The sequence below is a fragment of the Asparagus officinalis genome, chromosome 8 (genome assembly GCF_001876935.1).
Source record: "Asparagus officinalis chromosome 8, Aspof.V1, whole genome shotgun sequence".
NCBI lineage: Eukaryota > Viridiplantae > Streptophyta > Magnoliopsida > Asparagales > Asparagaceae > Asparagus > Asparagus officinalis.
In genome coordinates, this window is record NC_033801.1 from 29,781,420 (window position 1) to 29,853,508 (window position 72,089).

Consider the following 72,089-nt stretch of genomic DNA (forward strand, 5'->3'; position numbering starts at 1 on the left):
ACGAACTATGATTTGAGGAGGAAGGACAAGGAGACTTCTCGTGCTAGTACTTCAGGCGAGACCTTATCGACAAGAGATAGAAGCTCATATCCAAAAGGTGGTAATAGAGGAAGGTCAAAGTCTAGAGGTCGTCACCAGTTAGCAAAGAACTAATGTGTATTCTGTAAGGAGCAGGGACATTGGAAAAGAGATTGTCCAAAGATCAAAAAGAATGAGAATAGCAAGAAAAATGGCCCGAAGGCCAATGAGGAGAATATTGTAAAAGGCGATGATTCGAGCTTTTTTCTACTGATTACTCTGGAGGTGAACCACTTGGATACATTAGATTGGATGCTTGATTCTGGTGCTACCTATCATGTGATCCCTAGGCGAGATTGGTTTGCATCGTTCGAGAGACTCGATGGGGGTGTTGTTGTTATAGGAAATGATTAATCCTGTGGCATTTGTGGGATAGGTACCGTGCGAATTCGGATGCGTGACGGAGTAGTCCGCGAATTGAAGGAGGTGAGATTTTTTCCTCAGCTGAAGAAGAATCTTATCTCAGTTGGAGCTTTGGAGGCAAAGGGATTCAATGTGACCTTTGAAAATATTATAACGAATGTTACTAAAGGATCTTTGGTGGTGATGAAGGGAGTCCACAGTTAAAATTTATACTATCTGAAGGGGAACATCAAGATTGACCAGGTTGCTTCAGCTATTTCAGAGGCGGACATGAGCAGACTTTGGCATTACAGGTTAGGACACACAGGTGAGAAGTCACTGCAGGCACTGTGCAAGCACAGACTATTGAAGGGAGCCAAGAGTGAAAAATTAAGTTCTGTGAGCACTGTGTTCTTGGCAAGAAGACGAAGGTGAAGTTTAGGATGGTCATTCATAGGACGAGAGACATCTTGGACTACATGCACATAGACGTTTGGGGTCCCACCAAGACTGCATCACTTGGTAGTCGACATTGGTTTGTCACGTTCGTTGATGACTATTCTAGGCGATGTTTAGTGTACACCATGGCAAAGAAGAGTGAAGTCCTAGATATATTCGTAGAGTGGAAGAAGAGATTGGAACGGCAGATTGGTAGAAAGATCAAGACGTTGTGATCCGATAACGATGGTGAATATACTTCAGACCCCTTTCTGTAGCTATGTCGAGAGGAGGGCATAGAGAGACACTTTATGGTTAGTCATACACCACAGTAGAATGGGGGTAATAGAGAGGTTGAATCGGTCTTTACTGGAGAAGGTCCGATGCTTATTATCGCAAAGTGGTTTGGAGAAGATCTTTTGGGGTGAGGTACTTTCATATGCGAGTCACCTCATTAATAGGCTTCATTCATCTGCGATTGAGGAGAAAACCCCTATGGAGATGTGGTCGGGAGAGACAACACATGACTATGACCAGCTCAAGGTATTTGGTTGCCCTACATATTATCATGTTAGAACTGATAAGTTAGAACCTCGAGCTAGAAAGGCTATATTTGTAGGATTCAAGCATGGTGTCAAGGGATACAAGCTTTGGGATCCAATTGATAAGAAGATTGTTCTGAGTAGGAGCGTCACGTTGGATGAGACTTCTATCTTGAAGCTTCCCAGCTCTCATCAGGTGGAGAACGACCCGACAGAGGAGATATCGCAGGTGGTGGAAATCGATGCAGCTCCACAGTGTTCAGATGGTGCAGTATCTATTAGAGTGTTGATTGATGTGATGCCAAACGAGCACAAAGGTGACACGGAGGATACGAGTACTGATGTGCAGGATCAGGGACCGACGGCTCAGTTTTAGGATTCTATTACGGTTCGAAGACAGAGGAGAGACATACGGGTGCCAGCACGGTATACCGACACAGTTGCGTATACACTTCCGATGGAGAGTATCGATGAGATGGTGCCTACTATATTCAGAGAGGCCGAGCAAAGTTCAGAGGCTAATTCGTGGCAGGTAGCTATGTAGGATGAGATGGAGTCTCTTCATAAGAACGATACATGGGAGCTGGTTGAGCTTCCAAAGGGGTGGAAGGCAATTGGTTGCAAGTGGGTATACACAAAAAAGGAGGGCATTGAGGGTACTCCATTGAGGTTCAAAGCTAGGTTGGTTACGAATAACTATGCATAGGATGAAGGTATTGACTATAATGAGGTTTTCTCTCCAGTGGTGAAGCACTCTTCGATTCGGATTTTGCTAGCTTTGGTGGCACAGTATGGTTTGGAGTTAGATCAGTTAGATATGAAGATGGTATTTCTTCATGGTGATCTTGATAAAGAAATATATATGACTCAGCCATTAGGATTCCGAGCTGCAAGAAAAGATAAATTGGTTTGCAGATTGAAGAAATCGCTATACGGTTTGAAGCAGTCTCATCGACAGTGGTATAGACTATTTGATGGTTTTATGATTGGTCATTCGTACACTCGGATCCAGTTTGATCCTTGCATATATTTTCGCAAGTTGAAAGGAGGTGCGTACATCTATTTGTTACTTTATGTCGATGTTATGTCAGTTACCTCTATTTCCAGATCTGCTATAAATGAGTTAAAGACACAGCTTTCAAAGGAGTTTGAGATGAAGGATTTGGGTGAGGCGAAGCGCATTTTAGGAATGGAGATCGACAGGGACAAGAAAAAGAGCAGAATTTGTTTGACACAGGTGTCTTATTTAAAGAAGGTTCTACAGCAATTTCATGTTAGTATGGATACAAAGCCAATTAGTGTACTATTGGGAGCCTATTTAAAACTTTTAGCTGACCTTTCACCGAAGTCAGTTGAAGATCGAGAATTGATGTCGAAGACTCCATAGGAGAGCGCGGTTGGGAGCTTGATGTATGCGATGGTATGTACGAGGCCAGACTTATCACAGGCGGTGAGCATGGTTTCGAGATACATGCACGATCCAGGAGTGGGTCATTGGGACGCCGTGAGATGAATTTTGAGGTACATTCGAGGTACGCTTAATGTTGGTTTAGTTTATGAGCGGGACACTACAGGTGGGTAGCTATGCATTGGTTATGTTGATTCGTATTATGCTGGGGATTTGGATAAGCGTTGGTCTACGACGGGGTATGTGTTCACTTTGACCCGTGGGCCGGTATGTTAGAGATGTACCTTATAGTCTATGGTGGCTTTGTCTACGATGGAGGCAGAGTATATGGCGGTTACAGCGGCTGTAAGGAGGCTATTTGGTTTCGAGGACTTTTGGAAGAACTTGGTATATCGTAGATGTCCGTCACTATTCATTGTGATAGCATGAGTGTTATCTATTTGACGAAGAATCAGGGTTTTTGTGCGAGGACGAAGCATATTGATGTTCGTTATCACTTTGTTCAAGATGTTCTTGAAGATGGTGATGTGGAGATTGTGAAAGTCCACACGAAGGATAATCCGGATGATATGCTCACTAAGGTGGTTCCGAGCAACAAGTTTGATCATTGTCGAAACTTGTTACACATTTGTGATTGTTGAGGTCGTTGACGACCATTTGGATAAACTACGAACGGCTTGATCCCTTGGGAGAGGGGGTACGTAGGCAACCACATTGGTGCAGGCGAATTTGGTGAGACGACGCATTGGTGCTCATGTTGGTGTCGGCTCAGTTTTGAGAATACTTCGCCGAGGTGGAGAATTGTTGGATAACAGTATTCCTAATCTATTAGGATTCATAATCTATTTTGGTAATATGATGTTATTAGGATTCCTAATTTGTTTTGTTTTTGGTTTTAGGATTTCTAGTCTGTTTTGTTTTAGTTTTTCTATATATATGGAGATTAGAATCAATCATCAATAGAGAGGAGAGTTGTAATCAGAGAGAGATTAGAATCAATCATCAATAGAGAGGAGAGTTGTAATCAGAGATTAGAGAGACTTTTGAGCATTATGAGAGGGAGATATTGTGAGCAAGTTGAGAGCTTTGGTTGAGGGTTAGTTTGTGAGTTTTATGAGATTGTAATATTTTGTACTCTCCTTGATTTAGTGGAATCTCCCTATCCTCTCCCCGTGGACGTAGAAAATTTGTCGAATCACGTAAAATTGGTTGTCTCGCTATTTGTGTAATTTGTAATAGTTTATTTAGGTTCCCTCGACAAGTCAGTTCTAGAACTGATGAGAGGAAGAGCTGATATCCCACTTTATTGAGATATTTTACTTAAGGTTCTTGTTTCCTTTGTGAAACGAGAATTCCTATTGCGACCTGACTCTGTTGTTGTGCGCCGAGGTGCTGCCAAAATTTTCTCTATGCGCAACAGGTTAATATTCAACTTGTTGCGTTAAAAATTAAGGAGGTTCTCACGAGAAGCTCCGGGCATGAAGGATCATAGTAAAAATTTCTTGGTCAATCAAACTTATCAAGTCAGTGCTAGAACTGATGAGATGAAGAGCTGATATCCCACTTTGTTAAGATATTTTGTTTTAGGTTCTTGTTTTCTTTGTGAAACGAGAATTCCTATTGTGACCTGACTCTCTTGTTGTGCGCCGAGGTGCTGCCAAAATTTTCGCTGCGCACAATAGGTTAATATTCAACTTGTTGCGTTAAAAATTAAGGAGGTTCTCACGAGAAGCTTCGGGCCTGAAGGATCATAGTAAAAATTTCTTGGTCAATCAAACTTATTAAGTCAGTGCTAGAACTGATGAGAGGAAGAGCTGATATCCCACTTTGTTGAGATATTTTGCTTAAGGTTCTTGTTTTCTTTGTGAAATGAGAATTCCTATTGTGACCTGACTTTCTTGTTATGCGTCGGGGTGTTGCTGAAATTTTCGCTGCGCGCAACAGGTTAATATTCAACTTGTTGCGTTAAAAATTAAGGAGGTTCTCACGAGAAGCTTCGGGCCTGAAGGATCATAGTAAAAATTTCTTGGTCAATCAAACTTATTAAGTCAGTGCTAGAACTGATGAGAGGAAGAGCTGATATCCCACTTTGTTGAGATATTTTGCTTAAGGTTCTTGTTTCCTTTGTGAAACGAGAATTCCTATTGTGACCTGACTCTCTTGTTATGCGACGGGGTGCTGCTAAAATTTTCGTTGCGCGCAACAGGTTAATATTCAACTTGTTGCGTTAAAAATTAAAGAAGTTCTCACGAGAAGCTTTGGGCCTGAAAGATCATAGTAAAAATTTCTTGGTCGATCAAACTTATTAAGTCAGTACTAGAACTGATGAGAGGAAGAGCTGATATCCCACTTTGTTGAGATATTTTGCTTAAGGTTCTTGTTTTCTTTGTGAAATGAGAATTCCTATTGTGACCTGACTTTCTTGTTATGCGTCGGGGTGTTGCTGAAATTTTCGCTGCGCGCAACAGGTTAATATTCAACTTGTTGCGTTAAAAATTAAAGAAGTTCTTACGAGAAGCTTCGGGCCTGAAAGATCATAGTAAAAATTTCTTGGTCGATCAAACTTATTAAGTCAGTGCTAGAACTGATGAGAGGAAGAGCTGATATCCCACTTTGTTGAGATATTTTGCTTAAGGTTCTTGTTTCCTTTGTGAAATGAGAATTCCTATTGTGACCTGACTCTCTTGTTATGCGTCGGGGTGCTGCTGAAATTTTCGCTGCGCGCAACAGGTTAATATTCAACTTGTTGCGTTAAAAATTAAAGAAGTTCTCAAGAGAAGCTTCGGGCCTGAAAGATCATAGTAAAAATTTCTTGGTCGATCAAACTTATTAAGTTAGTGCTAGAACTGATGAGAGGAAGAGCTGATATCCCACTTTGTTGAGATATTTTGCTTAAGGTTCTTGTTTCCTTTGTGAAACGAGAATTCCTATTGTGACCTGACTCTCTTGTTATGCGACGGGGTGCTGCTGAAATTTTCGTTGCGCACAACAGAATAATATTCAACTTGTTGCGTTAAAAATTAAAGAAGTTCTCACGAGAAGCTTTGGGCCTGAAAGATCATAGTAAAAATTTCTTGGTCGATCAAACTTATTAAGTCAGTGCTAGAACTGATGAGAGGAAGAGCTGATATCCCACTTTGTTGAGATATTTTGCTTAAGGTTCTTGTTTCCTTTGTGAAACGAGAATTCCTATTGTGACCTGACTCTCTTGTTATGCGTCGGGGTGCTGCTGAAATTTTCGTTGCGCGCAACAGGTTAATATTCAACTTGTTGCGTTAAAAATTAAAGAAGTTCTCACGAGAAGCTTCGGGCCTGAAAGATCATAGTAAAAATTTCTTGGTCGATCAAACTTATTAATTAATTTTCGTACGATGGAGGACTTCTACGCGGTATGACCAAATATATTTGAAAATCTTGTGGAAGCAGACAGAGACACCGCAGATATTTGAAAACTTAATCAACGCTAGCTACATGTTAGTTTTCTCCTTTCCACTCAGAAATTAATGACTTTTAATAGCTGGAAACTGAAAGCAGAATGGTGAGATAATAATAACAGGTAGATTCCATTAGTTAAATATCATCAGATCCTAATGTTCAAGCTTGCAACTAGCTAGCAACATGTGTACGTACGTACAAACCTAAGATGGTATGGACAACAAGCTAAGCATATTCGTATTTGAACATAACGTATAAAGTAATTTTTTTAGTAATCATGGCATAACAAATACAGTGAATCATTGAAACATTTTTTTGATGTGAAAGAGGTGGAGCAATCAGACCACAAAAATCGATGATAAAAACTAAGAGAAAACATGTACTTTTCAAAAGTTAATCGCTGAAACTAACGAGGCTTATGCTTCAAGAATCATAGGCACGCTTTGTGAGACTAATGATGGTTCTATTTTCAGGATAGTGTAATAGTGTATTATAGAAACTAACAGTGGTAATCATATTTCATTTGCACTTCCCTAGAACTCGTGCGATGCCTTACATGCTTGTACATAATATATCCATATCAATTTGCATGCCTGTCCTCTACATATTAGGGACGGTTGTAGCCAGAGATTAGTTTAGTTTACTTACCCCCCGAGTACAAACAAAATATACTAGCCTTTTGCTAGCATTGTGCTTCTTTCCATGCCCAGACATGATCATATGTTAAAAGTCTATTATAGTCCTACATAAGAATTCTAGTCTCCAAACTAGTTATATATGAGTTGACGACTTATTTCGCTAAATATAAAATAACTTTGTAATGAAAAAAAATATTACTAATAGCTAATGCAATTTCACTGCTGGTGGTGCGACTAATTTCCTAACAATATCTACATCTTTGTCACTTCTCAAAAACTTATCCAAATAAACAAGGAACTAGTACAAGTGTACCTAACAGTGAATTAGTGGGGTTTAGGACCCACCCCCTTGTATATGAGTGATGTTAATTTCCTAGCTACTTATGACATGGGTGAAGCAAATGACCTCAAACAAAAAAAAAGAAATTTAATAATGAATCAAAATTTTTCTATATTTAATGATAAATAAAGTGGATAACTTTCCATATTAACATAGAATTCCCCCCCCCCCCCCCCCCCACTCTCTCCCCCCCCCCCGCGTCCCCCCTATAAACATGGGCCAGCAAGACAATTCTGCTGATTGTTGTTAAGGTTTATACTGGTCTATATAAGGAGCTAAGAGGCTAGATTCAAAGTGCTCATGATTTTTATTTTATTTTATTACATCTTGTGGCATTTATTTTTCAAAATACTTAAATCATATATTTCATAAAATAACATGTTGTATTCATTTTTAAACTCAAACTAAAATTTTACTAAAATAATCCATGCATGGCAACAAACATTTTAGAATGATTAATTTTCAAAAGTAGCGTGGGTTTAAAAATAAATCAAGATAAACCTTTGGGTTTATAAATAAACAAGACATCCAAAACGAAACACCCGGAAAACTTTAGTTTCGTATATATGCCTCGGAATTTCAGTTCCCAATCCAACCCATCAGACCACTTTAGGTCAAATCTATGTTGTTCCTAAAGTAAGGTTCCCCACCAATTCCTTTGTAGCACTATATTTTTTTTATTTATTTACGTCATCATCATTTGTTAGGTTTCAAGCCACATTACATCACTAACCTAATCACCTCTTGCTTGCTTTCCTCCTCTATTAAAAATAAAAATGGAAAAGCAATCAATCTACTACTTGATTAGTAAAGTACTAAAACCCAAACCTACCTTGTTTTCTGAAGTTGAAGGATTATTAGAAGAAGAAGAAAAGTATATCTTTCCCGTTACCCCCCTTTGTTATTAGCAAGCTGGTTAACATAACACTTTCCATTTATTAGCGAAGCTTTGTTACGTGTCTCCTTTATAGAGCTGATAAGCTTTATTCCTCCCCCCCGCCCCCTTTCGAGTCGGGGCCCACCAACCCATACACCTGCTCCTCTTGGGCCGGCAACGCGTGCTCCGATGTCGGGCCGATCCCTCTCTCTCTCTCCTGCGAGAACAAGGAACATGACACTGTAGCAGGCACATTGATTGAGCCAACTGTTATAGCGAAATACTCGGCCGCGTCAGCACGCCGAGGGTAAAAGACCAAAACCCCCCCCCTCCCTCGCTACGAAGCAGTCAAGAAGGGGAAGAGCCTTGTTAGTACTGCAGTGCCCCAATAATGCACGCATTTCTCGCTTAGTTAATATAGGCAGTTAAAAATTGTCACATCAAAAATACTAACTCACACATTTATTTATGTGCCATTTCTTCCTCACGTACTCCCTGCTTATTTATCTAGTACGCGGTTAAAATTTTGAATTATACTATAGTCCTAATCTTAGGGTTAATTTGTTTGGCAACTTCTTTAAATGGGTCTAATTAAGTTTAAACCTGTCTTCATTTTGGGTAAAATTCAGCCTATCTGGCCTAGTTTTTCTAAAGCTAATTTCGGCATTTAAACTGGTTTAATTTTGGACCGCCTCTCTTGGTCTGAAAAAAGAACTGCTTTGTTTAAAACAGAGTCGAGGCTATCCATGTCCTAAGTTTAGGGGTGGTTTGTCAAACACGGTCTTGGAATTGATTGTTGGATTTGTGTCTTGTATTTGGTTTATCATATCAGACGTGCTAATTCGCACACACCAAAGTGTCATATCTAGTCTGATTGCTTAATGGATAGTTAAATTTTAATTTTTATATTTTGACTGATTGTTGAGATTGAGGGTGAGCCTCGGCGCAACAGTAAGATTGTTGCCTTGTAACCTGAAAGTCATGGGTTTAAATCTTGGAAACAAGTAGGGTAAAGCTGCGTACATCTGACCTTTCTGAGAGGCCACAATCACAAGAGCCTCGTGCACTTGGCTAAATTTTTTTTTATATACTGATTGTTGAGATTAAAAGATTCTATGGCACACCATCCAGATGATCATGATAGGTGAACTGTTGTGTAACAGTGAAATTCTTCGACAAATCCAGCTAAGGGATGGTGCAGACGGACAAGGACATGCACTGATTAGCTTCTTTAGATTTTGCATGCATGCCATGTAGGTAACTTCTATTGATGATAATGACTTATTTACACCAATTAATGGAATCTTAACAAGTCATAACAGATATTAAATTACTCTCTAACTCTGTGTTTTAATACTTGACAGAGCCCACAAGATGATATCATGTAGAAGGATCACACCTCCCCCCACCATCTATCAACATCTCGATATTATCTCATTAATATGATATTAAGTTTGGATTAAAATAGTGATGCAAGATTAGACACACTCACAAACAATAATAGTAAAAGTTGTGGCCAACTTGTAATGATCATGGAATTTTCAGGGCACATGTGAACTTCAGTGGCAGGTTTAGCTGTTTGATTATTCTTTTTGGGGTAGTGCTCTCTATTTTCTCTTCCTTTCTTTCTTTTTTAATTAAATTTAAAATAGGATATAAGTGGGTGTTCTTATTTTATTAGTGTTGTCCTTGTTCTCTCTCTTTAGAGGGCATCTTTTTTCTTGCTTCGTATGCTTGAACTGGATTGGCTAAGGGACTGGGATTTGTTGGGCATGCCCTTTGAGCCCACTATAATATTCCGGTGGCAGGTTTGAGGAGAGAATCTTAAATCCTCACTCTTGCCTCAATAGATTGGGAATAAAAGGGTGGTCGTTGTTGTTTTGTCCAAGGAAAGCCAAGGCCGAAGAGTTTCCAACTTCTCTCTCTCTCTCTTTCTCCCTCCTCTGTTCTTAACAAAGGACTAGACCTGAAAGAGCCTTGGGAGGTAAAAATATGCTTCTATGTCTTATAACCTCCCCTTAATTAGTAAGAGAATTCTTAGCTCGTAGTAGGCTCCTTAGAGTTGTTGCTGAATTATTTTCTTGATGTTTGATGGGTTTTCCTTGAAGAAGTTCATGGTGTTCTCTCAAATTTAATTGTGTGTTATATTATATTGATTGCTCAATGATATACGCAAGGAATAGAGTTTATTGACCAAGTGCTAGAAGTAGCACAAGTTTTTTCATTTCCCTGAATTTGGAACAAGGTGCTCCATCTTCAGTGCATAATCCTAATTAAAGAAAAATTATGAAGAAAATATACAATACCTAACTGCTCTATGTCTGCATTTTTCTGTCGATGGTGTTAACCCTACTAGATGATCAACTGTCATAAGGATATCAGTGGATTTTTCTAGTGAACAGATCAATTCAGAAGGGGATTTTCCATTCCAGTTTCACTGTTTCTGATTCAGAGTCTGCGAACTTATGCAGGTTAGTTATAGCAACCTGCTGAAGCTTCTCAAGCAATCTAGCAACAAGTCCAAGGACAGAAGAATTGAGCAAAATCTGAGAATTTCAATGGGGAGATATCTGAAACAGTATGACAAGGACTACATGAAGATGGCCATGATAAAACAAGAGGAGACCTTCAAACAACAGGTATATGATTGAAATTATTAGAAATAAAACCCTCCCCCCTTTTAGTCTCGGTATCTATGATTCTGTTTCCACAAAAGTCCTTTTTCAGAAGCATTTGAATATAAATAAATAAAGCAAGTCCTTTGAAAGAAGCGCTCCTTTGTTACAAAAGGGGCTATTTGGTTCAAATGTTAATTGTTATTGGTCACCGTAGCTTCAGATTTTGTACAAGCGTTAATCTTGTTGTCTTATGTGTTGCTCTAGGTCCATGAACTCCATCGCCTCTACCGAGTACAGAAGCTACTGATGAACGACATGAAGGCGGAGATCAAGCGACAGAGAAGCACCCCCAACATCCGAAACAAACTAAACGGGTGGAGCAGAAAGAGCGAAAGCGATCCCGTAAAACAATGCAAAAGCAACGATAACCAGAGAAGTAGCTATCAAGTACTCAATCTTGAGCTGCCAGCGGAAGAGTACATCGGAAAGGACGACGGAGATGCAATGCAGGAGGCCGAGGAAGAGAGCGGCCTTGAGCTTACGCTGGCCACAGGATGCACCGGGAGGAGGAAGAAGAAGGAGAGCTCGTTTACTTCGGACTCTGGGGCGAGCTTCTCGTCGTCGTCCACAGAGTCCGGAGGAGCGAGATTGAATGGCAACGACTGGGGGTTGTTTCAGGTGAAGGATGTGAACCTGATGAGTGAGGAGAGAGTGAACAGGCCTCCTTGGCTCTTCCAGTGTCTAAGCCTGAACATGACATAATAAGACCTGCGAGTTTGAGAAGGCTGTTGTAAAGAAGGAGGCTTAGTTTGTCTGACCCTAACCAATCTTTAACTTCTCCTTGAGCTGAAAATTTTAATTAACTGCTTCATTTGTGGGACTCCGGCAACATGTTATGTGTATCTTTGATCTAGGGATTCAGCAAAAAAATGATTTCTTCATCTAACTTAGTACAAACCGTAAAACCTTCAGGCTTAGGATCTTGGTATCACTTTTGAGAAGAAGAGATATGAGAGGATGGTGGAGCTCGCTTTTTATCCACAAAGAAAGATAACCTAGGCTACACAATTCGTTTAGATAATGAAAACAAAGGGGCTACATCTTACAAGGAAATCAATTGACGTGAGGAGCACAAAAGCAAAGTAAGCATTTCCTTTTTTTGAGATGGGACTTTCTATATATCTAAAAGCCTTTTTAATCAAACATCTCGGTATAAGATAAAAAGAGAGCTCATTAAGTATATCCCCCAAATATAACATTATACCACAACAGAAGAAGCACAGACGAGGCACACAGCACCTTGTGCGAGAGAAAAACACAGTTTAGGTGTGCACATATGTATCTCTCTCTGCAAACTAATTGTTAGATCGAAGATGAACGGTTCGATAAGTGTGACCGAAGGATCGGGAGGTGTGAACTTCGTCAAGAAATCTTCGTTCTGATGCGTGTGGCATACAAAACTAGAGTTAGAAATATTGCAACAATCAGTAGCAAAAGACAAAACGATAAGATTAATCTGAAGAAGCGCGTCACTCTTAGTCAATGTGCATATATAAATAGCAACAGAACAAATTTTTTTTTTTAAGGTGGGGGGTGTTTACTTCCAGAGATGTCACCCTGAGAAGGGAGATGAAAAAATCAACTGACATTTCTCGTTAATAATACCACATAACAACAGTGGAAGTTTCAGCAGTATTCATATTAAAACTTGATAAAAGAGAGCACGCATGCGCGATCTATTTCTATAAGCGCGGGGAAGTTCGGCCCAACATCGCGCTGGTGGATCCACAACGTACACGGGTCGTGGCCAGTTTGGTCCATTTAACAATTATGAGAAGGTAACAGTATTATGCATTCACAGTTTTTGCCTATGAAGTACAATAGTATGCTAGTGCCAGCAAATTGATTGCGTTATACCGTGCGTATATTAAATAAGCTATATATTCATAAGTGCCGTTGAGAAAAGTAATAATTGTGTGGCTCCCGATGACGTAGGCAAGTTTGCCGAACCTCGTAAATCTTAGTGTACTTTTCTCTATAATGTGTTTCTTGTTGTTTTAGGGATTTAGCGTAGCCCCCGGTTATTGCCCAACAAATTGATTGTGTTATACTGTGCGTATATTAAATAAGCTATATATTCATCAGTGCCGTTGAGAAAAGTGATAGTTGTAAGTGGATCCAAATGGTTCCCGGACCGAATTGAAGAATCTCCAGAAGAGAACGATACAGATGGAGAAAGTAGAAGAGGAATCAAATGCTTTGTTAAAATTCTTAGGAAAAGTTTTCACCAGCCATATTCAACCAATGATTTGTTGGGAATTTATCGCCGAAATCCCTAATGCAACAGAAACGCAGAATAGAAAAAGTACACCAAGTTTTAACGAGGTTCGGTAACTGCCTACGTCTTCTGGAGCCACACAATCAATTTCTTATTAATCTAACAAGAAATTACAATTCAAGAGCGGATCTCAAACTTAAGATTCCTCAATAAATACAATCTTTCACTGTAGCTACAGTAAAGATTCTCCTCTTCTTTAATACCCCTTTCAATAGAGAATATTCCCACAATAATTTCCCTCAACAAACTGTGAGCAGAAAGATCACGAGGAGAAGACAGAGAAAAACGCTGCTGTGTTTTTTTTTGTCCGCCGCCAGGAGCTTGATCGCGAGAGAAAAGGGGGGAAAACTTTGGCACACTTTTGGCTAGGGTTTCGGTTCCCTTTTATAGGGGGAACCCTAGGGCTGGCGACAGGCTGTCGCCAGCCATGCGGAGCTCGCCTGCGATGGATCCGCCTGAAGCCGCTGATCTCGAACTCGCCTTGAGCTCGCCTCTGATCCGCCTCGACATCGTGCTCGCCTGCGGAGGTTTGGTCTTCACCTGATCTCAACAATCTCCCACTTGGAGATCAAACCGTCGACAGTAGGCTATCTCATCAAGCTCCTCCTCCTGTGTGGCTCCGCCCTCATCATCTATGCATGAAGGCCAACTGAAGCTGCGCACAACTCCAGTTTCTGAACGGTCACTGTCTTTGTTAACATGTCTGCTGGATTCTTACTTCCTGGAATCTTCTCCAGTTTTAACACGTCATCTTCCAACTGGGATCTGATGAAGTGGTGCCAAAGCGCAATATGCTTCGTTCTAGAATGAAATGCAGAATTCTTAGCCAAGTGAATCGCACTCTGACTATCGCTATGCAAGACATTCTTCTCCTGATTGAATCACAGCTCTGTTAACAAACCCTGAAGCCATATCATCTCTTTAGTGGCTTCAGTCACTGCAACATACTCAGCTTCTGTAGTGGACAGAGTGACAATCTTCTGTATCTGTGACATCCAACTAACAGCTGTAGTTCCGACAGTGAATACGTAGCCAGTGATGCTTCTTCGGTGATCGACTTCGCCGCCGAAGTCTGCATCTACGTACCCGTGCACTTCTACCTCTCCCTTACCAAAGTACAAACACTTTTGTGTGGTGCCTCGTAGATACCTTAGAATCCACTTGACCGCTTCCCAATGAGCTTTTCCTAGATTCGACATAAACCGGCTGACCACTCCCACTGCATGGCCAATGTATGGTCTCGTACAGACCATTGCGTACATCAAACTTCCGATAGCTGAGGCGTAAGGAACCTTAGCCATACTCTCTTTCTCTTCTTCTGACTGAGGAGACTGATCCTTTGATAGACGAAAGTGGCTGGCCAAGGGTGTGCTCATTGGCTTGGCGTCGCCCATGCTGAATCTTTGCAAAACACGGTTGATGTACTCCGTTTGAGACAACCGTAAGAACCCTTTCTTCTTGTCTCTCGTGATTTACATTCCAAGGATCTTATTTGCTGAACCCAAGTCCTTCATGTCAAACTCCTTTGACAGCTACTGCTTCAAACTCTTGATATCCTTCATATCTGTACCTGCAACTAACATATCAATATACAGCAGTAGGATGATATAACTGGACTGATATCTTTTAAAGTAGCAACAGTGGTCGGCGTTGCACTTCTGAAATCCTTCCTTGTGCATAAAGCCATCAAACTTTCTGTACCACTGTCTTGGGGCTTGTTTCAGGCCATACAAGCTCTTCTTGAGTCTGCACACCAGGTTCTTCTTTTTTCCTCTGAGAAACCTTCTGGCTGGTGCATGTATATCTCCTCTTCTAGATCTCCGTGAAGAAACGTCGTCTTCACGTCTGTTTTCGTCAAAAGTTATTCTCGTTGTGGAATTCATTATATCTTCGATCGATTACAACAAATTCAAAAGAGATAGCCTTTTTATAAGACTTCTTTTACACAACAAAAGGAAAATTACAACTTTTTAGAAACAAACGCAGGATCGTTGTTTGGATCGCTGCTTGCGTGGGATCTTTGCCTATGCCGGGGGTGCGTTAGCCCATGGACCACCGAATCACAGATTCTGATTGAATCGTGAAGGGTTTGGTGATTCTTCCTTCGTTTATCGAAGTAGAAACTTGAAGTGAAGATCTTATCAAAGTAAGACGATCACTCTTCTTAAGATCAAGTCAAAGCTCGAATCTCAAGGAATTGCCAGAAGCTCAAGTACTCTGCTCTGTCTGCTCCAAAAATGTTCAGCGATCAGCCCCTTCAAAAATCGATCTCAGGGGGTATTTATAGCCTCCAGGAACAGTTAGAGGAAAAGTGCCCGCGAGACAGCATTTGCTGTCTCGGCGGCCAAGACAGTGTTTGCTGTCTCGGCGGCCGAGACAGAGTTTACTGTCTCGGGTTCCGAGACAGTAAACACTGTCTCGGAAAACTCCAAACTGCCTGATGGCTTCATAATAACTGCCTTCCCACGTTCAAACTCGGTTATTTTGACAGTTATTCATGTGTCGCCCTGCGAGACAGTCAATACTGTCTCGCCCTGCGAGACAGTCAATACTGTCTCGCACGGCGAGACAGTCTATACTGACACTGTCTTAATTCTTTCGAGACAGTGTAAGGTCATCTTTTGTGCTCTTTGGATGACCTCCTTGTTGTCTTGAGCTGTGTTTGGATATCTATCAGTATTTTTTGACGCCTACAGATACCCCCTCCAAAGTATTCCAGACTTATTCTTTTATAGAGGGGTCTGGGATACTTTGGATAAGATCGGTCTGATTCACAGTCTTTTCAATACTTAATTGAGTGGATCATGTAGAAGGACCCATAAATGGCTTCAAATATTGACCTCTTTATCTTTCAATCTATCCAGTGCTTCGTAGAATAGTTAAGACTTTCTCGGTATTATGTTTATCGCTTGACCGTTGTCGAGATCTTGAATCGAACCTCACATATCCGTTGGGAGGTCGTCAGGTTATCCTTAAGAATATTCTGAGTAATATTCTCTAGAAACTTCCTGTCGAGTGTAGTTATATAGAGTAACATGGTCTCTTTTTTGTTGGTAGAGATGAACCCACTCCTGGAGAGGAAGAATTTTATATTCTATCTCCTGGTCTCTTTTTTGTTGGTAGAGATGAACCCACCCACTCCTGGAGAGGAAGAATTTTATATTCTATCTCCTGGTCTCTTTTTTGTTGGTAGAGATGAACCCAAAATTGGAGAGGAAGAATTTTATATTCTCTCTCCTGGTCTCTTGTTTGTTTGTTGGTAGAGATAAACCCGAAATTGGAGAGGAAGAATTTTATATTCTATCTCCTGGTGCAAAGGAAACTCGAAGTGAGATCTACACTTAGAGAATCTGGGTTGGTTTGAATAATCCTAACTGCAGGAAGGTTTGATTATTCAATTTCAAAAGTGTACCTTTCGCTCGCAAAATGAATCGAAAGGAGATTTTGATTGTGGCCCTAACTGTAGTAATGTTTGACCAAGTGAGAGTTTTGGGACGATCCTAACTGCAAGAAGGTTTGATCGTTCAATTTGTGGATCTCTCGTTCATGGAAAGAATCGAGAGGGGATTTTGGCTTTGGTCCTAACTGTTTAAAGGTCTGACCAAATAGGGGTTTGAGACGATCCTAACTGTTTAAAGGTTTGATCGTTCAATTTGTGGACCTCTCGTTCATAGAATGAATCGAGAGGGGATTTTGGCTTTGGTCCTAACTGTTTAAAGGTTTGACCAAATGAGGGTTTGAGACGATCCTAACTGTTTAAAGGTTTGATCGTTCAATTTGTGGACCTCTCGTTCATAGAACGAATCGAGAGGGGATTTTGGCTTTGGTCCTAACTGTTTAAAGGTTTGACCAAATGAGGATTTGAGACGATTCTAACTGTTTAAAGGTTTGATCGTTCAATTTGTGGACCTCTCGTTCATGGAAGGAATCGAGAGGGGATTTTGGTTTTGATCCTAACTATTTAAAGGTTTGACCAAATAGGAGTTTGAGACGACCCTAACTGTTTAAAGGTTTGATCGTTCAATTTGTGGACCTCTCGTTCATGGAACGAATCGAGAGGGGATTGTGGCTTTGGTCCTATGGAAGGAATCGAGAGGGGATTTCGACTTTGGTCCTAACTGTTTAAAGGTTTGACCAAATAGGAGTTTGAGATGATCCTAACTATTTAAAGGTTTGATCGTTCAATTTGTGGACCTCTCGTTCATGGAAGGAATCGAGAGGGGATTTCGACTTTGGTCCTAACTGTTTAAAGGTTTGACCAAATGGGAGTTTGAGACGACCCTAACTATTTAAAGGTTTGATCGTTTAATTTGTGAACCTCTCGTTCATGGAAGGAATCGAGAGGGGATTTTGGCTTTGGTCCTAACTGTAGGAAGGTTTGACCAAATAAGAAGTGGGAGCGAGGTACAAATAACGATGGGAATGTTAACTTGTACACAACACCTGGTGGGAGTTTTTGGTGTCAAGCGATAAGGACTTAACACGAAGGGGTTTGATAATCGCTATGGATCAGCTGATTGAAATTTTGGATGTCGTGTCAGGACTTCAACAGTGGGAGTGTTAAAGGCTTAGGCACAGTGGGGGTTTGAATGGATTCAACCGTGAAGAATTTTGGTGGACCCACCGTTAATTAATTTGATCAGTGAGGGATTTTGTGGTGGAGGACCGTGAATCATTAAACGCTCCACAATTACTCCGTGGGAGTTTCGTGAGAGAAGATTGACCGATGAAGTCATTGAATCTCATCTCAATGAAAGAGTATTTTGAAAGTCACTGTAGAAAGGTTTTAATCATCTTGGAAATGATTAAATAGCCACAGTGGGAGGTTCTTAATCATGATTAAGAATAAATTATTCTGATGATTAGTTTTCATCTTGAATAATTAATCGTTTTGGGTTATCCTTAAAAATACCATGTGTAGTATTCTCCAGGAACTTTCCATTAGAATGAATTGAGGTATTCCACCCCCAGCTCTTTGGCGAATCTAAATCCAATTATATTCGACCATATTGTTGGGTTATCCTTAAGAATATTAGGAGTAATATTCTCTAGGAACTTTCCATTGGAATGAATTGAGGTATTCCACCCCCAGCTCTTTGGCGAATCTAAATCCAATTATATTCGGCCACATTGTTGGGTTATCCTTAAGAATATTAGGAGTAATATTCTCTAGGAACTTCCCGTTATTGAAAATAAGGGAAGTAGTTTAACCTCGTATACCTGTCGGAGGAAAGGGAGAAGCAGTTTATACTCTTATACTCTTCGGAGTTACATGAAGAAGCAGTTTATACTCGTATACTCTTTGGAGTTAGGGAAAACAGTTTATACTTGTGTACCCAATGGAGTAAGGGGTCATCTTTATTTGGCTTGTTTCGCCGTTATGACGCCGGAGTCAATTAAGTCTTGGATTTTGTTTTTGAGTCCAAAGCAAATCTTAGTGGAATGAAGAACCCTTCTGTGGTATGCACAGTAGTTTGGATCCGTAGTCCTTTTAGCTCCCTCCTGATCTTTAATAGGTGGCAGTTCGATTTTGTCATTGGCGAGGAGGTATTTCAAGATGGCTGGAGCTTCATCATCTTCGAAAGAATACTCATTTTGGAACTTCGGATTGAGATTCGCGCTCACAGTGATTGCGGATGTCGTCGGTTGGCTTCTCTCAACTTTCTTTATTTTAAGAAAGTGTTCAGCTTGTTCACCGCGTATTTTTAAATCCTTCCAAGTTTTGGATGGTACAACCTCCAGGGCTTCCAGGATATCGATGGAGAGATTATTGTGGAATGTTTGCAGGATAAACTCCTCTGTAATAGGATCTCTGCAATTCATTGCTTTGTTACGGAAGCGTTTGACAAAATTATCGACTGACTCTTCGTCTTTTTGCTTCTCATCTAAAAGGGTTCCGATTGACATTTCGGTGTCATCATCGAAGAAATTACTGAGGAACAAACTTTCCATGTCATCCCAGCAATTAATGCTCCCTGGCTTGAGACGTCGATACCAATCGAAGGCGGGCCCACGAAGGGTGCCAACGAATGACCGGGGCTTGAGACGTCGATACCAATCGAAGGCGGGCCCACGAAGGGTGCCAACGAATGACCGGACCATTAAATCCTCGTTTCCAGAGATCATACCCAAATAAGACTTGAAATAAATCAAGTGCTGAGTAGACGAGCTTTTCCCGTCAAACGGTGTGAAGTTAATCAGATTGAATTTTGTCGGGTATGGTATTGAATCACATTCTCTTGGATAGGGACATGGAATACCCGTCTTTTTCACTTCTTGAGCCGTCATCAAAGCGTTGATTTTGTTTTCAAGCTCTTTCATTTTCTCGTCATCGTCTATGTCTTCATTCGAAGGACGTTGAGGAGAATGAGTTAGACCACCCACTGTAAGAGGTGCCATTGAACCGCCCCCAATATCATTATTGGGAGGGTGCGTTAAACCACCCCCAGCGTTATTGCTATTAGGGGGTGTATCAGCCATAATAACTTCATTCACTTCTGGATCACTGTTATCTACAATATTCCGAGTGTGGCGGCTGGATTCAGCTCGCTGACTGGACTCAGGAGGTTGAGGCCGTTGAGCTAGTAATTCTCTCATTTGTTGGATAGCTAACTCCATCTCTGTCTTCATCTCAGCTCTAATTTCTTCACGTTGTTTGGCTAGAGCTTCTTGAAGTATTTGAGCGAACTGATCAGAGGTGATTGTGAGTACTTCTCTGGTTTGCCCTGTGCTAGATACTGTATCATCCGAAGCGATCGCAGAACAAGTGTCCGAGAGCTCGTCCTCTGATGACTTTCCTTCCTGCATTCTCTTGTAGTCCTTATGTCTGATGGCTCTTAACTGAAGTCGGGACATCCGTTGGGCAATTCTTGAATTGACTTTTCCTCTCGGGGAAAAGTCGGGATTTGATTCACTTGAATGCTGCTTAGATTTTCCTTTATCAGCCATGTTGATGGTGACTTCAAGGAATTCGTCATCTTGGACAGCTGATCTTCTCTTACGGAAATATCTCGGCTTAGGCTTCGACATTTCGGTGAAAAGACTGTGGAATATCGAGACTCTTCGTGGGATGGCTTCTCGTTTTGCGTAGTTATATTCCGACAATGCTGCTTTAATGAGTCGCGCACAGGAACAATGAAAGTTTATTTCTCAAATAATTCTCTGTCGAAATTTATTCAAACCTACAGCTTGATAGTACGATTCATCGGTATGATTGCCGAAAAATCCTATCGTCTGTTGATATGACCTCCCAGGCATAACGATATCTTTTGGTGAACACGTCTTCTTCTGGGGGTGTAAAACCTTGTTGGCATTCTCAGGACAAATTATTGTTGCCTTTGAGCGATCCAAGGTTATGTCAGGAGTCACACGTTTAGAACCACCCCCTTGCGGGTGCGGAGTCTTAACGGGCTCCGAATGTTGATTTTGCACAACTCCAGACTTTGGAATCCAAACTTTGCAGAGTTTTGGTGATACTTTGGCCACCATTTCCTTGTTTCTTTCTCGTCTTTGTTGTAAGAGAGCACGGGCATAAGCAGCGTTTGTACGACGCTTTTGTATACGTTCTTTGAGGGTCGAGCGAGACTTTTTGACGAGAGTCCATTCATCTGTCGTTAATTTAGCAGAGATACGAGTGATTGGTTGTTTAGACAACTAAACTACTCGATGCCTCCTTGACTCTAGGTCCGTGTGATAACGAACCCCGTCGGTTTGTTCCAAGGCCTTAGCTATTTGTCGAGCGCGGCGCTGACGTTGTCTCTAACGAGCCCTCTTCGTCAGTGTTGGTGAACTTCGATCGAACGATTCCTTATTTAGGGAGGAATCATTATGAGCAGAGCTTCCGGCTTTGGGGGTCGCCGGGATAATATTGCGAGGGGAGGCCTCGGCAATAATTGGGTGAGAGTCTTCACCTTGGGCCTTCTTTAACGTATACGCCTTCTTCAACCGTGAGATCCTCTTGTACTTGTGAGACAATGAAAATCTTAAAGAGGATGATGAGAGATATTCCTCAAACTTGGTTTGGTCGAACTCGTACTCGACCGTGGATTCAACTAGGATCTTGATCGGCTGCGACACGACGGTCTCGGTAACGAGACCGTTGGCTCCCACTGTGGTCGTCAGCTTGTTTTCATCAAAAGTTATTCTCGTTATGAAATTTATTATATCTTCGATCGATTACAACAAATTCAAAAGAGATAGCCTTTTTATAAGGCTTCTTTTACACAACAAAAGGAAAATTATAACTTTTTAGAAACAAACGCAGGATCGTTGTTTGGATCGCTGCTTGCGTGGGATCTTTGCCTGTGTCGGGGGTGCGTTAGCCCGTGGACCACCGAATCAGAGATTCTGATTGAATCGTGAAGGGTTTGGTGATTCTTCCTTCGTTTATCGAAGTAGGAACTTGAAGTGAAGATCTTATCAAAGTAAGACGATCACTCTTCTTAAGATCAAGTCAAAGCTCGAATCTCAAGGAATTGCCAGAAGCTCAAGTACTCTGCTCTGTCTGCTCCAAAAATGCTCAGCCTTCAGCCTCCTCCAAAAATGATCTTAGGGGGGTATTTATAGCCCCTGGACGAATAGTGCTTCCAAGACAGTGTTTACTGTCTCGGCGGCCGAGACAGTGTTTGTTGTCTCGGCTTCCGAGACAGTAAAGACTGTCTCGGAAAACTCCAAACTGCCTGATGGCTTCATAATAACTGCCTTCCCACGTTCAAACTCGGTTATTTTGACAGTTATTCACGTGATTCTCGTCGCCCTGCGAGACAGTCAATACTGTCTCGCCCTGCGAGACAGTCAATACTGTCTCGCACGGCGAGACAGTCTATACTGACACTGTCTTAATTCTTTCGAGACAGTGTAAGGTCATCTTTTGTGCTCTTTGGATGACCTCCTTGTTGTCTTGAGCTGTGTTTGGATATCTATCAGTATTTTTTGACGCCTACAACGTCTAACTGCTCGAGATGAAGATCTTCAATTGCTACAATACTCATCACTGTTGTGATAGTATTTAGCTTCACCACGAGAGTAAAAATATCGGTGTAGTCAATTCCTTCCTTCTGCTGGAAACCTTTGACCACTAGCCGGGCCTTATATCTTCTAGAACCATCTTGCTCTTCTTTCACCCGGTACACCCATTTGTTGTGGAGTGCCTTCTTACCCATAGGCAACTCAGCTAGTTCCCACGTCTGGTTTGAGATGAGAGACTTCATCTCATCTTTCATAGCAAGCTCCCACTTGCTCGCATCTCCACCCTGACAAGCTTCATCATAGCTTTCAGGCTTCCCACCATCTGTCAGTAATAGATAGTTCATATATCTCCTGTTGGGTATAGGAGGACGAGAAGATCTTCTTAATATCGGAGCTGGTGCATCGGGCTCCTGCGCACCATCTTGTCCAACAGGCTCTTTTGGCTGAGGACCTTCTGCATTGGGTTCTTTCGAGAGGTTACTCGGGACATCATCTGCATCTATAAATGTTGACTTGCTCTCTGAGTCATATGTCTTGTGCATGTCCTTGTACATCACCTTCTCGTTGAATATCACATCTCTGCTCCTGATCACTTTCTTATTTTCGTTGTCCCAAATGCGGTAGCCGAACTCATCTTCACCATAGCCGATGAAAGTGCATTTCTTTGACTTGGGATCAAGCTTATTCCTGCCTTGATCACTAATATGCACGTAAGCTACACAACCGAAAACTTTAAGATGTGAAAGTTTTACCTCCTTTCCGCACCATACCTCCTCTGGTATTCTGTGCTCCAATGGAACCGATGGACCTCGGTTGATCAAGTAAGCTGCTGTGTTGACTGCTTCTACCCAGAACTGCTTCGGTAGGCCTGACTGTACCCGAATGCTTCTGGCCCTCTCTGTCAACGTTTGGTTCATCCGCTCAGCTACACCATTTTGCTGAGGCGTGCCGGGCACGGTTCTTTCCATTCTGATCCCGTGCTCATAGCAGAACTTCTTGAATCCGGTGTCTTCATACTCACCGTCATTATCGGTCCTGAGCTTCTTTATTCTCAGACCGGTCTCATTCTCGATCATAGCTTTCCATCTCCTGAAAGCTTCAAATACTTCTGACTTATGCTTCAGAAAGTAGACCTACACTTTCCGAGAGTGATCATCGATAAAAGTCACGAAGTAGTGTTTTCCACCAATGGACGCGGTGGTTGTTGGTCCCCACACATCTGAGTGAACGAGCTCTAGCTTCTCTTTCCTGGGGGTTCTGCCACTTGTCTGAAAGATGACTCTCTTCTGCTTTCCAAGTATGCATTCTTCATACATATCCATCTCCACTGACTGTAGTCCTGGGAGTTTTCCCTTTGTGTGCATGATTTTCATCCCCTTCTCACTCATATGATCGAGTCTCTGGTGCCACAGCTTTGAAGTCTCATTGCCTGCTGCAACTGAGATCAAACAGCGTGCACCTGCTATCATATACAGGGTACTAGCCTTCCTGCCTCGGGCAATCGTCATTACACCTTTTAAGATCTTCCAATCATCTCCATGAAAGGTCGTAGTGTATCCTTCGCCAGCCAACTGGCCTACGGATATTAAGTTCTTTCTCAGGTCCGGAATATGTCTGACATCCTTCAGCTCCCATACTGACCCGTTCAACTTAATTTTCACCACACCTTTGCCCACAATAGCACACGGTTGATCATCACCAAGGTATACATATCTAAGATTTCCGGGAACATACTTCTCGAAGAATTCTTTCTGAGAAGTAGCATGGAACGACGCTCCTGAATCTAACACCCAAGATTCATTCTTGCTCTCCAAAGAGCATATCAATGCGTCGTCTCCTCCTGAGGTGGAAGTGACAGTAGGCATCGAAAATTGCCTATAGGTCTCCACGAACAGCTCAGTGCTAAGAAACGACGATGAACATCACTATCCGGTTCAAATAAGTTTGATTGACGTTGGTGAACGCTTGAAGTTAATCGATGAACTACGTAAACCAACAGAATTTCAGAGCAACAAAGACGCGAACTGACCGGGAACCTCGCATTGTTCACAAACGGCGAAATACCCTTCGTGTCTCATTTGTTCAACTGATGATCTAATCATCGGAGCTTATAGAACTCCTCATCGGCTTTCCAACGCACTTTGAATCGTTCAAATCAGAGTTCGAATGAAGAAGTTACGGCGAAAACGAACAAACAGGCATAACGGAGCGTCTCAGGCTGAACTGGATGAAGAAGTTACGGCGAAAACGAACAAACAGGCATAACGGAGCGTCTCAGGCTGAACTGGGGCACCCGATGTGTCTCGGCCCAAACGAGACACCCTAAGATGTCTCGGCCAAGGCCAAGACACCCTAGGGTGTCTCGGCCCAAGTTGAGACACCCAAGGGTGTCTCCAACCCCAGATCTATCCGTTACGCGGTTTTAACCGCCTGGAACCCCCTCAAGCCTATAAATACAAGCCTTAGACCCTCATTTTTCCGGATCTGGATTTTTGGAGAATTGGCGAAGCCCTGCCGGATTAAAGATTGATCGAGTTCATCAACACAAGAGAGAAAGCTTCTTCAGATCTGCACCGCCCGCATCCGATCCTTAGAATTATCCCGTTGCGATAATTCTAAGAAGAGCAATTATCTCGCCGTTGCCGAGATAAGCGCTTCTGCTTCTAGATTCCTTCGCGAATCGACGGAGTTCTGGATCTGATCTGATTGTCAGGTAGTCCACGGATATCGACGTCCATGTCACCGGCTAAAGACCCACGCAAGCAAGAGACGACGAACGGATCTTGCGTTATTTTCGAAAAATTGTAATCTTTCATTCTTTATTTTGAATTCTTTGAATTCTTTGTAAGCAATCTATATTATAATGAATTCGACAATGAAGATAACTTTTTCCGAAAACAAACTGGCGACCACAGTGGGATCCAACAGCCTCGCTGCCGAGGCTGTCGTGACGCAACCAACATTCAAGATCCGGGTGAATGAGAAGATCGAATACGAGTTCGATCAACAAAAGTTCGAAGAGTACCTCTCTTCCTCCTCCTCCAGATCCGCCTCTCCAAACAGGCGCAGGAAGACCTCCTCTTCCAGGAACGCTCGTGGGACCTCAGGGTTGAAGATCCAAGATCCCCTCGCCGTTGCTGCACCCATGCCCCGTGACATCCCTGCAGCGTCCAAAGAGGTCAAAGCTGCAGATCCGGACCTCCCCTCCGCCGTGAAGGTAACTGCTGAGGGTGCTCCAACTTTGTCGAAGAGGGCGCGCCAAAGACGGCGTCAACGCCTTGCACGACAATTGGCCAAGGTCGCAGAGTCGATGGACGGGATCCGCTATACGGAGGATCTGAAATCAAGGCAGCGCCAAGAACAGCAACGGCGAACCGCCAACCTCTCCTCTAAGGCGGAAACGAACGAATGGGTCCGCGTCAAGAAGACTCGCTCCACTCTCGAAGAGCGAATCAAGAAACGCCGTGTATTGCTCGCGCATGCCCGAGTCCTTCTGCAGAAAGCGGAAGAGATGCAGAAAGAAGAGACGGTCAAGAAGCCGCCTAGACATAAGCAGGTTTGGGTACCAAAGACAAAACCAACACCTAAGACAAAAGTGGACGGAGTTACCGTCCAGCCTTCTTCAAATCCGGATCCCGTTTCCCCTGTTCCCGTACCTCTGACGGAGCCAGGTAAGAACGTGGGTCCCACAAGATCCAGAGTTCCTTTGAAAGGTCGCCTCGGTCCTTTACCGAAAGATCGAGGTAAAGCACCTGTCAAGGAGCGATTGGGACCGTTGAAAGGTCCCCAAACAACAAACCAGACTGGGGGTCGTACCAATCCCCCTAAGAAAAATAACAAAGGGAAAGCCCCTGTTACCGACCGCATTGGATTGCGGGTTGAAGTTCAAGAGCCCGTTAGGTTTTCACGCTCGCAAAAGCGTAAACTTGAGCGAGCGACTTTTGAAGACGCCAATAAAGCGTCGTATCCCCAAAGGGAAACATATTCGTCTGATGACGATGGTGTTATACCTGGGAAGTCGTGCCAACACTCTATAGGTTGCTCCAGTTATCAAACTGACGAGTTGTACTATAGGGCCGGGGGTACGGATAAGTCTCGAAAGAGAAACGTTCAAGACACGGATTCTCGTTGTCCGTGTGCCAACATAATCAAGGCAGTGCTATCAGAATGCTGCTGTTCTAAAGCCCCACGAAGAGTTTCTGTGTTTGAGAGAATCTCCACCAGAACGTCCGAGGCCAGACCAAGACACTTCCGTAGAAGGAAACCTGCTCTTCAAGAAGAGGATGAATTTCCAGAAGTGTCCGTCAATATGACCGGAAGAGGAAAGTCAACGCGACGCTTTAGTCCAGATCAGTTCACCGAGGTGTCCCAACGTATGAGTCGATTGCGATCAGGGACCAGTAGACGAAAGGATTACCAGAGAATGCAGAAGGGGCTTCCTTCAGAAGATGAAACTTCGGAGGTTTGCTCGGATGCCGGCTCGGATGCTTGCTCAGCAATGGCTTCCGATGACACCGCTTCAAGTGCAGGACAGCCCTATGAGTCACTTATGATTAGCGCCGAACAGGTGGCTAAGTTGCTCGAGGACGCCCTGACTAAGCAGAAGGAAAATTTCAAGTTCGAAATGGAAATGGCCATGCAGCAGATGAGAGAAATACATGACTAGCAAATCGCGGCACTGACGACTCATCAAGGAGAATCTAGTCGTCGCAATAATCCTAACCAAGGTGAAGATGAGCGGGAGGTAGAGGATAATGCCAACATGAACACCCCTCCCATCAACAATAATAATGGAGGTGGCCCGTCAGATGATAACAACACAAAGGAGGATCACATTACTTCTCCCCGAAATCACTCAAAGATAGATATGGGTGAGGATAAGAAAATGAGGGACTTGGAAAGCAAAATCAACGCGTTGATGAATGCTCAAGAAGTGAAGAGGTCCGGAATACCATGTCCATACCCAAGGGAATGGGAATCAATTCCATATCCGGCGAAATTCAATTTGATCAATTTCACGCCGTTTGATGGGAAGGGTTCCCCTACCCAGCACTTGATATATTTTAAGTCTCACTTAGGAATAATCTCTGGGAATGAACCTTTAATGGTGCGGTCATTCGTTGGCACTCTTCGAGGAGCGGCCTTCGATTGGTATCACCGTCTTAAGCCAGGGAGTATCAACAGTTAGGATGACATGGAGGATATGTTTTTGACAAACTTCTTCGACGACGACACCGAGATTTCAATCGGCACACTATTTGACGAGAAACAGAAAAATGGTGAAACGGTCGAAAACTTTATGAAGAGATTCCGAAACAAAGCAATGAACTGCAGGGATCCAGTCAGTGAAGACTTTATCCTCGAGACTTGTCACAATAATCTTTCATTGGACATCCTCGAAGCTATGGGAATGGCACCACCAAAGACCTGGAAGGACTTGACAGTGCGAGGAGAACGAGCCGAGCGATTCCTTAAAAGGAAGAAGGCAGAAAGAGGTCAAACGGCAAATAATGCTCCACAACAGAACTTTGTCCCTAAGGGTAAAGGAAAAGCACGAGCGAATGCAGTGGATGCGAACCAAACATTCGAAGTGCAAGCGCAACCGCAGCAACAGCAGCAGAAGACGCCTCAACAATCAAGGTGGCAACAACAGCCCCAGAAGCAAAAGGCCTCGGAGCCGAAATTCCAAAAGGTCTATTCGTTCAAAGAGGATGAAGTTCCCGGTATTTTCAAATACCTTATAGAGAACAATAAAATCAAGTTGCCTCCGATCCAGGATCAGGAAGATGCTAAAAGAATTAGCGATCCAAAATACTGTGTATTTCATAGAGCGGTGCACCATCCTACCAAGGCATGCTATGCCCTTAAAGATAAGATCCAAGCTCTAATCGATGTCGGGGTCATCACTATGAAGCAACCTAAGGAGAAGAAGGTGGGTGCGAATGCAGTATCGATTAGCTTCGGTTCGGTTCCCTCGAACTGGTTCCAGCATGAACCGGTAATAAATTTAGCAGTGAAAACCGTGAACGATGATCCTCACAAACAGCGCCAGAAAGGACTTGTGCCACACACAGCCCCGAATGGTGAGATTCTTTGGGTTCATCCAGATTTGATTAAGGACGAACAATGGATTGGATCCTCTTTCAAGAAAAAGTCAAAAGGAAAGGGTAAGTCTTGTTGTGGAGTCGTAGCCATTCCAGATGGGGACGACGAAAGTATTCCTACTTTCCCATTATCCGAAGATGAGCAGGAAGCCTTTACTACCAGGAGCGGGAATAAATACCACTTCAAATATCCGGATGCCTCAGAGCAGTTAGCCGAACAGGGGGTGACTAAAGCTGTTCCCTCTAGGACATTGGCGGAAATGGGGGTGATCACGACCGGAGAAAGTCCAGCAAAAGGAGAAGGGGAAAGAGCCTCTACACCAGGAAGTCCAAAACCTGAGGCAGTCTCGGTTCAATCAACCGATTGGAAGAGATAAACCGGGGAGCTCGAGTGCTCCACATCGCTTCGATATCATGGCACAACTAGCTAATATACCGGCCAGAATAACATTGTATGAATTGCTGTGTCTCTCAAAAGACACGAGGGAAGCATTACAAGAAGCTTTGAGCAATTCTGAAGTTTTTCTGACTAGAATCAAGCCATCTCCGGAAGAACCAGAGCCGTCGGTTCAACATTGCAATCTCGCGGTGCACCATTTTCCCCGCATTTCTTTTACCAAAGAAGACATGCAGACGAAGAACTCGAAACATGATCGGCCCTTGTACTTCACCGGGCACATTGGCTCCAGCGTTGTCAACCGGATCCAAGTCGATCCGGGTTCCGCTGTCAGCATCATGCCACTCCGATTGATGCATAACCTCGGAATTCTGGCAAGTAAGCTAGCTTCCACGGACACTACGATCTATAGATTCAACACCAGTGGGTCCAGACCATTAGGAAAGATTCGGGTAAAATGCCAGATCGGGGATTTAAAGTCAGAAGTCACTTGTTACGTGATCGACGCGGAAACATCATATAACTTACTGTTGGGACGACCCTGGATCCACGGTAATCTTATAGTCCCATCAACTCTTCATCAGTGCCTCAAATATGTTGACACAAATAATGAGGTCAAGACGGTGGTCGCGGATAAGCAACCGTTTAAGGGATTGGAGAACTATTTCACCGATTCCCTTCTATACGACGCCGAATCCGATACTGAACCATCGGCCCAAGGAACGGACAGCGGAGATGAAGCTGATACCGAAGCTGGGTTCGATTATGATGGTGGTTTTGTACTTAATGACATTGTACCCATTGTAATCAATCTTGACGATGAAGAATCATCGGAAAGTAGTTGTAACTGGCAACTTGCCGAAGAACTATCAATAAACGATGATTTAGAGTACTCGATGTGTCTTGATAATATCACTAAAGAATTGTATGACAACCCTGACTTGTATATACCACTTCAATCATTTTGCATGACGAAAAAGCAGGTACAAGATCCATGCGGAACGACACTTGTCATCCCCGCAGGGACAAGGGGTGAAAAGGAAGTCGTCTACGGTAAAGAAAGAGAATCTCCGATACCAGACCACTTCTTGGAAGAAGAGGACGATGATGATAAACCTGCTCCTCATCTATTTAGGTATAACGCGAAAGCGCGCGATCTAATGGAAAAATATGGATATGATTTCACGCTCGGAGAAGGTCTTTGCTTTGGCCGAGGTCCGCGAGTTCCGCCTCGAATGGCCTATGTACCAAAAGGAAAACCCGATGATTATTATCGCCATAAAAGAGGTTTAGGTTATGTATCCTCATCTGACGACGAGTGTTGCTGGCAAGTCATTAATCAAATTGCTAACAAAGCTAAAAACGGATATTCTTCTGATTCTTCAGCTTGGGATTCCGACACTAGTATCGGTGAAATGTTTAAAAAATTGATGTCAAACATGGTTACGGTCGGTGATAGGTTTGAGCAGAGAGAACCTCCTACCGAGGATCAAGTGGTCCAAGTGAATATGGGAAATGAGGATAATCCAAAGCCAATATTCATTAGCGACAGCCTCCCGCCCGAGGAGAAAGAAGAGTTAATCTCTCTTATCAGGGAGTACATCGATGTGTTCGCCTGGAATTATGAAGATATGCCAGGGCTCAACCCAAATGTAGCAGTGCATCGTCTTAATATTAAGCCGGATGTCAAACCTATCAAACAACAACAAAGACGGTTTCGTCCGCAGATGATGGAGGCAATCGAGGCCGAAGTGAAAAAGCTTATCAACTCGGGCTTTGTTAGGAAAGAACAACATCCTGAGTGGCTTACCAATATTGTCCCGGTTCTTAAGAAAAATGGAAAAATCAGGGTTTGTATCGACTTTAGAGACCTCAACGCTGCCTGCCCAAAAGATGATTTCCCCCTTCCCATCACAGATGTCATCATCGACAATACGTGCGGGTTCGAGAGGATGTCTTTCATGGATGGGTTTTCTGGTTATAATCAAATAAAGATACATCCAGATGAAAAGCATACCGCGTTTAGAACACCCCTCGGCGTTTTCTGCTACACGGTCATGCCATTCGGTTTAAAGAATGCAGGTGCCACATATCAGAGAGCCATGTCGAAGATTTTTCAGGAGCATCTCCGGAAAACTGTCGAATGCTACACATCAAAGACTTAAAGACGATGTTCGATCTGATGCGAACCCATCAATTGAAAATGAATCCTACCAAGTCTTTCCTCGGAATGTCCAGTGGTAAATTCCTTGGATTCATCGTCACTACCAAAGGTATTCACATCGACCCTGATAAAGTAAAGGCAATTAATGAGTTACAACCTCCGAGAAACCTTAAAGAGCTCAGAGGATTACAAGGGCGGTTGGCTTATATCCGTCGGTTCATCTCGAAACTCTCAGGAAAATGTCAACCATTCTCCAAACTCACGAAGAAGGGCGTATCATTCGTATGGGACGACGTTTGTCAGAAGGCATTCGAGAGTATTAAAGAATATCTCTCGAAACCTCCTGTACTCGTTGCACCGAAATCAGGCAAACCGTTCTTGATTTATGTCAAGGCGATGAGCCACTCATTAAGTGCATTACTTGCACAAGATGACGATAACGGTCATGAGCGGGCAGTATATTATCTAAGTCGGACCTTGGTAGGCGCTGAATCTCGGTATCCCATGATTGAAAGGGAATGTATCTAAGTCGGACCTTGGTAGGCGCTGAATCTCGGTATCCCATGATTGAAAGGGAATGTCTCGCCTTGCTATTCGCAGTTCAAAAGATACGACATTACCTAGTAGGACAGACTATTTATGTTATCTCCAAAGTTAACCCAGTTCGGGTATTCATGACGCAGCCAGCTTTCATGAATTGGCGTTTAGCAAAATGGGCCTTGCTCTTGTCCCAATACGACTTGCATTTTAAACAACAGAAGTCAGTAAAAGGACAGGCCATCTGTGACCTTCTGGCAGCTAATCCAACTACGGATACCGCCGAGATATATGACGATCTACCCGATGAAACCCACAAAGTCAACGCAACTTCACACCAACAAGTATGGCGTTTGTATTTCGATGGCGCTTCCCGAGCAGCTAATGTAGCAAACGTGCCCGGATGTTCTAAGATCTCTTCTGGAGTTGGAGTCGTCTTAGTTTCTCCAGGAAAACATGTGATGCCTCGAGCCTACTCGTTAACCGAGCCATGCTCGAATAATGTGGCCAAATATAACGCGCTACTCATAGGACTCAATTTCGCTAAAGAACTGGGGGTTGAGTATCTCGAAGCTTTCGGTGATTCTCAACTAATAGTTAAGCAAGTTCAAGGGGAGTATGAAGTCCGAAGTCAGGATTTAATACCATATCATAAGATGGCAGTGGAGATAACAGAATCATTCGAAGGATTCTTCATCGAACACGTTCCGCGGTTACAGAACACTTACGCAGATGCATTAGCAGCATTAGCCGTATCTCTGGCGCAGCCTCCCGGAACAGAGCAGTTTGTTACGGTAAGAAATCACCAACTCTTAGTGCCCATCTACGATGAAGATGACAAAGAAGAAGAGATTCAAGAGGTATACGCAACTCAGGTCGAGTTCGAACCCCAAGATTGGCGTTTCCCCATCATCGATTACGTGCTGCATGGAATTTTACCAGAAGACGTGAAGGAAAGGGATTCAATTCGACGAAGAGCATCGAGGTTCTACTATAATACGGAGAGTCGAACGCTATACCGCAGGGGGTACGATGGTTTGCTGTTACGTTGCTTATCGACTAAAGAAGCTGAAGAAGTCCTTAAGGAAGCACACGAAGGGGTTTGTGGTGCACACCAACCTGGTCCCAAACTTTATGACCGCATCAGAAGAATGAGATATTTTTGGCCTCTTATGATGAATGACGCAGTCGCATATGCTCGAAAGTGTCATGCGTGTCAGATACACGCGAATTATATGCACCAACCTCCGGAGCATCTGCATCCTTCGGTTACATCATGGCCGTTTGAGACCTGGGGAATGGACATTGTTGGTCCTATAAATCCCCCGTCAGTCAAAGGTGATCGATTCATCCTAGCAATTACTGACTACTTCTCCAAATGGGCTGAAGCGATTCCACTCAGAGAAGTTAAGATCAGTAACGTCATTGCGTTCATCAAACACCATATTATATACCGGCATAGTGTCCCAAGACGAATTATACATGACAACGGTCCTCAATTCGTCAGTAATGCCTTCATCAGATTTTGCGAGAAATTCAAAATTCAAGACATTTCGTCGACAGCTTACAATCCCACAGCGAATGGACTGGCTGAAGCCTTCAATAAGACTATCATAAAATTATTGTCGAAACTCGTGAAAAATAATAAACGGGATTGGGATGATAAGCTTGGCGCGGCTCTATGGGCCTATCGTACTACGGTACGTATACCGACAGGAGCGACCCCGTATTCTTTGGTATACGGATGTGAAGCCGTTCTTCCATTGGAAATACAAATTTTATCTCTTCGAATTGCTCTCGCAACCCAGATGACGACCGAAGAACAACATCAGAAACGTCTCGAAGAACTCGAGATGCTCGATGAAAAGCGCCTAGAAGCTCAACAGCATATTGAGTTTTACCAAGCTAGGATTTCTCGGGCTTTCGACAAGAAAGTTCGACAACGAAGTTTTAAAGAAGGAGATTTGGTCTTAACTGAAAGACGACCTATGATCCTTAACTCCAAGAAGAAAGGTAAATTTGAACCCAAATGGGAAGGGTCATTCATAGTAGAGACAGTCTACTCGAGCGGTGCATATCGCCTGGTAACTAAGGATGGTGACCGGCTGATGATGCCGATAAACGGCAAGTTCTTGAAAAAATACTACCCGTAGTACTTTCAGGATAACCAATGTATCGGGAAGTTCCCGGAAGAATACCACGTACGGTATTCTTAGGGATAACCCAATCACTGTAAAAGTGATGAATAAGATGTCTACATTTAAACCTTAAATGTCAGAATATTTCCTTTTACCAAATTCGCTAACTCTCAGGAGTTATTTTTTTAGTGAGACGAGATTCAATCCTTTTAATAGATTAATCTTTCCTCGCAAAACCCTCATCCACTGATCAAATTAATTGACAATGGATCCACCAAGATTTCTATCCGCCAGTCATTGGCAGTTCTCAGACTCAACATGTTAGGTCCTAATCGCTTAGCATTGAAGTCCTCCTTTGAGTGATAATGCGAGTTGGCATTCTCATTGCCACCTGTACTCCACTCTCTTTGCTTTCAGGTCAAACCTATAAAAGTTAGGGCCAAAGCCAAATTTCTCTCTCGATTCCTTCCATGAACGAGAGATCCACTTTCTATTCGAACAATCAAACTTATAAAAGTTAGGATTGTTCCCAATCTCACTTAGTCAAACCTATGGATAGTTAGGACTAAGACCGAATCATTCCTTTTCGATAAACGAAAGTCTATCTTTGTTCCTTTTTCGACCAAACCTATAAAAGTTAGGGTCGAAATTGAAATTTTCCTTCAATAAATAAAGAACTCTTTTTGGGTCAAGCAACCAATCCTATAAAAGTTAGGGTTACTTGAATCTTTCCGATTCTCGGAGTGGAGATCTCATTCCTAGTTTCATCTTTCCGGATTCTGAGGGTGGAGATCCCACCTCGAGTTTCCTTTCTTACTAAAGATAGAATATAAAATTCTCTCTCTTCAGACGCCGGGAGATAGAATATAAAATTCTTCCTCTTCCATGTTTCCAGTCCGTCTTTACTCTGAGAAAAGACACAATTCCCAACTTTCAATCCGTGCATTTTATACACGGGGAATTTTATCCCAAATCCTAAGAAGGGATAAGTCATCGCCTAACACGCGTTACTGGGTACCTTTTCCCATAAGAAATGGTGAAGTCTATGTATTCAAAATCATAGCACAAAGTCTAAGAGAAATAATTCTTTTAGCGCAACGTTACATGTGAGACGGATATTAATAATTCACATGCTAGCCCGACTCAAATGGTAATCGGTAAAGGCACATCAAACCCGTTGAAGGCTGGGGGTTTGCCAAAAATCCTAAAGTCTATGTCTAACACACATCGTCGGTTTAGTCTTTCACCGATTGAAAAAGACACCAGAGTTTAAGTCTGGGGAAGTTTATCCCAAATCCTAAGAAGAGATAAGTCATCGCCTAACACGCGTTGCGGGGTACCTTTTCCCATAAGAAATGGTAAAGTCTATGTATTCAAAATCATAGCATCAAGTCTAAGTGAATTAATACTCTTAGCGCAACGTTACATGTGAGACGGGTTTTAAAATTCACATGCTAGCCCGACTCAAACGGTAATCGGTAAAGGCATATCAAATCCGTTGAAGGCTGAGGGTTTGCCAAAAATCCTGTAAGCATTACGTCAATTGAGTTCACAATCAATAAAGAAATATCATAATGAAATCAAATACTAGGTCTCTATCAATAGATCAAGTCAAAGCATACAATAAAAAGATCATCAGCCCAAAGGCAGTCGGCGGCTAAGGACATGAGATTCTAGCTCAGAAAGCTTATTTGTATAACTCTGCTCAAGTTCTGCCTGCAGGTCAGCTCGGATAGATTCTTCAGAATTGCTTAAGATCTTCGCAGCCTCATTTTTCAGCTTCATCAATCTCTCCTGCGTAGGTCCTAATCTGTCAAGCATCTGCCCGCGAGACTTCTCTAGTCCTGCCAACTCCTCTACCATGATAACATCAGACTCCTCGGCATACTTCAAGGCCTTCTTCAACTTGTCTATTTCCTCACGGTTGGAGTCTATAGAACTGAGTAACTTGGCTCTGTCAGTGTCCTTTCTTGCAATACCAGCCATCAGCTGTGCAACAGAACGCTCATGTGACTGAAGTTCGCTGCCGATGGAAGATCTCAAATCACGCCATTGTGACAATCTATGCTCCAACTGAGAGGACACAAAGGAAGAAGCTCCGCTAGCCTTTAGATCCTTCAACTCTCAGAGTTTAGACTCCAAGACAATAAAATCGGCAGTAAGAGAGTCAGCTAACTCCAGATATCCATCATCTCTAATCATCGTCATGTAGCGAGAAAGAGAACGTCCGAACTGGTCAAAGCAATACCCTCGATGAAGAACCTTCTCGATCATGCCGTTAAAGAAGACGACGAAAGAGTTGAGATCCATCCGGAATATGTCTCTGCTGGGATCGGAATCAGACAAAAGGGCAAGGATATGTTCATATGGAGAAGGCGGGGATCCTACAAGCAATCATGTTGAGGAGTAAGAAACTATCAAACGTGATAAAATTTAAAGTGAATTGCAAGCATATCAATACCAATAGAAGTCCTTGCAGATTGAGGTCTGACGATCGGCTCCGTTGGTCTAGTCTCAGCAGGCTCCGAGATAACAACAGGGGTGCTCGTTGAGGGTATATCAACCTCTGTGGGTAAATCGGTAGTACCTCTCGGCTGTGGCGAGGAGACACCACTGTTAGGAAAGCTAGCGATCCCAAAAGCTGTAGCTGCATCGGTCATAATGGCTGGTCCTATAGTTACACTTCTTTATTAGTCAAATGAAAATTTAGACAAATAAGGAGAATCGCGATGATAGGATTATCTGCATACTTGCAAGTCCATCATCCGCAGGTAAATGGGAAACGCCAAGAGTCATAAGAGTATCAGTCCTGATGGCTGGTCCTATGATTGCACCCCTCCATTAGTCAAAAAAAAATCAAACAAATGAAAAGGAGCGCGGCGACCTAGATTATATGCATACCTGCAGGTCCATCACGCTGGGGTAAACAAGAGACACCGGGAATCACGACTGAATCAGTCCCAGTGACTGGTACTGTGATGATAATTCTTTGTCAGTCGAATAATAGATCGGGCAAAATGAAGGGAATTAGATATATACCTGCGGACGAATCACTCTCAAAGGGTGATCCTGCAGCCTCTTTGGTGGCCTGCTCAGCCAGCATAGCGACCAAAAAGTCAACGTACGACGTTCGAACCCCTAGGGTCAACGCTGGTCAACACGTAACCCTAGGTCAACGCCAGTCAACGCGTTGCGACCGAAAAGTCAACGTACGACGTTCGAAACCCTAGGGTCAACGCCGGTCAATGTGTAACCCTAGGTCAATGCCAGTCAACGCGTTGCGACCAAAAAGTCAACGTACGACGTGCAAAACCCTAGGGTCAACGCCGGTCAACGCGTAACCCTAGGTCAACGCCAGTCAACGCCAGTCAACGCGTTGCGACCAAAAAGTCAACGTACGACGTTCAAAACCCTATGTCAACGCCAGTCAACGCGTTGCGACCAAAAAGTCAACGTACGACATTCGAAACCCTATGGTCAACGCCGGTCAACGCGTAACCCTAGGTCAACGCCAGTCAACGCGTTGCGACCGAAAAGTCAACGTACGACGTTCGAAACCCTAGGATCAACACGTAATCCTAGATCAACGCCAGTCAACGCGTTACGACTGAAAAGTCAACGTACGACGTTCAAAACCCTATGGTCAACGCGTAACCCTAGGTCAACGCCAGTCAACGCGTTGCGACCAAAAAGTCAACGTACGACGTGCGAAACCCTAGGGTCAACGCTGGTCAACGCGTAACCCTAGGTCAACGCCAGTCAACGCGTTGCGACCAAAAAGTCAACGTACGACGTTCGAAACCCTAGGTCAACGCCAGTCAACGCGTTGCGACCAAAAAGTCAACGTACGACGTTCGAAACCCTAGGGTCAACGCCGGTCAACGCGTAACCCTAGGTCAACGTCAGTCAACGCGTTGCGACCGAAAAGTCAACGTACGACGTGCGAAACCCTAGGGTCAACGCCGGTCAATGCGTAACCCTAGGTCAACGCGAGTCAACGCGTTGCGACCAAAAAGTCAATGTACGACGTTCGAAACCCTAGGGTCAACGCCGGTCAACGCGTAACCCTAGGTCAATACCAGTCAACGCGTTGCAACCAAAAAGTCAACGTACAACGTTCGAAACCCTAAGGTCAACGCCAGTCAACGCGTAACCCTAGGTCAACGACAGTCAACGCGTTGCGATTAAAAGGTCAACGCGAGTCAATATATCATGACAGAGGTAGTCAGTTCAAAGTCAACTCGACGACACGAGCCAAAACTCAACTCATCAGTTTTAGATTTGAGACTTCGACGACGGCCAGGCGATAAACGCGACGCCGAAAGAACTTCAGCTATTCGTCAAAGCATCAAATGGATTGAAAATCGAAGGAGTCAAGAATTGAAGCTAATCACAGGTCCTTTACACCGATCAAAGGCTGGACCAATCATATCCAAAGTATTCCAGCCTCTTCTATAAAAGAAACGAGTCTGGAACGCTTTGGAGGGGGTATCTGTAGGCATCGAAAATTGCCTATAGGTCTCCACGAACAGCTCAGTGCTAAGAAACGACGATGAACATCACTATCCGGTTCACATAAGTTTGATTGACGTCGGTGAACGCTTGAAGTTAATCGACGAACTACGTAAACCAACAGAATTTCAGAGCAACAAAGACGCAAACTGACCGGGAACCTCGCATCGTTCACAAACGGCGAAATACCCTTCGTGTCTCATTTGTTCAACTGATGATCTAATCATCGGAGCTTATAGAACTCCTCATCGGCTTTCCAATGCACTTTGAATCGTTCAAATCCGAGTTCGAATGAAGAAGTTACGGCGAAAACGAACAAACAGGCATAACGGAGCGTCTCAGGCTGAACTGGGGCACCCGAGGTGTCTCGGCCCAAACGAGACACCCTTGGGTGTCTCGGCCCAGGTTGAGACACCCAAGGGTGTCTCCAACCCCAGATCTGTCCGTTACGCGGTTTTAACCGCCCGGAACCCCCTCAAGCCTATAAATACAAGCCTTAGACCCTCATTTTTCCGGATCTGGATTTTTGGAGAATTGGCGAAGCCCTGCCGGATTGAAGATTGATCGAGTTCATCAACACAAGAGAGAAAGCTTCTTCAGATCTGCACCGCCCGCATCCAATCCTTAGAATTATCCCGTTGCGATAATTCTAAGAAGAGCAATTATCTCGCCGTTGCCGAGATAAGCGCTTCTGCTTCTAGATTCCTTCACGAATCGACGGAGTTCTAGATCTGATCTGATTGTCAGGTAGTCCACGGATATCGACGTCCCCATCACCTGCTAAAGACCCACGCAAGCAAGAGACGACGAACGGATCTTGCGTTATTTTTAAAAAGTTGTAATCTTTCATTCTTTATTTTGAATACTTTGAATTCTTTGTAAGCAATCTATATTATAATGAATTCGACAATGAAGGTAACTTTTTCCGAAAACAGTGACATTCACCTCTGCCTTCGTTTCCTTCTCCTTCTGTGCACTCTTGCAATGATTCTTGTAATGCCCGGTCTTTCCACAATTCCAACACTCGATAGCCTTCGAGCTGTTGCTTGGATTCCTTGACTTGGACCTCCTGTCCTTTGATCTACCTCTGTAGTTTGATTTGCCTCGTCCGTTCCCTCTGGTTGAATTTCTACCTCTTGACTCTGTATGCAATACTGAAGAGGTTGTAGTTTCACCCGACTCTCTCCGTCGGATCTCCTCACTGAGAACCAGATCACGAACGTCGTCGAACATCAACTTAGTGCTTCCCGACGAGCTACTCACTGCTGTGACTGTAGCGTTCCAGCTTTTTGGTAGGGAGGACAAAAGTATCAACGCCCGAACTTCTTCATCAAACTCAATTTCAACTGAACTCAATTGGGTCGTGACCGTGTTGAGTTCATTGAGGTGTTGTGCTACTGACGCGCCTTCCGTCATTCTCAGATTGAATAACCGCCGCATCAAATGAACTTTGTTCGCGGCTGATGGCTTCTCATACATGTTTGAGAGTGTTGCCATAAGACCAGCCGTGGTCTTCTCCTTCCCTATGTTGAACGTAACATTACGAGTCAACGTCAATCTGATAACTCCAATGGCTTGTCTGTCTAGAAGGCTCCACTCATCTGCCTTCATAGAATCTGGCTTCTTCCCCGATAGTGGTTGATACAGATTTTTCTGATACAGATAATCCTCTATTTGCATTTTCTAGAATCCGAAATCTGTTCCATCAAACTTCTCAAGTCTCATTTTTCCTTCATCTGCGGCCATGGCTCCCACTTGAATCTGACTTCCTCTAGATCGTTTCACGCTCTGATACCAGTTGTTGGGAATTTATCGCCGAAATCCCTAATACAACAGAAACGCAGAATAAAAAAAGTACACCAAGTTTTAACGAGGTTTGGCAACTGCCTACGTTCTCGGGAGTCACAATCAATTTCTTATTAATCTAACAAGAAATTACAATTCAAGAGCGAATCTCAAACTTGAGATTCCTCAATAAATACAATCTTTTACTATAGCTACAGTGAAGATTCCCCTCTTCTTTAATACCCGTTTCAATAGAGAATATTCCCACAATAATTTCCCTCAACAAACTGTGAGCAGAAAGATCACGAAAGGAGAAGAGAGAGAAAAACGCTGCTGCGTTTTTTTTGTCCGTCGCCAGGAGCTTGATCGCGAGAGAAAAGGGGGGGAAACTTCGGCACACTTTTGGCTAGGGTTTCGGTTCCCTTTTATAGGGGGAACCCTAGGGCTGGCGACAAGCTGTCGCCAGTCATGCGCGATCTCGCTTGCGGGCGGATGACGAAGTCGCCTGTGCAAAATCCGCCAGCCACGAAATTCGTCTCTAGCCACGCTCGCCTGCAGCTCTGGATCTCGAGCTCGCCTGCGATGGATCCGCCTGAAGCCGCTGATCTCGAACTCGCCTTGAGCTCGCCTCTGATCCGCCTCGACATCGTGCTCGCCTGCTGAGGTTTGGTCTTCACCTGATCTCAACATGATTTTTGTTAGGCCGAACTCAACCGCTAGTTTCAACACCAAACATGTGAATTTAGTCTGCCCACGGAATTCTAATTCAAGGATAAGCGCTTGTGTTTTGTATAGTTGTATGCTAATCCAAAGCCTCGCACAGCGCCAGAGAGCTCTATAAATTTGACGTGCAACTTCATATCAGTTTATACTCAGTGATGCACAAATTCGCCACTCCAAAGAGCTACTGGCAGTTTAACTCTCAGAGATGCACCTTCTCCATCTTAATTATAACTCGGTTGAAGACACTTAATGGCTCCATCGACACATCCAAATTCCTCCCTAAATTTCCAAATACTCCAAATAATTGCTTTGTTTAGGCTTTCATAATTTATTTAAACCTTAGATAAATATGAAAAATAACTTCATACAGAAGAAGAATATGGCGACAATTGAGACATGTTCTTAGTAAAGAGAAATACTGTGCAATGCTATAGGATAAGGAACTAGGTCTGTAATATGTACGAAAGTAATTAAGAGCATCAATTATTGACAGAAAAATATTCTAGCTCAATGCTAAAACATATAAAATACAAAACTAAGGAAATTTACATTATATTTACTAGAATGATGTTCGACATGTGCTGACCTGACCGCTTTAGGAAGCGAATATTTTCACAAGGTCTACCACAAAATGATATTTCAGGATATAGAGTGTCTCCGGTTTTTGGGTGGCTTTGTCCGAGCTTTGCCTGAGAAAGGCTTGATAGCATCAGGCCGAACGAAGAGGTTAAGACGACCAAGCTTTTTCGACACGGAATTAATGATCGATTTCTTCGGCAATGGAGGTTTCGCAGCATTTGATGAGTTCCCTGAAGTCTTTTGCAGCTCTTTTAATTGCATCCGTGTTTTCACCAGTTCAAGCTTCAGGTCATCGTTCTCTCTTCGCAACCGATTGAGCTCATCCATTTGATTCTGATAACCGATGCTATACGGAGAAGTTTTATGGGATAACGCCGGAGAATCTCCACCAGTGAAGTTTCCAGTCATAGAATCACGAAAGCGTTGCTGCTCATAGTAAAGCACCTGGACAACTACTTGTACAGGGAGCCTGTCATGCCGGCGCGTGAGCGCAAGCCTCTCTGATGAGAGCTTCTGGGCAGTCCATTCATGCTGCAGACCTTTCCTCTCCATGTCACTCAAAGATGGATGAGGCCTGCAAGTTATTCAAAAAAGTGGGGGGAAATGTTATACGAATGCTTTAGAAATTATTAAATTTCACAAGACCCCTTAAGTTAGCGCCCCCCCCCCTGATTCCCGCCCGCCCCCCCCCCCCCAACACCAACACCCCAAACAAAAAAACATTACCGTTCTTAAGTTTTGCGAGGTGTTTTTCAGAATAATCAAACGATTTTCAAAATTTTCAACTGACCCCCCTAATGGTGTTAATCACTTTCAAATTAACACTTCAATTATTAAATAAAATAAAATCAATCATTAATTAAATCCATAAATTGGACTAACCTTTAAGGGATTTGCCAAAATTGCCTTCAAATATATCAAAAAGGACTTGAAAAGTTTTTTTTTTCGTCATTTGCGCTCACTTGATTTTCACAGGGAACAGTCATCTAACAGTGTTAGGGAGGTTATCTGACAAAATTTTATGGGGAGCTTAAGTGAAAAGTCTAGGTGGATTATCTCAAAAACAGCCAACATTAGAGGGGGTTTGTGAAATTTACCCTTTAATGGAAAAAAAAAAGAAAAAAACTCATCTGATCATCACCTTCAGGTATATATCTATGGCTCTGTACACGCCATCTTCAGTAATCCTTGCTCGTTCTGGAAGTAGCTCTGCAAGGCTGATGAAAGTCGAGATCGTCAGATTCTGGTCAGACGCAATTTCAGCAAGATAGTTCTCCATAAGCTTTCCAACCCGTTCGATACTACTAGGCGGCGGAGAGACATACTCATCATCAGACCGACTGCAATCAACCTCATTATCAAGGTAATTCATCAGAATCCTCTGAACTGTATCAACATCGAATATAGTATCACCATCGAAGGAGAATGAAGGGATCAAGAGGTCATCCAACACCGCCTGTTCTAACTGTAAAGCTATCCTCTTTTCAAGATCAAGACGGCATGCTACAGTTGTCTCAACATGTAGAGATGCTCTCAGAAGCATTGAGAGAAAACTCACCGACATCGCATTCCTTTCCCTTGGCAATAGACCAACAATTGTCTCCAACACCACTCTTCTTTCATGCTCTTGTTTTGGCTCCATCTTCTCCCTACCCCTCCCAAAAATTTCCTGCATCATATTTATCATGTAAATAACATCTTATGGACCAATGACCATCAAAAGATTGTCTCAGAAAGCCTGGGAGTTAATATCTACGATTGTGAATGACAAATACAGAAACATAGAGATTAACAACTTAGCCTCACATCAGAATGAATGTACGTTAGAATGGAGGGAAGTCCGATTCATCCCACCTCTCAAGCAAGGGACATGATAAACATAAATATCATGTAAGAAAGCGGATTTCATTGAACATTTAATTATGAACTTTCTTCAAAGAGAATTGTATGACGAAGAAGGGGTATAAGCAAGCGAAGCTGGTATAGCGACTCACCAAACCTCGCAGAGATTTCTGAGCATAGAGCATAATAACAGGACCAAGAGCATACTGTTGTACCCCCCTAGCTTCCATAGCCACTAAAACCCTCTGAAACGTGTCGATCCTTAAGACCACTAGCTCCTCTGCCCACCAATCCACCACAGCCCTACGCTGTGAACTTGACGATAAACTCAAACTCTCTCGACCATTATCGTCAGTCCTCAGTGACAAGTAGAACTGGTTATCATCGCATGCCAGATAAGCTATTGCATCAATACATCTGCTTGTCAACTTTACTTTCTCTGATACTGGAAGTAGATCTTCCGACTTTCGGAGAACAGAGACTGCGCCTGATATGCTCACCAAAGCCACCTTCTCCAAGTATGTTTCGGCTCTGTTCACTAGATTTCCAGCCGAATAGTCCTCCGTCATGCCAAGGTATTCTGCCGCGCACCGGAGCATCGCGATATTATCGGTGTCGATCTCAAAGCTAACCCCATAACAGAACTTGGCAACAAGCTCAAACGCTTCAGCACCACCGGGAACGTGTGGGATTTGAATGAGTGGGGAGTTCGAATCATGGGCTTCACCAAGCAATTTCCTAACGTGTCCGCATTTTGACAAGAGGGGAGACTGTGACAAGGGTGCTTAAACCGTTAGAATTCAATTGACTTCTCCAGAACTAATGTTTAAGACTCGTGCTCAAGCTGTTCTTGTCTACTACTAGAGTTTATTACGGGTATTGTGAGTTGCATCAAGTTTGAAGTAAACAACCAATTATAAAAAAAAAAGGGGGGGTAAAAATTAATAAAAATTCACAACAAAAGACGGCTACTACCAAATTTACCTTGTGCAAGGAGAAAGTAGCATCCCCAACCTGAACAGTGATGTCGCTGGGGATATCCTGGGAGAATACCCTACATGAATCAAAGAAATTAGGAACCCTCTCCGTCAAATCTTATGTACTCTCTCTCTCTCTCTCTCTCTTTGCTACAATCGCATTAATCTCTACGTAAAGAACGGAAAGCTAATCAAAGAATATTGCACTGAAGCAGCCACAATCCTGAAGTACAATTGAAAACCCATATAGCATAGCTAAAGATGTAACCCATTTTTTTACCTACATTCTTTCAAAGAAAATGAAAATTTTCATGCGCAGATAATTGAAGTAAAGGGTGAAGGGGAAAAGAAAAAAAAAACCATTCGCTGGTCCTCTCCATGGCAAGCTGTTTTCTTTTGGAAGCAGCAGGTGATGGCATTTCATCAATACCCGACATCTATCACCTCTTACTACTGGTTCTCTCTTTCTCTCTTAATTTCTTTTTTCTTTTTCTTAATGTTTATTTTATTATTCTTCCCTTCCACTACTTTATCCGTATCATATCTTTATCTCATGTAGAAACAAGCGAGTAGGAGGCGAAAGTTTGTGGTGAAGGATGCAAGCATAAAGTTCGCGTCACTCTCCTGATCTCTTCCCCCACTTTTGTGTTTTTCCATTGATTGCTTGATTGGAGCAGGGCTGACATTAAATAGGTGCGTATGGGCTATAAATGGGCCGACAGATTTTACTTCCGTGACCCATTTAGCAATTGCTAAATGACCGCTCATCTAATAAATGACATGCACATTTAACTATAATAGTATTGTACATATAAATTTTTAAGGGTCTTTTTACAAATTTTTAGGAGATCTTTACAAACTGACCAAAAAATATCAAACTTACCAAAAAAACCCCAACAATTAAAAAATTACGAAGATCCCCTTGTAAAATAGATAATTACAAACAACACCCAACATTCTAAAACCAAAAAAAAGCCTCAAAATTTTCAAAAATTGTAAAAACATCTTATAAACTCAAAGCATACAAATAACGCTGAAAGTTTAAAACCTACAAGAAACTCCCTAAAAAAATTTAAATTTACAGAAAACACCCTAAAAGCTTGAAAACTACAAAAATACCAGCAAAAACAAAATTCGACCCACTTCAAACTTAATTATCAAAATCGACTCACTTTCTCACCACATCAACCTCGTGGCCAGAAAGTGGGTTGATTTAAAAAAATTACGGTCCTACTAATTAGGATCTCGCCCGCTACGTTGTTGTATTTTGGCAGATAAATTTGTCGAGGTTCGAAACCCCGACTAATTTAGCGTGTGCTAAATTAGTCGGGGTTGGGAACCCCGACCATTTCGAAACACCTAATTTGAAATGGTCGGGGTTCCCTACCCCGACCACTTTGTTTCAAAATGGTCGGGGTTCCCTACCCCGACCACTTAGCAGAGAGTGGCCCAACACCAAGTTGGGGAAGTGGCAAATTGGCTAAGTGACACAATAATCGGAGTTGCCAACCCCGACTACTTGTTCTGGGTCTCGCCCCCTATATAAACTGACTGAAACCATTCTCTCACAACCACATCTCTCTTCTCCAACTCCGATCTCTCTCCCTCGTTTAGCCGCAACTCATCTCTCTTAACCCCCATTTTGCGGCCTAAATTCTTCGTGAAAGTTGCTTAAGATCTCTAGGGTAATTTTTCTTCCTTCTCTCCTCTTTTAACATGTAAAAATCTAGGGTTTTCTCTCAAAATGAATTTCTAAGGTTTGAAATTTATTATCAACCACTCTATTTGTGGTGGTTCAAATGCTTTATGTGTTGATTGTTGTAATTGAAATTAAACTTTTAGGTTATAGAATGCTCAATTTTAGGGTTTAGGATCTTCAATTTGGGGTTTAGAATTTTTGGTCAAAATTATATGAGATTATTTGCATCTTGGGTTTTCCTCTCTTATTCGATACCCTAATAATATTTTTTAATTTTTTTTACATTTAAATGATATAATCTTCTTTTGCATAGGTTGAACAATATGATTTTTATTGTTTGCTCTTATGGTAGAAAATTTAATTATAGAATGAATAATATATCAATGTACGTCGGAGGGGGTAACGACACTATTAATGATCTCAGAATCATATAATTACTGTGATTGGATAAGGAAATACACTGAGTTATGGAAATTGACCCACGATAATACCGACTAAAAATAATATGCAATTGGCCCATAACTTGAGATAGAACGTCCTCAGTTGATATCTCAAACGATCATCATATAAGTATTATGTTTAATTTGAGCAAGTCACAACCAACGGTAGAATTTTTTATTGAAAAGTTTCCATATAGTTTGTGCCAAATATTCAAACCTTTAGGAAAATTCTCACGCATGTTAGATTTGGGAGTTGAGCGTAATGGTTTTCTTTCTTTTTCGAGTGAAATGGAGCGGACTTAATTTCAATATCCAAGTGCACCTTCATTCGTGGGAACGTCAAATGTCATGAACAATGAAGTTCTTTTTGAAAATATAAGGGTGTTAAGAGGGGTAATAATTGAAGAGGATGAAAGAAGCAACGACTCTGAAGGTGAAGAGCAAGATAGTGCACCAATTGACAGCATGCAATTTGTGACTGAAGATGTTGAAGAGAATCTGGATTGGCTTGGTGAGGCTTATGTTAATAATAAATATGTTGAGTACGAAGACCCCGCCGAACGACTTTTAAGATGATGAGTGTGTTTGTTCTTCCACAGTACAAAATATGTACATTGGCCAAAGTTTAACTCATAGAGGAGATGATTACGTCCCTTTAAGAGTTGGTGATTTATTCGAGACTAAGGATCAATTGGTTGATGTTATTCGTGATTACTCAATCAAAAAGAATATCAAATTAAAGCATGTTAAAAGCAATCGCCAAGTTATGATGCAATTTGTTTTATGAATACACAAAGGAAATGTCGGGCAAGGAAAATGAAGCTTATTACGCATGCCCTTGAAAGTTATATACATTTGCCTGAAAGAAACATAATGGATATTTTAGAATCACAGAACACCGTGGTGTTCACATATGTAGCAATCTGATATTAGAGCAAAATCATAGTGGTGTATCTGCCTCTTACATAGCGCGGTTGATTATGCCAAAATTAAAGAAGAAGCTTGAACTAACTCCCGGTAATATAATTGAGAGAATGCTAGAACGAAGTTTATTGAAACATCGTATAGTAAAGCATGGAATGCAAGGAGAATTGTGATGACAAAGATATTTGGTGATTGGGAAAAGTCTTACGCGACACTACCTCAATATCTTGATGCGATCAAAAGAAGCAATCATGGATTTAAATACAAACTCATAATCAAAGAGATCAATCATGGAGTTCATCAATTCACCTCTATATTTTGTGTATTTGGTCCTTCGATCGAGGGATTTAAATTTTGTCTGTCGGTTCTTAGCATTGATGGCACACACCTATATGGTAAATATAAGGGTGTATTTCTTGTTACTACAGGAGTAGATGTAGATGGTGGCTTATTTCCTTTAGCCTTCGTAGTTGTGGAGGTCGAGAATAGTGAAAATTGTGAGTGGTTTTTTTCCTGCATTCAATTATATATTTTTAATGTGTTGCCTCCTAGGGAAATTACTTTTATATTCGATAGAATGAAAGGTATTCCCAAAGCATTGTACAAGAGATTTGGCTCTCATCACCATCACCGCTATTGCTTACAACACATTAAAGCTAATTTTAAAAAGAGCTTTGGTTAGATACATTTACAAAACCTTCTTTGGCAAGCAGGTTGTACACCCGAATCATGTGTGTATGATCGGATACGGGATCAAATCAAGACAACATCTTAAGCTACACATGACTGTATTGAGAGTAGTTTGGGAAGTGAATATGGCGATCGGTGGGTACTAAGTAAAGATGGAGGGAATCGGTTTTGCATGATGACAACTAATTGTTCTGAAAGCTTCAACATGGTACTTAAGGGGGCTTGAGCAATGCCCATACATGCGTTGGTTGGGAGAACATTTTATAGACTTAATCACTATTTTGTCAAGCAGCGAGAGGATGGTGCAAAGTGGGTTACGTTATTGACCCAAAAAATAAAGAGATTGTAGGAGCTCGTGTCAAGCAGGCGAGATCAACGAAGATTGTTAGATTTGCTGTAGATGAATGGCAGGTTACAGACAAACACGGTCATAATTACACCGTTAATTTACGAGAGACACAATGCGCATGCACTTGTAACATACCAGAATTGTAAAAATTGTCATGTTCACATGTTATAGCGGTTACGTCCAAGTAATTTGGTGGTGCAAATATTTCGTATTACACATACGCTTATGAGTGGTATCAATCAAGCCACTATAGAGATTCATATAAGCAGTGTTTCCATCCTATTGTAGATATTCCTTACTAACCACCCTATAAAAGGTTGCATGTGTGACCTCTTGAATATAAGAGACAAGTCGGACGTCCGCGATCAGTATGCATAAAAGGTACAATGGATGAAGGACGGGAAGGAGCTCCAAAAAAATAGGTGTGAATATTGCAAACAACCGGGCCATAATAGATCTCATTGTCCTACCAATCCAAATATATAGAAATTAATGTGTACAATTTATTTAATTTATAATTTTATTCTACTTCCTTTGTAAGTCAATGCTTAGATATAAAATGTGTAATTTTATTCTACTTTTAATTTAGCATATGTCATAATACTAACACATCTTATCATCATATGTACAGATATTTACAGTATGGAGGCGGGTCCATTAACATATGAGGTCCTTTATGACCAAGATCGACACAGATCCGCCAAGATAGACGCTGGGGAGGTAAATTACATTTTTATTATTTTCAATCATTTCAATTTTTTAATGTTATTGATTTTTACTGAACATTTACCCTGTTAAATATATGCAGACCTCGAGTATTACTATTATTGATTATACTCGTGCACATTCCAGTTGGGATTTGACGAATCCACGGGTCCAATATTATGTTCGTCAAGCAAGCTTTTTTGAGTGTTCACAAATAAAATGGGTAAGACTTGATTGAGCTCTCTCGACAGCGTGGAGGCCCGAGACAAATACATTTCACCTGCGTCAAGGAGAATTGATGATTTCATTGCAGGATGTTGGGTTTTTACTTGGCCTCAAAGTGGATGGAGACGTTGTTACGGGCACCGATGACTTCAACTAGATAGGAGAGTGTGAACAATTGTTGGGTCAAGCTCCTACTATGAAAGGTGGTAAGATCAAGCTCGAATGGTTATGAAATAATTACATGAATGTACCGATCGATGCGACTGATGAGATCATCAAGAGCTATGCTCGTGCGTATATACTCCATCTAATCGGTATTGTTCTATTACCGGATTTCACTAAGGATTCGGTGTATGTGAGATGGTTGCCACTTCTTGAGGATATTGAGAAGTGTGGAGAGTTATCCTGGGGGAGTGCAGTGTTAGTTTATCTGTATAGGGAGATGACAAAAGTGACACTCGTGCAAAATAAAGAATTCAAGAGTTCTCATTTTGTTGCAGATATGGTCATGTGAGCGATTGCATTTTGGAACACCAGATTTGAGGGAAACTCGCGCTCTCGATTGCCAGATTCTGTTAGGATGCAAGTATATTAGTTTGTAATAGATATGATTACATGTAATTTTATACATTTATTTTAATCTATACTAACTCTTTGTATGTCAAATAGATTGAATGTTTCCAGATCTTGGCAAACCTCCCCAAAAGGTCGCGAAAACTTCTACAATAACGAGCTTGATTAAATAACAGGTATAAAATCATAATATCTAAATATATTCAATCAATACATCATTTGTTACTGATATGTAAATTTACTTAATCTTCTATATAATCCCCTTTATAACCATCTCGGAATCATATAGTTACTGTAATTTCACAAATAAACATCATTATATAATCATATAGTTGGAACCCCGCAATCAAAAGTTTCATACCTAGATTTCAAATTTTCTTCTCACCTCGAGCATAAGACCTTTATTGGCATTTCTAAGGTAGAATTACCCGCATTTCGCAATTTTAATTGACAAGCAAAACTGTTTAGAAATTGAAGACCAAGGCCAAGGACACATCCCCATATTCCAATATTTCTCCCAAACAAACATTTCAAAATAATAAACATATTTTATTCAAAAAAATATTAAACATACACAATCAGAAAGCAAGGTTCAGAAATTGATGACCACGGCCAAGAACACAACCTGATATTCCGACATTTTCAATAGACTACCCCCAAACAACCATTTCAAAACATCGAACACACAACGGAGAGCAAGAAGATAGCAGGACATTGAAACCTTGGACAAAGGATAGGAGATATAACAGCATTTTGTCGACAAGGCAGACTGAAAAAAGAATATCTAATTTGCACTTACCTATTTACATGATGAGGAAAATGACAATCATCCAGGCGAACTCAGAAAAGGTTAAGAGCATCGAGTAATATATTACCAAAATTTCTGAATCGCTAGAGTAATATATTACCAAAATTCCTGAATCGCTAGAACAGTACTAATAACCGTACAGACTAGAAATAGTACAATTTGTGTAGATTTTCTTGCTTTCTTCGAATGTTAATGTGTTACAGGAAAAACAAACATTCGAGCAGAATATCACGCCAACTTTCAGCTCCAAGCCGGTAACTTGTAAAAGAACTGAAAGCATATATCAATGGTAGGATAGATGGAACCAACTACTAATAGAGTTAGGAGTCAGTTGAGATTTCCTCTGTAATAGCTTTCTCTAAGCTTGCCATGTATGTGATGTAAATGGTCCAGAGAAATGAAAAGGAATTGCTGACAAGAGGCTGCAAGGATAAAAAAAGACCGGAGAATCATGAACAATTTGTACTCTAAGAGTCTCTGTTTCAAAGAAAATCATCTCAAGTAATACCTGTAAGTGGACAGGGGTGAATTTGAACGTGACAAAATCACACATGGGCCAGTATACGACACCACTTACTAATGTAGGAATCAGATCTCTCTTCAACCGGGCAAAAATCTCAGGCGCAGTTTCACCTGAAGACAAACACAAAGGGAAGATAAAAATCTTGAGCAGTCATGAAAAATGAACTATTATTCTTGTGCTTAATATACCAAAATTTGAGTATGTAGAAATATAACCACAGACAAAAAATGAGACAAGGAAAGAGATTGCAAACATTTACGAAGCTAATGGCCACATTTGGATCAGAACTTCAAGCAACTAGTCGATCATATTTCTTGCATCAAAGCTTACAGTATCTACATTGTAAATCGAATTCTCCTGCTGTAAGTCCATTCCTTGAATCAAATTATAAACTAAAAAAGGTAATATCTGTCCTTTTCATGTAGCTTAAGAAGCTGGAATATAATCACTACATGGACGTGCACTATTGGACGCTCTCCACACAAGATTATTTCCTCAGGGGAACATCTTAGTTTTATGATATGATTCCAAAGTGAACAGTAGATTACAATTATGAGCTCGCTAGAAATCCATAATGTGAAGATACAGCTAACTGAATCAGAAACTTTCATAAGGGAAAAAAAATGATCGTGCAACGTGTAGTTAAACAAAAAACCAACAGTAATATAAAAGTACACCCTTGTACAGGACTTTGTCTCAAAATAGAGTACTGTAAGGACCAAATTCCCTTTATGCAACACCTGTATCCTCGTCTTCTGTGCTACACTTCATCCCAGCTCCATCACCCATAGATCCAGCCTCTTAGACCAACTCTCAAGCCCAGTTACCTCCATCATTGGGGCATACATCTGACCCTCACTCTTACTATACTCCTACAAGGGTGACAGTCAAACCATCCCTGCCACCTTAAATTCTCTTAGTCGTCAAATAGGTTAATTTCTCGGAGCCCATCAAGTACCTTCCAGATGGATTTGGGAACAACACTGCATCCCCACATCTTCAACCTGAGTTTCCAAGCACACACCCTTTCCAGAAGCCCAGAATGATTTGATAGAAAATATCGCACATGCAATGTATACATGAAAAGTGATAAAAAAAAGTTCAACTTCTTTTTTCCCCAGAAACCCAGAATTTCTTGTTAAAATAGATTGTAAATGCAATGTGTATATGAAAAGTAATAGAAACAAGTCCAACAATTTTTTCCAGAAACCCAGAAGCTTTGTTAAAAGAGTTGGTAAATGTAATTTGTATCTGAGAGTGATAGAAACAAGTCCCTTCAGCTGCAACTCGATTATCTACCTAATGTACAACAAACTAAATCAACTCAAGATGAAACATTTTCCAGACAAACAATTTAACAACCATGTAATAAGAAAAACAACCTCTAGCATAATATTATAATCTTTCTCCTTTTCCGTTCTTTGTCTCTTCTATATGATGATGCCACTGCAGACCACCTCACCATTTCCCTCAACAACACAAGCTCCAGGAGGTGGCAAGCAACAAAACAAGGTCTTTGACGCTGTCCAAATCTCTTTGTTAGGCCAAAAAGAATGTTGAAGTGGTAACTGCAACACCACTTATCAGGGAGGTGCAGAGAGTATTGGGTAGAATTGGTGGCAAGCGGTCAATGCCTACCTTGCTGCAAACAGCTAGGAGAAATGGTGCTTTGAGGACTTTGCAAGCATGGAGACAGGGTAGGTGATGGGGATTTTATCATAGTCACGCTATGACAGGCAGTGCAGAGTGAAGTAACACTATTTCGTGCAGCGTATACAAAAGCAAGAGAAGTTTTGATCCTATCTCATGCAAAATTGTCTCGATTAAAAACAATTAAAATTCTCCCAGACTACAAAGCTACGGTATTGTGCAGCTATTTAGAACACATGTTCTTAAATCATACTTCCTCTTTAAAGTATGATTCCTTGTAAATCTTTCCATTGGTCAATAGTACCCCAACCCTTTTTGATATCCTACTGAATCTCTTCATAGACTATATCATAACTGATCCTTTTCTACATTACATTATAATCCAAACTAGAACTGAATCTATCATTTTCCATATTTCTTTATGATGATCTTAATTAGAATATACCATTCATCTTCCATATGGTGCATGCAATTTTTTGCTACCATGTTTCTTCAAACTTGAACTAGACACAAAATATATTATTTTCATGAAGAAAATTACTCAATACAATACAGTTCTTTATTGGTAATATAAATTATATGTTGGATAACCTCAATACTGTTTGAAGAGTTTATATAACATCATATTGTTTAACGGGTTGAGATAACCTTACAATATTTGAAGAGTTGCCCATGTTAATGTTTGGGGAGTTAAGTCTAACCATTCATATCATAAACTGCTATATTGATTTTTTTTCTCTCATAATGAGTAGTGTACTCATAATGGGGGACACCCACAGCAGCATCCACCAAATACATAGAAATTGTATTAATATATAGTTCCCTTTTCCTTTATTTAGAGTATGCTTTGCTTGATCCGGTTCTCGGGCAAATGTAGAGGGTGTGCTTGCCAACTCACTAAAAATGAACTCCTGTAGTTTGGTTTTGGCTAGAAACCAACTTTTAGCTGTGCACTAGCTAACCCAACAACCCCCCCCCCCCCCCCCCCCACACCAAAAAAAACAAAGTCCAAACTAAACAAATTCAAAAGGCCAACATGAACTACAGAAGCAAATTGGGCAATTTTAGGCCTAGTTTTTGCCAATCAAAATCCACTCCTCAACTGGACCAGGTTCTGACCTGCCCTTAGTTTTTAAGAGTTGTCAAACCATCTCAGACATTAGAGAAGTACCTGTAGATAATCTAGGTTATATTTTCAGAATCCCCCTCTCTGAACCACTCTCTTCAAAACCCTAAGTCCTATCATGGAGAAGGCCATGATGGAGGCCGCCTTGGAGGCAGCGGTGACAGTCGCCGTGAAGAAGGCAACTTTAACCGTGACAGCGAGTGTAGCAGTCAAAGCAGCGGCAAAGGTCATGGAAGAGGCACTATCAACGAGCACTTCAATCCACCTCCGAGCTAACATCTAGTGACGCCAACATCTCATGATCGCATCGATTGGGCTCCGGCATTATCAATGATGATGGCTTTGTCGCCTCTAGGTCTCAGCCAAGATCAGGAGGAATGAAAAAAACGAAGAGTTGGGTTGTTACGGTGACGACTTCTTCCGGGACTCTGGCACCGTCATTGACGAAGGTCATGCAACATCTACCGCATCCTTCATTTGGAACACCCGGGAAGAAGTGCATCATTTGAGATAATCACTTTCTTCTTGAAGTCACGAACAACAATCTCAATTACTATGATGTGAGCTTCTCTTCAACCTTTTCTTGTCTTCTTCAAGTTGAAAAAATAGTTAGTTGATTTTAATTTGAGTTCTCTTTTACTCTGTTCATGATGATTTTTTTAGGTATACTTGTTGCTCTATCCAGATCTAGCTAATATTTAGTTCCTCTGTGGTTTATTTTCCATGAGCTTAAGAATGATGTATAAATTATCTTTATACTATATACCGAAGTTAATGGGAAACGAGTACTACTTAGCTACAGTAAATTTTTATGTATAGACTCTTTTTACCCAAGTAATTCCAGAAGCCAAGTGACTCATTTGGTTAGAGCATTTAGCTTCAAAGAAAAGGTTATGGTTTGAGTCAGGTCTCTTTCACATTTATAGTTTAGCATGTAGCCTAAAGAAGGGATCCAAATAAAGAGCATTCATATTGACCCAACTTATAAAGCTATTTATTTTTAAGCCCACCAACTTTCAAAAAGTACTCTTTTTTCCTCTTTAAGACCAAAATAGAGCATGAATTTTAATAATATAGTATAATAATATGTGGTATAATAGAAAGGTTTTTCTCAAAAGTTTTAAACCTATTATTTTTAAATTCACCCGCTTTTACCCAGTTATTTTTAAATTCCGCCAATGTCTAAAATCGCTTTTAGAACTAAGTTACTTCACCAAATGTTCTTCCAAAAAGGTTCTTGTTGCCTATAAACCCAAACTTTTACCCGCATAAGTTATTTTTAAATCCAGTTTGTATTTTAGCAGTTTATTATGTACTACGAGTGCAACATTTTGTTATAACTTGCAAACTAAGTGGTTGGGTATACATTGTATTTTTTTCAACTGAATATCTAAAACATTTTTTTTCACACCAACATAGAGGCATCACAAATTGTAGGTAATTTTTGCCTACAAATTTGAACTTTGATCTCCATTTATTCGTTTATTGTTCAACTCACACACTTTCAAATAGATTCTTGTCGTTAAATCCAAGGTTTTACATCCGTATATTTTAAAAATCTTACCCACTTTCAAAAATCACTTATAATCCCAACTACTCGTCCAAGTTAATTTTAAACTCACTTTGTATTTCAACACATTGGCATGCGGTATAGGTTACTACATTACATTGTAAGCTTTTATATTTTTCTCTAAGTTGTTGTGTATGGATGTATGTTTTGAACCAAGAGCTTAAATCATTTGTTTGCCTTTTTTCTCACACAGATGTCATAGATAAGTTTTTTAACTTTTTTTAAACATACAAACCTGAAGTTTTATCATATTTAATTTTATAATCATCCACCTCCAAAGATAGGTTTTTGTCCAGAAACCAAAAGTAACTCATTTACTTTTAAACCTATCCACTTTCAAGATGACAATAACAATAATGAAGCATTTATCCCAAATGTGTGGGGTCAACTGCATGAATCTTACTCTTCTATTCCGTTCTATTATGTGTCATCTCCTCTTTAAAGTTAAATCATTATCATGTCATTCTTAATTGCTTCCAACGAAGTTCTTTTAGGTCTAGCTCTATACCTCTTTGCCCTATGAACTATAATATTATCACTTTTTCTAGCCGGTGCATTAAGAGGTCTTAGTTGTATGTGTCCAAATCACTTTACTCGATTCTCTCTCATTGTATCCTCAACAAGAGCAACTTCTGATTTACTACACATATACTTATTTCTTATTCTATCTTCTATTGTATACCCACAAGACTATGTAATATTCTCATTTCTGCTACACTCATTTTTTGCACATTTTTTAATTGCCCAGCATTTTGATCAATAAAGCATTGTTGGTCTTATTACCGTTCTACAGAATATTTCTTTTAAACTCGTATTTCTACAATCAAATAAGTCTCCGGCTAAGAAGCACCGACTCGTGAAAACTCCCCCCGTCCCCGTGTCCGACGCTTGTCGGGGACGGACGCGCGAAATCAAAACTTACCCGATCAATAGTACGTCCTCGTCTCGTCCTCGTCGTCAGCTCTCAGTCACGTCCTCGTCGTCGTCGTCGATCATCCCCGTCAGCTTCGTCGTCGTCGTCGATCATCCAAGGTCAGTCGTGCTCTCTCTCTCTCAGTCGATCTCTCTCTCTCGCAAGTACGATCGATCTCTCTCTTTCCGATTCTCCCTTTCCCTCTCTTATCTCTTTCACTCCCTCTCTCCTTCTCTCTCTTTTATCTCCCTCTCACCACACAAGAGCCCCCGTGAACTTTCCGTTCCCCAGAAAGACCCCCACTCAATTCCCACTCACCCGACAAACTCCTGTTCTCTCTCCCTCTCTCTCTCAAATATCGCACATAACCCCACGCTAATTTTAAAGTGACGCTGCCCACGCTGCTCTTTAAAATTATTATTTTCTTGCTACTGTTCTGCTGTCCCCCACCACGCTGATTTGCTGTTTTAAAATTATTTTCTTTTGTTACTGTTCTGTTGTTGGGGGGTAATTAGTATAGTGATCTTTGGTTACTGTGTTTCTGTTCGACGTTAACTGGTATACTGATTTCTGGTTACTGTCTTACTGTTGGGGGTTAACTAGTATAGTGATTTCTGCTTACTGTTTTGCTGTTGGGGGTTATATTTGTCATTGATTACACAAGCCAGTGTTACATAATAATACAACATAAAAATTGATCTATTTTTCTATATGTTCATCTTTTCTTTCTTATCTTCTTTAACATTATTATCTTTAATTCTCCAAGAGATCATTGTCATCCCGACATCTTACTTCACACCTGCAACACACACAGACACACTTTCCATTAGTTTCTTATTTATAATCCCCACTTTACATAACAAAAAATATGAAAATGTAATAGGAATTTAATTCAATATTGATCTATATATAATAATAATATTAAAAAATCTAGCCGTGTCGCCGTATCCTATTTTTTGGGGTTTTGCCGTATCCGTGTCCGTGTCCGTATCGTGTCCGTGTCGCCGTGTCCGTGTCCGTGCTTCATAGGTCTCCGGAAGTACTCTATTTTAACCATCCTGATTTTATTCGGTGGACAACATCATCCTCAATCTCACTATCATGACGAATGATTATACCTAAATAACAAAAGTAATTACTTCTAGTTATTTCTTATATATCAATATGTACCATAGGCTCTTTTTCCTTTAGTTTCACTAAAAGTTCATTTCATGTATATTGTTTTTGTTCTACTAATTCTAAAACATTTAGTTTTGAGAACTTGTCTCCATTTTTCCACTTTAGAATTATACCTTTTCAAGTCTTGTTAATTAATATTATATTGTCAGCAAATAACATGCAACATGGGACTTCATCCTAAATATATCTAATAAGTTAGTCTATAACTAATGTAAAATAATAAGGACTTAAGGTTGGCGCTTGATTTAAACATATGATAATGGAAACGATTTAGTCTCTCCATTGTTCTTACGTTAGTTTTTACTCTATCATGCATATCTTTAATCACATCAATATATATACTAGATACGTGTTTCTTTTCTAAACCCTACCATAATATCTCTCTATGCACTCTATCATAAGATTTTTTTCCTAGATCAATGAAAACCATATGTAAATAATATTTCTTCTCTATATCTCTCCATTAATCGTATTAATATATGAATAGGTCCTATAGATGACCTCCAAGTCACAAAACCAACATAATTTTTAGACACTTTTGTCTCCTCTCCAAGTCTTTTCTCTATTCCTCCCTCCTAAAGTTTCATAGCATGACTCGTGAGTTTGATCCTCATAATAGTTTGAATAAATTTGTATATCTCCTTTGTTCTTACATATTGAAATCAAAGTACAAATTCTTCACTCATCCGGCATTCTATCTCAATAATATTATAAAAATTTCTAGCCAATCATCTTAAGCATATATCTCTAAGATATTTCCAAACTTTAATAGGGGTATTGTTCGCATTCAGCTCTTCCATTTTTCCATGTTCTTAGAGCATTTTTAACCTCACTAATTCTACTTTTCCGACAATATCTATGTCTTTATCATGCACTATATGATCAAAGTCTCTAAATTACTCACCTATTTAGTTATCATTAAACAAATTATGAAAGTAACTCCACCTCTCTTTTATTTCCTTATCGGTTACTAGAACTCTTTGGTCTTCACTTTTGATAAATCTAATATTACCCAAGTCTCTACTCTTTCTTTCTCGCATCTTAGCAAGCTTATATATATCTTTTTCTCCCTCTCTTTAAGACTCTAACTCTCCTATTAAATATTTTCATAGTCTTGGCATTTCATTCTTATAAGCCGCCTTCTTTTTACTTCTTGCTAGCTGTACGTATACTTCTCAAAGATATCCTTTCTCCTACATTTTTTTTCAATCTTTGTACATGATCTCTTCACTCTAACCGCTTTGTGAACTTCTTCATTCCACCACCAACTCTCTTTACTATCTAATCTGCAACCTAGTCTCCTAGAATATCTTTAGCCATCTTAATACAAAAAGACATGCCTTTCCACATATAATTAATCTCGTTATCTAGATTTCATATCCACTTCCAAAATGGCTCTTAGAGATGAAATATTCAACTAAATTATTTTTAAGGCTAAATATCAGAAAACTCCTAAACTTTTAACAATTATCAGATAACCCCCATAACTTTCAAAATATTAGAACCCTCCCCTTAAGTATAGGGATTATCACAACCACACCCTCCTTAGCTTTGAGATTTTATCAAAAAAGCCTCTTAAACTTTGAGATTTTATGAGGAGACCGCCTAAAAGTGATGATTTTAGGAGGGTTTCTGAAAAAATCTCAAAGTTAAAGTGGGTTCTTTAATAATCCCTAACTTAAGGGAGTTTTCTAATATATTCAAAGTTATGGGGGGTTATTTCATAATCACCTAAAATTAAGGGGTCTTCTTATATTTAGTCTTTTTTAACTCACTTTATATTTCAAGTTTCAACTTGATATATGGTGTTAATTTCTCTATTTTGTTATTACTTGCTATAGTTTCACGTAAGTGATTAGATATACGGTTTATTTTTAAACCAAATATTTAAATAATTTTTTTATTGTTTTCACACAAATATCGCGGCATCGAGCGAGTCAATCAGCTCATTTGATCTATTAATTTGAGTTTTGGTGTTGTTTTTAATATATATTTTGTTCAGTTATTTTTTTATCACCATTTATGTATTGTATAACTGCTATTAGTTCCTGGTGTTCTTTCTGTGTTATTTGTAAGATTAGCATGTAGATCCAGTATTAACATATCACATTTATTCAATATTCTTAGTCCTTGCTATATTTTTCTATTAAAATATGCGGGTTTTTATTACAGCTGTTAATACTGAACTAGTTTACTTGAAATTGTGGTGCATTTGATAAAATTGAGCTACAACGCAACTTGTGCTAGTAATTAGTTTCAAAATTTTAAAGATAGTGATATTGTTCAAGGAAGAGCATATATATTCATTTGTTCAAACTTATTTATTCATCTATACATCTTTATTAGATTTTCTCGGGATAACACATTCTTAGTTGTCATTTAGGTGTTTAATTAGCTGATTGCTGATATCACAATTAATCACTATAATTAGAAAAGCTTTGGATCTTCTCCTTTGATGTTGTGATTTATGTAAAAATTCATTAGGCAACCGAATTTTCGTCATTGACTTGACCGTTCTTTTACCTGATTGCACAATCTATTAGTCTGTGGCTTGCTGTGATATTAAATCCATATCATATTTCAGTTATATGAATCCTAACTCATCTCCGATTAAAGCCAGAATTCTTCCAAAAGTTTTATGAATTAGATTTAAACTTTTGTTCATTATCATTGATCTGTTCTTTATGCAAGATCATACTAAGTGCTTAAATATTTTGTGCTGTCACTCTTGATGATGAAAACTTTCTGTTGTTAGTTGTGGTTCATCTCTTTGAACAAGATTACCATAGCCCTGAATGACGTTGTAGTTTGTTCTCTCTAGATGCACAATTAAAAACCTACATTACATGGGTACTCCTAACTGAAGTTGTATCTGTACCCGTATCTGTATCCAAACTCCTCGAACACTCTCTGCATATATGAATACATTTATTAAAGCATGTCCTCATTCATGCAGTAGATGTTTTACGTTAAACACTTCTTACACACTTCACACCCACTTCCTAAACCTAGTTGGACATAGATCGGATTTCAAACTATTATTTTAAATGATCATTTGGGTGTCTAGTTTAAAAATAATAGTTTTCTAATTTATAATCCACAATAAAATACATATAAAAATGTCATAGGAATTTTAAGTCTCATAACACGTAAATGACAAACAATATTGATCTCATGAAAAATATTGATTTCAAATTATGTTACCTGGATACTTCTATCTCAAAACCATGCTCATACACGATAAGTACTCATACCCGTATCCAAACTCCCTTGACGTTTCTTACATATATGCATATATTTACTTGAACAAGTACTCAAATGAACAATACATCCCTTAATTTAGAAAATTGTCAAACATTTCATGGATGAAAATTGTACACTTCACATCCTCTTCTTGAAACTCTTTTGAGCTCCAAAAAATGATTTTAATGTTTTTCCGGTGTCTAGCTCAAAAAACAAAATCACCACTCTAAGGACCCCACTTTAGAGATACAGAGAAACACATAACAAAAGAAACATAAAATTTTTATAAGAATCTTAATGGCTTTTCATTGTCTAGTTCAAAAAATGAAATCCACATAATAAAACAAACATAAAAATTTTATAAGAATTTTTATTCTCATAGTACGTGAATAAATATTAATCTCATAATACCGGCACGGTATGGGATGAGATGAATGAATGCACAATTGAATGGGATGCTGATCATTCTAAGGATACAGATATCACCACCTTAGAATAAACGACTAGTAATAGGGTAAATAGATCGATCTAAAGATATAGATATCACTACTTTAAAAAGTACGACTAAATCACCACTCCATAAGGACCCTATCATAGAGATACAGATAACAGTCAATGGAATCCATCAAAGAAATGTAAAGCAAGGACAAAAGCACAAAACTTAATTTTAATTAAAACACCTTATATTTTCCATTAGATTTCAAAGCTATATACAGGCTTGAAACGACCCTTCAAGCATAAGAGATTCATGAATCTAGACAATATTCAAATTACATCAAGATACTAAAAGATATATTGACAAACTAAATAATCTAGGAAACTTAAAAGACTTCAACCTGTCCAGATTTGACCAGCCTTTAGTATTCTGATCATAACTCTTAGAAAAGATGTCCAAATTAATTAAAATTAGTCTTAATGAAAACCAAACTCAAATACCAATCTAACAGTTCAATCGGGGAGTCATTTGGAGCATATAAGAGAAAGGTGTCAGGAAAATATTGACTTTGTGCACAGTCCAGAGAATTCGAGTTTGCAATTTAGTCTTGATCATTCTCCCTTGGTTGAAAAAGACTTGTCCTCGAATTGTTGCTACCATGATAGGGTGATAGATAAGAAACATTGAAGATTGGCAATACACCATAGCTGCTCGGAAGTTCAATCTTGTAGGCATTATTGCCGATCTTACCAAGCACCTCGAGCAGATCATCAGCTCTTGGCTTTAGCTTACCTCAAAGACCTGGAGGAAATCGTTCTTTTCGAATCCCCCTCCTTAAATGTCAAGAGATCTTTGATGTTTGTTGGCAAAATTCTTGTACTTTTATTTTATGATGCGAGCTCAGACTTGTTCATGCATTTTTTGGATGTCCCTTAATCTGTCGGCCGCATCTCCACTAAATTGAGGAGTCATTTCATCAAAAGAAGTGGAATTAAGTCTAGAGGACTAATTGGATTTTGGCCATGGATGACCTCAAATGGACTCACACCGATTGTTTGGCTAGAGAAACGATTGTAGACAAACTCCACTTATGCAAGTACAAGATCCCAACTACGAATATTATTATCAATCAAACTCCTAAAAGGATTTCTGAAGCTTTAGTTGATGACTTCCCTCTGACCATCGGTTTGAGGATAATTAGATGAGTTGACATGAAACTGTACAAAGTTTCCTCCACAAGGTACGCCAGAAGTGACCAACAAACTTCGAATCACAATCAGAAGTGATTTTTTTAAACTCCACAAAGTTTGACAATCTCTCAAAAATAAAGATCATCAATAGGAGAAGCATGAAGAGTTTTGCTACAAATAACAAAAATGTGTCATCTTGGAAAAATGATCCACCACCATAATAGAATCTTTGTTTCTTTATGTTCAGAGTAAATCAAAAACAAGTGTAATAATCAATATTTTTTTAGATGCAAATTAATTGGTTTGGTTAAATATGCAAGGTTACAAAGGCCCATTAGTGAACCTAGCAAGCCCATAAATATATAACTCCACTTTCTTTTGATTCATCTCTCACGGATGAGTATTGTGAGAGATATTTTCGGAAATATCTCCCACGTTTAACAAACAAAAAAATTAAAATCCTAAAAAATCTCTAACCACCTAACCACTTTATCTCTTTAAAATCTATATCTATCTCCTTTACCCTTTTTCTTCACGGTAGCTTTCAAAAAAAAAGAAAAAAAATTAGAAAGAAAGGAGACTGATTGCCAGAGGTGAAGGAGTCAACCTAGGGATCTCCACCGGCTTCCGAATCATGGCAAGTGTTCACTTCTTTCCTTTTTCATGTCAATTTCCATTAACAACTTTTGATTTCTTTACTGTTCTCAATTTTCTCGGGTCTCATCTTGTTAAACCGTTGTTCTAAGAATTGATTTTATGATCCTCCTTGCGGTTTCTCATAAATTGATAGCATGTTTTCAAATTCTTTATAATTTTCGTCGTGTGTATCTTAGCCTCTGACCATCAATCCTATTGAAATTATTTTTGTTAAATGTCTAGTTAAGTGGCTAAATTCATGCTTAGTTCCTCTTTTTAGGTTATTAGATTCCTTATGTTTGTTTTCTTTTAATCAGCTAATTGTTTGATGATTAAACATTTTCTCATGAGTGGAACTCTTGCTTCCGATAGTTATGAGCAGAATATTATCTATACAATTTTAATTATAATTTTCTCAGTACTGTTTCCAAATGGGTAAGCCCTCCTGTGAACTACTCTTGTCATCTTATTGATTAAATCTTTGATTTGTTTATTAAGAAGAGGGTTGAACAAGTAATACATATGAAGCATTTCTAGTATTATATATGGCTCGTGAGATCCCATGATTTGATTATGTAGAATATCTTATGGTCTCACAGTTAAAATTCTTCCTTGTTGGATCTTTAATTTCAAGTGTAAGTTAGGAAGTTAATTTTTTTATAAATAAATTGTATTTGATCAAATGTTATGTATTATGATATTGTACATGGTAGATTATTGCATGGCTAGACTGTTCAAGTTATTAATGTTGTTGAGAAGAATAGTTTGTGATGGTTGGTTGATTCAGTTGATTTCCTATACTCAAATGTTATTATGTAAAATATAACAATATCAGTATCTTTAAATTTCAAAAGTGTGTTTTTATAGTCCTTGCCTAGATGATTAAGCGTAGTTTGGTAGAAAACCTCATGACAAATAAACTAAATTTTTCCTAAGTTCCAGGGCTTCTTCATAAAGTTCTAAAAACAAAGCCGATGTATTGGTTTTCTAAAACACTTCACATTAAAATATGAAGTTTAGTTTTTCTAAAACTTCAGATACTTTTCCCTAGATATTCTAGCAAATCAAAAGTTTCAATGTTTTAAATACTAGTTTCCTAACAAACAAAGTTTTCACTAAAAAGTAGTTTTATAGATTTCCATGCTGAAAAATTAAAACCGTTGGCCCGCTTGGCACTAAACAATTATGCTAATTAGTTATTTTTTGTTTGTTAAGATGAATGATGATATTGGTTAAAATCTTGATGCTTATTAGATCACCTGATGCTATGTTTGATCACCTAGTGACATTCAATAGGGTTGATTGTGCATGAAGACAACTTCCGTCAAGAAATAGGATTCATAAACGTGTTATCATAATAAGGTTATACTCTCGACATCGGCATCCCGATGTGAGGAGTTTCTCTTGATTATTACTATTATTATAATAGCATTGACTAGACAATGCACCGATCTTGATTGGGCATGTTTTGGGTCACGGTTATTTTTCATAAATTTTACGAAAGTTGTTCCACGGTTGTGGTTAGTGAACAATATTTCATGTACAATCACTTAAAATAAATAAATAAATATGAGGTTTATAATGGGGAATTGGACAAAGAATATAACATGTATATAAGCGGGCTCATGCGCATTCTTGATATCTAGATTTATATATATAAGAGCTAATGGTCAATCCTGACTTGAAGCCGTGTTCCCGGGATGGTTTACAAAATCCGACTTATATACATGAAAATATTCTTCTCTAATTCAAATAACATCTAAAATAATAATAATATGCTTGTGTGTCTTATGGTAGACCATGTTTGATATCTACAATAGCATTTTCTTTAATTGAGTTTCCATCCTTTCTTTATCCCTGCTACATACACTCACACGCGCACAACTCCTTTATTTTACATGCTTGTTGAGAGTTTTCTGACTCCCCTGGGGTTTGCGTGCCCCAGATTCGAGGATCGTTCTTTCTTCGTAAGACCGAAAGTATTTTAAGGAGCATACTCAGCGGCAGTGATCACCGTTCATTCTATCAGTTCTCCAGTTCAGTTGATTTAAGTGGTTATTGGGTTTAGACTTTTTCTTGAGTCACATGTGACATTTTCTAGACTATGATGAAATTTTTCTCTTTTCTATCGTGAATATTTGTGAACTCGTATTTGGGCTCCATCCTTTTGGAGATTTCTTCATCTATACATTTTTTTTATTTTGGTTACATGCTCTATTATGTAGTTTTGGTTTTATATTGATATACAGAATGATCTAGAGGCATGAATGTGGTTGAATGGTTACATTACCGACCGAGTCACGTTCCAAGTTATTACACTTTGGTACCGGGACCGGGCGTGACACAAAATCTAGGCTAACATCTTCCTAAGGAGCCATTGGCACTGATAAAGGAGTATAGTGGCTATTATTTTGTGATTGGCTCTTAGCAATGTGACAAATCATGCATCACTTGATGAAGATATTAACATCTCACGCAGATGAGATGAATAAAAATGCTTGAGAAGTATCGCCATCATCTTGCCACACGCAAAATGTCCACTAAGCCCGCCTGCATGAGTCTCCTTGATAATTGATTGTCGAACAGAACAATCATCAACATAATTGATTTTCCTTGAATAAAAAACCATCAAGTAGTAGAAATTAATCATGAGGACCCTTCGAACATTCCTCCAATTCTTGCTGAAGGGTCGCTCGCATAAAGCTCATTGAGAACTTCAAAGCCCACAACATTCACTTGCATAGTAACCAGAATAAATTGCCTTTGGTTTAAGGCATCAGTGACCAGTAAAGAATGCCTTTGGTTTAATGTATCAGCCGCCTAATTTTGAACACCTACCTTATGCTTAAGATGAAAAGTATAAGGTTGTAAAAACTCCACCCACTTAGCATGTCTAGAATTAAGCTTGTGTTGGCCGTTAATATACTTGAGTGATTCATGATCCGAAAAGAGAATAAACTCTTTCGAAATAAGGTAATGTCGCCAATGATTCAAAGCACGCACAGCAGCACAAAACTTCTTCTCATGAGTAGGTAATTCTTGCGGGAATTGCTTAACTTTTCACTAAAATAGGCAATAGGTTTACCTTCTTGACTAAGCACAAAACCGATCCCCGCATTAGAAGCATCACAATCTACTTCGAAGACATTGGCGAAATCAGGTAGAGCAAGAATGGGAGTTTGTATCATTTTCTACTTGATAAGTTCAAAGCTCTTCTGGGCTTTATTGGTTCATTTAAAATTACCTCCCTTCAGGCACTCAATGATAGAAGTGATAATAGTGCTGAACCCCTTAATGAATCGTTGATAGGAAGAGGCCAACCCATGAAAACTTAAGATGTCATGAAGAGTAGTCAAGAAGTGATTGCTTCAAGTTTTGAGGGATCGACTTAAATTCCTTCGACAAAGACAACAAAGCCCCTGAATATTAGGTTGTCGGTCAAAAACTCACACTTCTTCGAATTAGCATATAATTTTTGCTCTTGAAAAACTTCAAAAACTTAGCAAATGTGTCTCGTATGCTCCTCATGATCTCAGCTATAGATGAGAATGTCGTCGAAATAGACAACAAGAAATCGATCAATGAAAGGCTTGAAAAGATTATTCATAAGTGCATGAAAGTACTTGGAGCATTGAAAAGCCCAAATGACATAATCACCCATTCATAAAGATCATCTCTAGTCTTGAAGGTCATCTTCCTCATTACTAGGCATCACCCAAATTTAATGATAGTCACTTATGAGATCAATCTTCAAGAATATAATAGCACCATGGAGCTCATCGAGCTACCAATCAAGTTAAGCGGCGTTTGATAGTGATTTTGTTAACTTGACTATCTACACAGATGCGTCATGATGTAACTTTCTTTAGCACTAAGAGGGCACGAACCACACATAGGCTCATGCTTTCTCATACCAAGCCTTTGGTAATTAAATATTCCACTTATCACTGAAGCTCCTCGCTCGCCTTTGGATTCATTCAATGGGTAGGTTTATTTGGAAGAACAGCACCGGACACAAGATCGATACAATGTTGTATCCATTATTAGTGGAAGGCCGTCAAGTATCTCCTTTGGAACAAGATATTGGAATTCCTCAAGAAGAGACTTCAATATCAACGGAACGTCCTTATCCTCTTCATTCTCTTCTACGACCACCAAGGCAAAAGCTTGAGTTTGTCCCTCCCGAGTTTGTCCCTCCAACTCCAAAACAAACTCTCCTGTGAAAAGAAAATTGCTCCCAGAATGATTTGAGGACTTTGAAGAAATCTCCATCTTAGAAGGACCCAAGATAATTTGTATGCCATCCTTAATGAAAGAATAGGTATTTTTAAAGCCATCATGAATCACACTTCGGTCATATTGCCAAAGACGACCAAGTAATGTGTAATATGCATCCAATAGGATTTACATCACATAATATCGCAACTTCATATTTTCCACCTACATAAAATTGCATTAAACACTTTTTCATCACTTTAACTTTGGCCCCTTTGTAAAGCCAAGAAAGCTTGTAAAAGTGAGGATGATTCTCCATCTTGAGATACAGCTTTTCAACCATGGAAGAAGCCACCACACTCTCACAACTCCATCCAAATAGAGTTATATTTCTTAAGCATGATGGTAACAAGCTTAACTCATCTCTAATCCTATACCTCCTTGAACTTAAAGACTCGTTCAATGGTATTGAGCCAATCTACGAACTCATCAGGTTGGATTCGTCCTTCAAGCTCCGATATATCAACTTTTGACATCAAATCCTCAATTATAATCATCACCTCTTTGATTTTGGTGATAAGAAAGAGCTTCTTCATCGCTTGAAGCTCGATTGTGGGCCCAATGAAAGGGGTTAGTCTCCTCTGCACTACTCTTAAGTCTTTCTCTAAAAAATGATAAGCATATTGAGAGTTAGTGTCTTCTTGTGCAAGCTGCTCCTAGAATTCCTACAATTGTCTTCTTAATTAATCCAACTCAATGTCACGAAGATCGTGCTCATGAGTAGGGTTTGCTCTAGCAGTAGGTTGTGGGCGCTGAGACATAATAACCAAAAGCTCTGATACCATTTGACACCAGTATAGTATAGGATGAGATGGATGAATGGATAATCAGATGGGATGCCGATCACTCTTAAGGATACAGAGATCAGTACTTTAGAATAAACAATGGATAATCGGGTTAGTTAATCGATCTAGAGATATAGATATCACCATTCCAAAAAGATATAACAAAATCACCACCCTAATGACCCTACCTTAGAGAAACAAATTAAACATTCACACTCAATTAAATCCACCAAAGAAATGTAGAGCTAGGATAAAAGCACAGCTTAATTTCAATCAAAACACAATTTAACTTTTCCATTAGGTTTCAAAACTATATATAGGCTTGAAGCAACCCTTCAAGCATGGAGATTCATGAATCTAGATAATAGTTAAATGACATTGAGATATTAAGACATATAGACTAACTAAAAAACATAGGAAACTTAACAGACTTCAACCAGTCTAGATTTGACACCCTTCGGTATTCTCACCATAACTTTCAGCACAGATCTCCAAATTAAATAAAGTTAGTCTTGATAAAAACTAGACTTGAATACCGAGCTAATAGTTTAATCACTGAGTCATTAAACTTTGCACACAGTCCAAAGAATCCGAGTTTGCAATTTGATCTCCATCAGGTCATGTAAACTAGTACTGTCAATATATAATGTATGTATGTGAATAAAAATATTTATATAGTTGTGTCATCATATCCTACCTTCTACAAATTTATTTGTGTCCCATATCCATACCTGTATCCGCTTCCATACGCTAGTCGCCATTTACATAAACTCACGTCTTTTTCTGATTACTTTTCTCTGCGGTTCATTCATCCCTTTTACCTGTTGATCGTACAAGCATATTTTATTAGTTATTTATCTTGTTTACATATGTGCAGTTATGCACAATGCAATACTTCATACCTTTAAGTTGTTATGTATATTAGACTTGAAGTGTACCTTCACATATGAGCTATGAGCTTCATATTTTCCCCTTGTACTCTCATCGAGTCTTTTTTCTTTTGAATGTCCTTGTTGATCGTCTAAGACCATAGATATGTTTGTTGTATAAGAATACACAATGCTATTTGTTTAGTTAATTTCCTTATCTGTATGCCATGCATGTTTTCTTTGTTTACTTTCATTCATACTCCTCTTCTTTCAAGGCTTGTGTCCATGTTATTTTCATGATTTATTTTAAGTTTTTAGTTGGATTTTGTTGATTGTGAATCATATTTCTTTTAGAATGGGCAATATTGTTTACCCTTGCTTCTTTAGAAATCATGATGTGTCCAATCATGTACCACTATCTCTAGTGTATTGCCTTTTCCTCATGCTTGCATTTCAAGGCTTGCATTTCTTTAGTTGGATTTTGGCTGCTATTTGCTCCTGCTTACGCTAATAGCGGTAGCCAGCGCTAACGCTATGAAAACCGCTACAGTGGTGGTATGAACCACTATTTTCAACAGTATACATATCTAGTATTTTCTCTCGGATTAGCTTCTTACTTTCTTTGTTCACTACTTGTTTTTTCTTTCTTTTTAGTATTGTGAATTATCATTTGTGGCGTTCTTTGCAGAATTAAGGTATTCCTTCTATTTCCTTTTATGGAAAAATACATCTATAAGTTTTTTATTATTCAGCTGTAAACTTTAGCTTCTTTTAAGTGTCTCATGCTTAGTTTCTGCCTCTATCATTATTCGTCTCTATCATTATTCTGTAGCCATTTTGATATTACTGTTGGTTTTGCCAAAGAGAGGTATATGATACCTATTGTCTCATATAAACTGAGATACAGTTTCACTTGTTTGCTTCTTTTTTGGCACATTTTGTTACTGTTGAGTATGTGTTGGACTGTTGGAGTGTGAAGACTCTTTTGCAAGTTGATATGTCCATTGATGTCGATCATTTGTTAGAAAGCATGCCTTTTAGTCTGTTATATTCTTCTTTTCATGTCATCCTGTTTTGGCCCAGTTATAGAAATAATCCAACCTACTCGTTAAATAAAAATACATGAGATATGATGTGAAGTACGTGACTTTGCATTATTACACTTTCTTTTGTTGCTCAAATAATTTAATATGAAAGAGAAACAAGGATAAAGATCAAATAAAAGAAAATGAACTGAGAAAGGGAGGTTGAGCAAAGAACTCCATTGAGAATAGAAACTTCTACGACAAATATACACAATAGCAACTTCTAGGACAAATATACACTGAACAAAAGAGGTCAATTTGCACATTTTGATTTGGCTGTGAAAGCTGAATATCTCTCTCTACATAAGTAATGTCATAGAACAGTAAAGAAAGGGAAAGGTTGGCCTCAAACAGTGGTACAGAAAATATTCATGCAATGCAGGCAATCAATTATGTTTCAAACCAACTTAACGTGAAAAGCAAAAAAAAAAAAACAATCGCATTGTGCTAAGACTTGCTTCCAAAGAAAAATTATGTAAAGAATTTTTCATAATATGATGTTTGGAACTGCCACGTCACATCAATTAGTTTCAAACTCGAAAGATAATTTCGCAATAAAAGTGTTTAATGAATAAAATTTGGGTAAGATTACGGATGTTCCTTTTGGCTTCAATAATATATTGTGATGAGCATTATACTAAATCCATATAAAAAAGATATCAATTACGAAATGAATATTGCGTAAAGCCTGTCATTTTTAGTTTTACCTTGTAATCTAGCATTTATGGAGAAGAAAACAGCAGTCATGATAGGTCCATATACAGTCTGCCCAAGGAACATTTTCTTGAAAGTAGTAAACACATCCCGCTTTGGCAGAAACCTTGATACGGTATTAAACCATAAATGCAATGAGGGTCCTGAGAACAGCATCCCATAACCAGCCATGCGACAAGTTCTTACGAGATCAAGAGAATCTGAATGTTTGAGTGTCACCATCTGATAAAGTGCATAGACAAAAGTTAGTAATAAACTACTTATAAGTGATTAGTTTATAAGCAACAATAGCACTATAACAATCTTCTGCAATACCAGAATCTGCCAATTTTCCACATATCATGAGAAAGTTGAAGTAAATTACACCAAAAAAATCAACATAATATGCAAAAACTATTCAGAGAGTTCACATTACCCCCAACAGTACTACTATTTGGAAAATGCGTGTTATAATATCGATGTAATCGCGTTGTCAACTCTGTATACTTTTTTGATACTAAAACAAAAGTTTCTGCACTTGCAGTGTGCACACATTAATCAAAGTGAATACAACTTTTCACAGACAAAATTTATTCACATGAAGATTATCATATAGCAACCTGCATGAAAGATGCAACAAATGAATGTTTATCACAAGTCCAGGATGGTTGTGATGAAAAGAACCAATCGACAATATCACAAATAACAATTTATTTCAAAAATCCCAGGGTTGGTGATATAGGAAAAGTGTTTTTTTTTCCAATATAACTCAACTCGGAATCGAACCCAAGACCAAGGGAGCCATATTGGAACCTCCCAACCGTTTAGGTCACTCATGGTAGTTCAGGCCACTCGCGGTGGGTAAAGGTCAAATTACAATTGCTAGCATTCACTGAACTAAAATGAGGAAATAAAAGCCTAAGTACACATTCCATGATAGACGCATGGGATTTCGAAGCACCACTTGAACTTACAAATCTTATCCATTTTGGTACCTCTTGAATGGGAAGAAAAGTTGTAACATGAATACTCAAATGTAAACAAAAAGAGAAACCAGAAGGCACTCTAATACTATCCCGGAACATAGATCTTAAATTGCACAGTAATTCTAAGGAAACTATGAGCTTTTCATAAATTTCATTCATTTTGCAACTTAATTTGAAAAGTTCCACAATTAAATGTTAAGAGAACTATTTCGTTTTAGCAATGTTCTCTTTAATGTGTTAAATAAAAATGGAAAAGAGGATGGTTTGAAGTAAAAAAGATGACTATGTAGCTAAAAACTGGAAGGAACTTTGTAAAGGAAAAGGATGGCATGAAGGAAAAAAAGATGATCATGCAGCAAAAAGCTGAAAATATTTGTAAAGGAATCACAACTGAGAACGACATGAATAATACTTCAAAATAAAATCCCAAGTTTCTTTCTATCTGAAAACTTATATCTAATTCATACAACTCCAAGTTAAACAAACAAGATAGCCATTAGTGTCGGTTCCATTTTCGATAAATATATACCCAAAAATCAATATTTCTATACTTTAGAGTAAGATGTTGCATCAATTGGCCAAGTCAGCAAGGGAGAATAATCACAGCTAACTGTGGAACAAAGCTGAACACGGCAGCTCATTCAGAAGGAAAAACTTAAAGTAGAAAGAATCCAAAATCCAAAAAAATACATAACAAAACGTTTCTGAAAAGAAGTATGTTAGCCACATTATGGAATT

The 72,089-nt window shown here is 40.0% G+C and overlaps 2 protein-coding genes across 2 annotated transcripts; one reads left to right on the plus strand and one right to left on the minus strand.

Annotated features, from left to right (window-relative positions):
• Nucleotides 9,801–11,587, plus strand: LOC109822332. The gene is made up of 3 exons (XM_020388515.1): nt 9,801–10,082; nt 10,570–10,737; nt 10,981–11,587. The coding sequence occupies exons 2-3, from the start codon at nt 10,657–10,659 to the stop codon at nt 11,476–11,478; spliced, it is 579 nt and encodes a 192-aa protein (XP_020244104.1). The 5' UTR covers nt 9,801–10,082; nt 10,570–10,656; the 3' UTR covers nt 11,479–11,587.
• On the minus strand, nt 40,813–44,426 carry LOC109820306 (BTB/POZ domain-containing protein At5g67385). Its single transcript, XM_020386437.1, has 5 exons — nt 44,140–44,426; nt 43,787–43,856; nt 42,955–43,572; nt 42,101–42,629; nt 40,813–41,532 (listed from the first exon to the last, which is right to left on the minus strand). Exons 1-5 carry the CDS (start codon nt 44,214–44,216, stop codon nt 41,021–41,023), a joined length of 1,806 nt encoding a protein of 601 aa, XP_020242026.1. The 5' UTR covers nt 44,217–44,426; the 3' UTR covers nt 40,813–41,020.

What these genes read in the sequence shown, in the direction of transcription:
- LOC109822332 (XM_020388515.1), top strand. Translation starts at nt 10,657, where the DNA reads ATGGGGAGATATCTGAAACAGTATGACAAGGACTACATGAAGATGGCC. An exon ending in AGGAGACCTTCAAACAACAG is followed by an intron (nt 10,738 to 10,980) that starts GTATATGATTGA and finishes GTGTTGCTCTAG; the next exon opens with GTCCATGAACTCCATCGCCT.
- LOC109820306 (XM_020386437.1), bottom strand. Translation starts at nt 44,216, where the DNA reads ATGTCGGGTATTGATGAAATGCCATCACCTGCTGCTTCCAAAAGAAAA. An exon ending in CTACTTTCTCCTTGCACAAG is followed by an intron (nt 43,573 to 43,786) that starts GTAAATTTGGTA and finishes CCCTTGTCACAG; the next exon opens with TCTCCCCTCTTGTCAAAATG. An exon ending in CATAGATATATACCTGAAGG is followed by an intron (nt 41,533 to 42,100) that starts TGATGATCAGAT and finishes TAACTTGCAGGC; the next exon opens with CTCATCCATCTTTGAGTGAC.